At 45.3% G+C, this 56,629-nt stretch overlaps 1 protein-coding gene across 1 annotated transcript; it reads left to right on the top strand.

Moving 5' to 3' along the window:
• The first annotated feature begins 17,475 nt into the window (after positions 1-17,475).
• On the top strand, positions 17,476-37,284 carry LOC137361291 (probable G-protein coupled receptor 139). The gene is made up of 2 exons (XM_068026179.1): positions 17,476-17,614; positions 36,341-37,284. Exons 1-2 carry the CDS (start codon positions 17,476-17,478, stop codon positions 37,282-37,284), a joined length of 1,083 nt encoding a protein of 360 aa, XP_067882280.1.
• The last annotated feature ends 19,345 nt before the right edge of the window (positions 37,285-56,629 follow it).

Here is a 56,629-nt window from a genome sequence, read left to right as displayed (position 1 = left end):
CTGTCTCTTTGAAAGAACTACCTAATTAGTTCCTCTCCCCTCCTCTTTCTGCAGACTCCTATTTATTTATTTGTTTCCTTTACAAGTGTTTATTAAGTCCCCTTTTGAAAGATATTAGTGAATCTGCTTTCACCATGTTTTCTGACATTAAATTCCAGATCCCAACAGCTCGCTGTGTAGGAAAATTCTCCTCAATTGGTCTCTGCCTCTGTATCTTCTTAATACTAACCATTCTGACACTGGAATCAGTTTCACATCAATGACGCTTTCAAAACCCTTCATGATTTTGATTTCTATATTACATCCCTCATTACTGTTTACTGCTCTATAGAAAACAATCCTAGCTTTTCCAATCCTCCATGTAACTGAATTCCCAGATCACTGGTACGATATGATGAAAATTCTGCTGTTCCATGTGCCATGTACTGGGATGTGCTGTAGTGTTGTATGCACATTTAGCATAACTTCCTAGCTTTTGTTTTCTATGCCTCTATTTATAAAGCCCAGGATCTCATAAGCGTTGTTAACTGCTTTGTTAACCTGTCTTGTGACCTTCAACGATTTGCACCTGAACTCCCCAGGTCTCTCTGTGCTTGCACTCGCTTTACTGTTGCAACAGGTAGCTTGTGTTGTCGCTCCACATACATCCTTCTAAAATGTGTTATCTCACGCATCTGCTGTGACAATTGAAATTTCAGAAGATTAAAGGCATTGTATTCAGTTGCACTCCAAACTCCATTTCCTAGCTAACGACGTCATACTCTCCATGGCAACTGAGTGAGGCTAAACAAGACTGTTCACACCTTGGTGCCATATTTGACACCGAGACGAGCTTCTGACCACAGAGACGAACCTTCATTAAAACAGCCTATCTCCACCCAGAAAATCATAGAAAAATCATAGAAAATCATAGAACGATTACAATACAGAAAGAGGCCACTGTGTCTCTGCCAGCCAAAACAAACGAGACCCTCCCAGCTGAATCCAACCTTCCAGCATTTGGTCCGTAGCCTGCAGATTACAGAACCTGAGGTCCATCGTGACACCTTTAAAATGCGATGAGCGGTTCAGCCCAAACTATCCTTTCAGGCATTGAGTTCCAGACCCCTATCACACTCTAGGTGAAACTGTTTTCCTCATGTCACCTCTAATCTTTCTACTCATCACTTTAAATCCATGGCCCCTCATCACTGACCTCTCTCGTAAGGTGAATAGACCCTTCACCTCCAATCTATCCAGCCCCTCTATTTTTTTCTTTATATTTCAATCAGATCTCCCCTCAGCCATCCCTGTTCCAAGGAAAACAACACCAACCTGTCTAATCTTTCCTCGCAGCTGCATGTTTTCCAGTCCTGGTGACATCTGCATAAATCTCCTCTGTACCCACTCTTGTGCAATTACATCCTTTCTGTAATAATGTGACCAGAAATATGCACAATACTCAAGTTTTGGTCTAACTAATGGTTTATACCATTCCAGCTTAACCTCCCTGCTCTTATATTCTCCACCTCATGTAATGAAGGAAAGGGTTTCATGTGCCTTCTTAACCATCTTATCGACCTGTCATGCTAGCTTCAGGGACCTGTGGACATTCACTCCAATCTCCCTCATTTCCTCTACACTTCTCAGTATTTTCCCATTATTCGTGCATTCCTTTGCCTTGTTTGAACTCCCCAGCTGCATCACCTCACACTTCTCCAAGTTGAATTCCATTTGCCACTTTCCTGCCCATCTGAGCAGACCATCAATATCTTCCTGCAGCCTATCGCTGTCCTCCTCACTATCTATCACACGGTCAATCTGTGTGTTGTATGCAAACTTCTTGATCATGCCCTTTCATTTATGTCCAAATCGTTAATCTACACCACAAACAGCAGGGGACCCAGTACTGAGCCCTGAAGAAAGCCACTGGAAAGAACCCTCAAGTCGCAAAAACACGCATCAACAATTAAACTTTGTTTCCTGCCATTGAGCCAATTTTGTATCCACCTTGTTACTTTTCCCTGCATCCAATAGGATTTTATTTTTTTAACCAGTTTGCCATGTGGACCCTTGCCAACGGCCTTGCTAAAATCCATGTAGACCACATGAACTGCATGCCCCATTTATCTTCCGTGTTACCTCTTCAAAAAAACCCATGCAAATTACTCAGACAGGATCTTCCTTTAACAAATCCATGCTGACTATCCTTGATAATCTGTGCCTTTCTGAGTGGCAGTTTATCTTGTATCTCAGAATGGATTCCAATAATTTTTCCACTACTGAGGTTAGACTGACAAGCCTGTAATTATTCGGTCAATCCCTCGGTCCCTTTTTAAACATAGGTACAACCTAAGCAGTTCTCCAATCCTCTGGCACCACTCCTGCATCTAGTGTGGACTGGAAAATAGTGGTCGGGTTCTCTGCTATTTCCTCTGCTGCTTCTTTTAGCAACCTTGGGTACATTTCATCCGTCCCTGGTGATTTATCAACTTTCAAGGATGCTAATCCCATTAATACTTCCTCTCTCCCTATGTTTATGGCATCCAATACTTCACACTCTTTCACCTGAATTGTAATATCTGCATGGTCTCCCTCTTTTGTGAAGACAGTCGCAAAGGATTCATGAAGAACCATACCAATATCATCCTCCACTACACAAAGGTTACTTTTTGCACTATAATGGGTCCGATTCTCCCCTTAAATATGTTCTCACTCTTAACGTACTGAAAACAAAATTGCATTCACCTTGATTTTTCTTCCCAATATTCTTACATGATCTCTGTTTGCTTTCCTAACTTCCTTTTAAATTTCACCCCATCACTTCCTATACTCTTGGTTTTCTGTTGCATTGAGTTCTCAGTATCGGACATAAGCTTTCCTCTTCTGCCTTACCTTACCCTGCAGGCTCCTTGACATCCACGGGCTGCAGATTTGGCCGTTTCACCCTGTTTTCTTTGTGGAAACATGTTTAGTCAGAACCGCTTGAATCTCCCCTTTGAATGCCTCGCACTGCCCTGAGACTGATTTACCTTCAAGTAGCTGTTTCCAGTCCACTTTCGCCAAACTGCTCCTCAGTTTAGCAAAATTGGACTTGCCCCAATTGTAAAGTCTAATGCCTGTTCTATCACTGTCCTTTTGCATTATTGTGTTAAATCTGACTGAATTATGATCAGTCCCACCAAAATGCTCTCCCACTGCCACTCCTTGCACCGAGGCATCTTCATTGCCGAAAGCCAGGTCCAAAACTGCACCCTCTTGTTGAACTTTCTGCATTCTGGCCAAAACAGTTCTGAATAAAGGCCAAAGAAGTTCTCCATAACATCGCCTGACTTCACCCCTGTCTCTCGCTGCTCCTCTGCTCAAAACGCTCATTCATTGTTTCATTACTTCCAGACTTGACCATTACAATGCCCTCCTGTTGATCTCACACACTCTACTGTCTGTAAATTTCAGGTCATCCAAAATTCTGCTACTGATGTGTTAACTCATAGTAACCCCCGTTCACCTTCCACTCCTCTGTTCGCTGTACTACATTGCCTGTCGTTTAAGAAGTGTCTTGATTTTAAAATTCTCATACTTGTTTTCCAATTCCTCCATTTCAGCACACCCTGGGCAAGAAGGTTATGGGCCCTCGTTAGTTGAGGTCGGACGGGGAGCCTACAGAATCGCGATGGGTGCTGGGGGCAGAGGGACAAAGAACAAAGAACAAAGAAAATTACAGCACAGGAACAGGCCCTTCGGCCCTCCAAGCCTGCGCCGATCCAGTTCCTCGATCTAAACATGTCGCCTATTTTCGAAGTGTCTGTATCTCTTTGCTTCCTGCCCATTCATGTATCTGTCTAGATACATCTTAAAAGACGCTATCGTGCCCACGTCTACCACCTCCGCTGGCAACGCATTCCAGGCACCCACCACCCTCTGTGTAAAGAACTTTCCACGCATATCCCCCGAAAACTTTTCCCCTCTCACTTTGAACTCGTGACCCCTAGTAATTGAATCCCCCACTCTGGGAAAAAGCTTCTTGCTATCCACCCTGTCCATACCGCTCATGATTTTGTACACCTCAATCAGGTCCCCCCTCAACCTCCGTCTTTCTAATGAAAATAATCCGAATCGACTCAACCTCTCTTCATAGCTAGCGCCCTCCATACCAGGCAACATCCTGGTGAACCTCCTCTGCACCCTCTCCAAAGCATCCACATCCTTTTGGTAATGTGGCGACCAGAACTGCACGCAGTATTCCAAATGTGGCCGAACCAAAGTCTTATACAACTGTAACATGACCTGCCAACCCTTGTACTCAATACTAAAATAAAAGCAAAATACTGTGGATGCTGGAAATCTGAAACAAAAACATGATATGCTGGATTCATTCAGCAGGTCTGGCAGCATCTGTGGAAAGAGAAGCATAGTTAACGTTTCGGGTCAGTGACCCTTCTTCGGAACTCCCAAAGAAGGGTCACTGACCCGAAACGTTAACTCTGCTTCTCTTTCCACAGATGCTGCCAGATCTGCTGAGTGAATCCAGCATTTCTTGTTTTTGCTTGTACTCAATACCCCGTCCGATGAAGGAAAGCATGCCGGATGCCTTCTTGACCACTCTATTGACCTGCGTTGCCACCTTCAGGGAACAATGGACCTGAACACCCTAATCTCTCTGGACATCAATTTTCCCAGGACTTTTCCATTTACTGTATAGTTCACTCTTGAATTGGATCTTCCAAAATGCATCACCTCGCATTTGCCCTGATTGAACTCCATCTGCCATTTCTCTGCCCAACTCTCCAGTCTATCTATATTATGCTGTATTCTCTGACAGTCCCCTTCACTAGCTGCTACTCCACCAATCTTAGTGTCGTCTGCAAACTTGCTAATCAGACCACCTATACTTTCCTCAAATCATTTATGTACAGCACAAACAACAGAGGTCCCAGCACGGATCCCTGTGGAATACCACTGGTCACACGTCTCCATTTTGAGAAACTCCCTTACACTGCTACTCTCTGTCTCCTGTTGCCCAGCCAGTTCTTTATCCATCTAGCTAGGACACCTTGGACCCCATGCGCCATCACTTTCTCCATCAGCCTACCATGGGGAACCTTATCAAACGCCTGACTGAAGTCCATGCATATGACATCTACATCCCTTCCCTCATCAATCAACTTTCTCACTTCCTCAAAGAATTCTATTAAGTTGGTAAGACATGACCTTCCCTGCACAAAGCCATGTTGCCTATCACTGATAAGCCCATTTTCTTCCAAATGGGAATAGATCCTATCCCTCAGTAACTTCTCCAGCAGCTTCCCTACCAGTGGCGTCAGGCTCACCGGTCTATAAATACTTGGAATATCCCTGCTACCCTTCTCAACCAAGGGTTTAGCAACTATCCAGACCTCCGGGACCTCACCTGTGTTTAAAGATGCTGCAAAGATGTTCAGGCCCCAGCTATTTCCTCTCTCGATTCCCACAGTAACCTGGGATAGATCCCATCCGGACCTGGGGACTTGTCCGCCTTAATGCCTTTTAAAATACCCAACACTTCCACCCTCCTTATGCCGACTTGACCTAGAGTAATCAAACATCTGTTCCCAACCTCTACATCCTCATGTCCCTCTCCTCGGTGAATACCGATGCAAAGTACTCGTTTAGAAACTCACCCATTTTCTCTGACTCCACGCATAACTTTCCTCCTTTGTTCTTGAGTGGGCCAATCCTTTCTCTCGTTACCCTCTTGCTCCTTATATATGAATAAAAGGCTTTGGGATTTTCCTTAACCCTGTTTGCTAAAGATATTTTGACCCCCTTTAATTCCTTGTTTCAGATTGGTCCTACATTCCCGATATTCTTTCAAAACTTGATTTATTTATTTTTATTTAGTGATACAGCACTAAAACAGGCCCTTCGGCTCACCAAGTCTGTGCTGACCAACAACCACCCATTTATACTAACCCGACAGTAATCCCATATTCCCTATACTAGGGGCAATTTACAACAGCCAATTTACCTATCACTTACAAGTCTTTAGATGTGGTAAGGAAACCGGAGCACCCGGCGAAAACCCAAGCAGACACAGGGAGAACTTGCAAACTCCACACAGGCAGTACCCAGAGTCGACCCTGGGTTCCTGGAGCTGTGATGCTGCGGTGCTAACCACTGCACGACTGTGCCGCTTCGTCTTACTTCAGCTACCAAGACCTTATGTATGCTTCCTTTTTCCTCTTAGATAGTCTCTCAATTTCACCTGTCATCCATGGTTCCCTAATCTTGCCATTTCTATCCCTCATTTTCACAGGAACATGTCTCTCCTGCACGCTAATCAACCTCTCTTTAAAAGCCTCCCACATATCACATGTGGATTTACTTTCAAACAGCTGCTCCCAATCTAAATTCCCCAGCTCTTGCCGAATGTTGGTACTGTTGGCATTTCTCTAATTTAGCACTTTTCCTTTAGGACCACTCTTGTCAATGTCCATGAGTATTTTAAAGCTTACGGAATTGTGATCATTATTCCCAAAGTCGTCCCCTACTGAAACTTCAACCACCTGGCCGGGCTCATTCCCCAACACCAGGTCCAGTATGGCCCCTTCCCGAGTTGGACTATTTACATACCGCTCTAGAAAACCCTGCTGGATGCTCCTGACAAATTCTGCTCCATCTGGACCTCTAACACTAAGTGAATCCCTGTCAATGTTGGGAAAATTAAAATCTCCTATCACCACCACCCTGTTGCTCCTACATCTTTCCATAATCTGGTTACATATTTGTACCTCTATCTCATGCTCGCTGTTGGGAGGCCTGTAGTACAGCCCCAACATTGTTACCGCACGCATGCTATTTCTGAGTTCTGCCCATATTGCCTCACAGCTCGAGTCCTCCATCGTGCCCTCCTGCAGCACAGCTGTGATATCCTCTTTGACCAGTAATGCAACTACTCCACCCCTTTTACCTCCCTCTCTATCCCGCCTGAAGCATCGATATCCTGGGATATTGAGTTGCCAATCATGCCCTTCCCTCAACCAAGTCTCAGTAAAATCAATGACAGCGTACTCCGAGGTCCTAATCCATGCCCCAAGTTCATCTGCCTTACCTACTACACTTCTAGCATTAAAACAAATGCACCTCAGACCACCACTCCCTTTGCGTTCATCATCTGCTCCCTGCCTCCTCTTCCCCTTAGTCACGCTGACTTCATTTTCTAGTTCCTTACAGGCTTTCGTTACTACCTCCTTACTGTCCACTGACCTCCTCATTTGGTTCCCATCCCCCTGCCACATTAGTTTAAACCCTCCCCAACAGCGTTAGCAAAAGCGCTTCCAAGGACATTGGTTCCAGTCCGGCCCAGGTGCAGACCGTCCAATTTGTCATAGTCCCACTCCCCCAGAACCGGTCCCAATGTCCCAAAAATCTGAACCCCTCCTTCCTGCACCATCTCTCAAACCACGAATTCATCCTGACTATTCTTTCATTTCTACTCTGACTATCACGTGGCACTGGTAGCAATCCTGAGATTAATTAATCTCAGGAAGTACTTAAATAATGTCCAGTACAATATCTAATTTGTGTTCTGCAGAATAATCAGAGAAAATATTCATTTTCTTCATGCTGTCCGATTATTATAATATATTACAATTTAATTTTCATCTAACAATCACAGTAGGTTTCCAGTTATTATTCAGCCCTATAGTAGCAGGAAATCTAACTAGTGTCTTGTCCAAAAATCACAATAAAATTCCAATTATTGTCCACTCCAATAAAAACTAAATATGTAACTATTGAATACTCAGCAAAAGTAGCATAAATAGTAAATATGAAGGCATTGCTTTGTGTCAGAAATATATGTATCGATTAATTGTCCTTCCAAATTCCACAATAAAAGTGCTATTTTTTCTGTATAATGATCACCTTTGCAGTCTAAACGAAAATAGAAAATAATGAAAATACACAACAGATCTGGCAGCAACTGTGGAAAGAGAAATACGCTTAATGTTTCAGGGCAACGACCCATCATCAAACTAGGAAAAGTTACAAATGCAATAGTTTTTAAGGGTTAAAATGCAGGAGATTGGGAAAAAGAACTGAATTGATGGTCTGTGATGGAGTGAAAGGTGGCAGACATTAAATGACAAAAGAGTTGGCAGGGCAGAGTCAAAGAGACTAATAACGGGATAAGCAAAGGGATAAAAGATGTGTCCACAGACGGCATGAATGGCAGAATAACAGTCAGCTGCCACGCGAAGTAAATATGTGAAAACACAAGATTAAGATTGAAACATGCAAGGACAATTAAATAAAGTTGGGGTGGGGGGTGTTGCTCAGATGTTGGGGCCTGAAATTTCTGCTTTCAATGTTGAGTCCAGAAGGCTGTAAAATGCCTAATTAAAAGATGATGTGTTGTTCCTCGAGCCTGTGTTGAACTTCATTGGAATACTGCAGTCGGCCAAGGACAGACATAACTGAGTGAGACAAGGTGGAGTGTTAAAATGGAAGGCACTTTCAGATCGGGGACACACTTGCAGTCTGAATGACGTGGCAATATTAGCAGCAGCTGACGTGTGATACTGTGCTTAATGGTATCAGGTTAGTAATCTGCAGTTTTTGAAAGCCTCCATGGCCACACCCCTCCAATTACTGCCATTCCCCTGTCCTTCCCGTACTCCTGTAAATCCTCTCGCCTCAGTTCTTTTCCAAGTCCCTGGTTAAAATAGGTTTGTTTCCCTCTCTATCTTTAGATGGGTCTGTTTTTGTCGAGTACTTTAGATGGGTCTGTTTTTGTCCAGTGTGTGCAGGAGGGTTTTCTGACACAGTATGTGGACAGGCCAACCAGGGGCGATGCCACATTGGATTTGGTACTGGGTAATGAACCCGGCCAGGTGTTCGATTTAGATGTAGGTGAGCACTTTGGCGATAGTGATCACAATTCGGTTAGGTTTACCTTAGCGATGGGCAGGGACAGGTATATACCGCAGGGCAAGAATTATAGCTGGAGGAAAGGAAATTATGACGCGATTCGGCAAGATTTAGCAAGTGTAGGATGGGGAAGGAAACTGCAGGGGATGGGCACAAACGAAATGTGGAGCTTATTCAAGGAGCAGCTAATGCGTGTCCTTGATAAGTATGTACCTGTCAGGCAGGGAGGAAGTTGTCGAGCGAGGGAGCCGTGGTTTACTCAAGAAGTTGAAGCGCTTGTCAAGAGGAAGAGGGCGGCTTATGTTCGGATGAGACGTGAAGGCTCAGTTAGGGCGCTTGAGAGTTACAAGCTAGCCAGGAAGGATCTAAAGGGAGGGCTAAGAAGAGCAAGGAGAGGACACGAGAAGTCATTGGCGGATAGGATCAAAGAAAACCCGAAGGCTTTCTATAGGTATATCAGGAATAAAAGAATGATAAGAGTTAGAACAGGGCCAATCAAGGATAGTAGTGGGAAGTTGTGTGTGGAATCAGAGGAGATAGGGGAAGCGTTAAATGAATATTTTCCGTCAGTATTTACAGTAGAGAAAGAAAATGTTGCCAAGGAGATTACTGAGATACAGCCTACTAGGCTAGATGGGATTGAGATTCACAAGGAGGAGGTGTTAGCAATTTTGGAAAGAGTGAAAATAGATAAGACCCCTGGGCCAGATGGGATTTATCCTCGGATTCTCTGGGAAGCCAGGGAGGAGATTGCAGAGCCGTTGTTGTTGATCTTTATGTCGTCTTTGTCGACAGGAGTAGTGCCGGAGGACTGGAGGATAGCAAATGTTGTCCCCTTGTTCAAGAAGGGGAGTAGAGACAGTCCTGGTAATTATAGACCTGTGAGCCTTACCTCGGTTGTGGGTAAAATTTTGGAAAGGGTTATAAGAGATTTATAAGGATTTATAATCATCTTGAAAAGAATAAGTTCATTTGCGATAGTCAGCACGGTTTTGTGAAAGGTAGGTCGTGCCTCACAAACCTTATTGAGTTTTTCGAGAAGGTGACCAAACAGGTGGATGAGGGTAAAGCCGTGGATGTGGTGTATATGGATTTCAGTAAGGCGTTTGATAAGGTTCCCCACAGTAGGCTATTGCAGAAAATACGGAAGTGTGGGGTTGAAGGTGATTTAGAGCTTTGGATCAGAAATTGGCTAGCTGAAAGAAGACAGAGGGTGGTGGTTGATAGCAAATGTTCATCCTGGAGTTTAGTTACTAGTGGTGTCCCGCAAGGTTCTGTTTTGGGGCCACTGCTGTTTGTCATTTTTATAAATGACCTGGATGAAGGTGTAGAAGGGTGGGTTAGTAAATTTGCGGATGACACGAAGGTCTGTGGAGTTGTGGATAGTGTCGAAGGGTGTTGTAGGGTACAGAGGGACATAGATCGGCTGCAGAGCTGGGCTGAGAGATGGCAAATGGAGTTTAATGCGGAGAAGTGTGAGGTGATTCACTTTGGAAGGAGTAACAGCAATGCAGAGGACTGGGCTAATGGGAAGAATCTTGGTAGTGTAGATGAGCAGAGAGATCTTGGTGTCCAGGTACATAAATCCCTGAAAGTTGCTACCCAGGTTAATAGGGCTGTTAAGAAGGCATATGGTGTGTTAGCTTTTATTAGTAGGGGGATCGAGTTTCGGAGCCACGAGGTCATGATGCAGCTGTACAAAACTCTGGTGAGGCCGCACCTTGAGTATTGCGTGCAGTTCTGGTCACCGCATTATAGGAAGGATGTGGAAGCTTTGGAAAGGGTGCAGAGGAGATTTTCTAGGATGTTGCCTGGTGTGGAGGGAAGGTCTTACGAGGAAAGGCTGAGGGACTTGGGGTTGTTTTCGTTAGAGAGAAGGAGGAGGAGAGGTGACTTAATAGAGACATACAAGATAATCAGAGGGTTAGATAGGGTGGATAGTGAGATTCTTTTTCCTCGGATGATGATGGCAAACACGAGGGGACATAGCTTTAAGTTGAGGGGTGAAAGATATAGGACAGATGTCAGAGGTAGTTTCTTTATGCAGAGAGTAGTAGGGGCGTGGAACGCCCTGCCTGCAACAGTAGTAGACTCGCCAACTTAAAGGGCATTTAAGTGGTCATTGGATAGACATATGGATGAAAATGGAACAGTGTAGGTCAGATGATCGGCGCAACATCGAGGGCCGAAGGGCCTGTACTGCGCTGTAATGTTCTAATTCTAATTCTAATCTCACCCTGGCCCCAATTATCAGCTCGGCAGCGCCACTACTGCCGACACTGTGGAAGCGTGGAACCATAAATTTGGGGGAGGTGGGCTTCTTGCCATTACTGGCGTGGCCTGCAAAGTTCCCCATGCTGGGCACGGCTGTAGCCCAGGTGACATTGCGTGCCTCTGCAGTGTGAGGAGGGGTCATAATGTGACGTCAATCAGCTGTTCTGACAACCTTCACGCCCGTCTTTGAAACTTGGGTTGTGCACGTCCACTGACAGCCTGTGTTAGTCACCCTCAACTGAACAGACATTCAGCAGCACGAGGAACAGCCTCTTGCGTTATTTGAAAGGACGATGCATCCAACTTGCAGCTGGCGCTTCTTTGACTTACGTCTGCTATTGTAAGGTTAGTGGAGGGGCTGTGGATGGTTTTCTGGAGGTTGTGTTGTGCGCTGCTGCAGACATTCAGGGAGGACAGAGAATTTGGTGACCCAGCTCTGGACAGGGAATGGGGACTGTAAATATTGTGCCTCTTGGCCTGCCACATGACAAACAAATGGAACAGAGGCTGCAGAGAGGTGAAGCTCTGTAAAGAGCACCTTTTCTACTTACCCCTATCCCAGGAACAGTGTGTGAGGTGACTCTGATTCAATAAGGAGGTTTTCACAGAGCTGCGTCACCTCCTGCAACACGACCTGGAGCCTCACACCAGGGTGATGACAGAGCTGCCAGTGGCCATTAACGTCACAGTTGCATTGAACATTAGAGCATCCAGATCTTTCCAGGCATGAGTCAGCGACACATCCACGTAGGGTCAAAGATTGATCGGGACATAGAGTCAATGACGGCAAAGAAAGTGGCCCCTCGGACGAGCGCAACTCTGTGGGCTCTCTGCAGAACAATCCATTCAGTCCTACTGCCCCGCTCAATCCCCATAGCCCTATAAGTTCATTTCCGTCAAGTGCCCATCCAGTTCCCTTTTGAAATTATTGATTGTCTCGGCTATCACAACTCTCATGACTAGTGAGCTGCAGGTCATTACCATTCGCTGTGTTTAAAAAGTTCTTCCTCACATTCCTATGCATTTCCTGCCCTAAACCTTCAACCTGTGTCACCTAGTCCATGTACCATCAGTTACTAGGAAGACTGTTGATTTGTTTAACCTGTCAAGCCTGTCATAATCCTGTACACCACTATCAAAACACTCCTCAAACTTTTTTATTCCAGAGAGAACAATCCCAGTTTTTTCCAACCTAACCTTGTAAATAAAATCCTCCATCCCCAGAACCATTCTGGTAAATTCTCTCTGCATCCTCCCAAGGTCCTTCCCATCTTTCCTGAAGTTTGATAACCAGACTTGCACACAATACTGTAGCTGGTGCATAACCAGAGCTTCATATCGGTTCAGCATAACGTTCCTGATTTTGTCCTCGATACCTCTGTTTATGAAGCCCAACGTCCCATATGCTTTGCTAAGCTCTCTCTCAATATGTCCTGCCGCCTTGAAACATTGAGACACATGTACTCCCCCAGGACCCTCTGTTACTGCACACCCTTTAGAACTGCTCCATTAAATATATATTGCCTCACCCTATCCCTTCTGCCAAAACGCTCATCATCTCGCACTAGTCTAATTCCATTCTATCTGTCACTTGTCTGCTCATTATGCTCGCCTATCTAAGTCCTTTTGCAGCTCGTTCGCATTCTCCTCACAGTTTGTCACTCCTCCAAATTTGATATCGTCGTTTTTTTTGCAATTCTGCAATAACGCTATGAGTCGAAGCAGAAAGAGGGAGAAAAAAGTTAGAAGGAAAGACAGAGAGAGGAAGTATATAGCAGAGAGAGCGAGCGAAAGGGAGAAGGTGTGAGCATCGGAGAGAGAGAGACGAAGAAAGGCAAAGAGAAAAGGAAAGAAAAAGAGACAAAGATACGGAGTGAGACAGGGATGCAGAGAGATTGGAAGTTAGTGAAAGACAGATACGGGCAGATAGAGGCAGAGAGGGGGATACAGACGGAAAAATTAAGAGGAAAACCATAGAAGGGGAGAGGGATAGTGAGAATGTGCAGCAGGACAGAAACGTGTCAATAGAAGAAGGCACAGAGAATGGAAGGAGGGGTGTTAGATACAATGAGAGAGAGAAAGAGGCAGAGTGAGAGTGAGGGATAGGGATGCAGAGATAGAGAGACAGAGAGAGAATCAGAGAGTGAGAGAGCGACAACTCAGCTCATCTGCTGCTGAATCCCTCATCCATGTCTTTCTTACCTCGAGACTTGACTACTCTAACGCACTCTTGGCTGATGTCCCACATTCTACTCACTGTATCCTTGTGTTCAACCAGAAGTCTGCTGCCAAACTCCATGCTGCACCAAATTCTGTTTACCCAACACCCCTGTGCTCACTGACCTTCATTGCCTTTTGTTCCAGTTACACCTCAATTTCAATATTCTCACTCGTGTGATCAAATCTCTCTGTGGACTCGCTCCTCTGATTATCGCTATCCCCTATTGATTTCCAATGTTGCTGAAACTTGTTCACCTTTTAGTATTTTTCCAATTCCCTTTTAAAATGATTTTCTTTCCCTCTATCCTAGAGAGTTGTGGAGGCAAGATCACTGAATGTCTTTAAAGAGCAGGTGGATAGAATTGTGAAATATCGGGGCGGGGTGAGGAGATGACACGAAAGAGGGGTTGAGGCCTGGGGCAGATCAGCCATGAGCTTATTGAATGGCGGGGAAGGCTTGAAGTGCCGAATTGCCTACTCCTGCTCTTATTTCTTATATTCTTATATTCTCTGTGGTTCTCCCAGGCCACACATTTCATCTCTTCAGCTCCACTGGTGCTGTGGAAGTTTGACTCCGTAAAATGGTGTGAATTGCACTGCTGGCCACATCCAACGCATTGTGCAGGACATTCAGGCTGGCCGGGGCGCTAGCGTGGGTGTAACGTGTGCGTGCCTGTCTCGTGAGGAGGAGTCTAAATATGGTGTCAATCTGCCATTCTGGCAGCTTTGTTGCACGTATTTGAAATTTGGTCTTTACATGTCCACTGACCGGTTGTGATCGTCAATCGCAGCTGAACATACATTCAGCAGAACGAGGAACCCTCTAGTGTTATTTGAAAGGACCAGGCATCCAACTTGCAGGCGAGGGGCTTTTGTCTTACTTCTGAGATTGTAACGTGACTGGCGATGCTGTGGATGGCTTTCTGGAGGTTGTGTTTTGAGCTGCTGCAGACGTTCAGGGAGGACAAAGGATTTGGTGTCCCAACTCCAGACAAGATATGGGGACTGTAGTTACAATGGCTCTGGGTTTGTAACATGACCAACAAATGTAGCAGAGCCTGCAGAGACGGGATGTTCTGCAAAGAGGGAGGTGGAAGGGGCTCTGCTTTACCCATCCCTGTTTTGCAGGAGCAAAAATAGAATTGGTCCTAGTACTGAACCCTGTGGAATACCAATGCATACTCCCATCGAGTTTGAACAATACCATTTCACCACTTCTCTCTGTTTTCTGCTCCTTAGCTGGTGTTTTATCCACACTGTTATTGTCCCTTTATACCATAGTGGTCAGTTTTCGTAACTTGTCTATTGAATGACATTTGATCAAACGCCTTTTAGAAGTCCACATATATAACCTCAATCATACCACCCTCAAAAACACTCTCGCATGTTTAATCAAAGAATTCCATCACGTGTACCTCACCACCACGTCTCTCCATTCCTCAATTTGTTGTTAAATTATCAGATTGATTAGATTTGATTGGAAATACAGCACTGAAACAGGCCCTTCGGCCCACCGAGTCTGTGCCGACCATCAACCTCCCATTTATACTAATCCTACACTAATCCCATATTCCTACCAAACATCCCCACCTGTCCCTATATTTCCCTACCACCTACCTATACTAGTGACAATTTATAAGGGCCAATTTACCTATCAACCTGCAAGTCTTTTGGCTTGTGGGAGGAAACCGGAGCACCCGGAGAAAACCCATACAGACACAGGAAGAACTTGCAAACTTACTTATCCGATATCCAGTACTGGATGAGCAGAAATTTCCTCCAATTAAATATTGGGAAGACTGAAGCCATTGTTTTCACTCCCCACTCCAGCTCTGTTCCGTTGCTACTGATTCCATCCCTCTCCCTGGTAGCAGTCTGAGATTCAGACATTCTGTTTGCAACTTTGGTGTCATATTCTGGATAAAATTAATAGGCACATGGACAATGTGGGTCAATTAAGGAAAACGAGCATGGATTTGTTCAGGGAAAATGATGTTCAACTAACTTTCTCGAGTTTATTGAAGAGCTAAAAAGGAAGCTTGATGAAGACAAGGCTGTTGATGTGGTGTAAATGGAATTCCAAAAACCATTTGATGAAGTGCCACACAACTGCCTTGTGAGCAAAGTTTTGATCAAATAAAAAATCATCAAATTAAAAGGGACAGTAACAACATGAAACTAAATTGTTTCAGTGACAGGAAACAGAGAGTAGCGATTAATGGATGCGTTTTGGGCTGGAGAAAGGTTGGTAGTGGGATCAAATCAAAATACTGACGATTCTGGAAATCTGAAATCAAAACAGAAAGTGCTGGAAATACTCAGTTTTGGATGAGCAGAAATTTCCTCCAATTAAACATTTGGAAGATTGAAGTTATTGTTTTCACTCGCCACTCCAAACTCCATTCCCTTGCTCTCGATTCCATCCCTCTTCCTGAAAGTAAGCCCGTCTGTTTGCAAACTTGGTGTCTTCTTTGATCACGAAATGTTCTTCCAACCACATAGTCATGTCCTGACGACAACCACCTATTTCCACCTCAGTAGAAGAGCGCGACTTCACCTCGGTCTGAGATCATCTTCTGCTGGACATCAGTCTGCGATATCAGCATTCCTCTAATCTTGGCTTGTTTTGCATCATTAATTTTCGTCATTGCACCATTGGCAGCCAGGCCTTCAGCTGCCTCGGCTCAAAGCTCTGGAATACCCACCCTAATGCATTTTTTTCATTGTTTCATGGGATGTGGGCGTCGCTGGCAAGGCCAGAATTTGTTGCCTATCCATAATGGCCTTTGACAACTGAGTGGCTTGCTTGAGCATTTCAGAGGGCAGTTAAGAGTCAACCACATTACTGTGGGTCACATGTAGGCCAGACCAGGCAAGAACAGCATATTTCCTTGCCTGACGGACTTTAGTCAAAAATTGTTTACAAAAGTTTCATGGCACCATCACTGAGACTAGCTTTCAATTCCAAGTTGTATTCTTATTTGAATTGATTAATTATATTTAAATTCCTACCATCAGCTATGGTGAGACTTGAACACAAGGAATTAGCCTGGGCCTGTGGATTACTAGTTCAGTGACATTAATACTACGCCACTGGCACTGCCTCTCTGCCACTCTTTCCTCCAAAAAGACACTATTTCGAACCTTCCTCCTTGACTAAGCTATTGCTCATCTGACCGAATATCTCATGTTGGGTTCTTCTGCGACTTTCGGAACTCTTTGCCTCAGAAGGTGGTGGAGGCGGGGTCATTGAATATTTTTAAGGCCGATGCAGAAAGATTCTTGTTAGGCAAGTGAATCAAGGGTTATCGGGGTAGATGGGAGTCTGGAATTCTAAACACAAACAGATCAGCCAACATCTGTTTGAATGGCAGAGCAAGCTCGAGGGGCCAAAACGCCTACTTCACTTGTTAATTCGTATGTTCGGATAATGCTCCTGTGAAGCAACATGAAATGTCTTATTACATTAAAGGCAGTGTACAACTATAAGTTGTTGTTCTCGAAGTTTGCCAGGCATGAATTGTCATTAACATATCTTTGCTCCGTGCCCTTTATTTTTTCATGTTTTTCAAGCCACTAGTAGTTTCGTCCTGGGTTCTGAACTGTAGAAATTGCACCACCGGCAGCGTTTGACTGAGTGGCCAGTAATTACGGGGTTTACTCCAGCTCTCTATTTTTTAAAAAACTGTGTCGAACATTTAAACCCACCAGTCCCCTCTCTCCACTCCCATATCCGTGGATGATTGAATGATTCTGGACACTGCCTCCACTAAGTCCACCATTCCTTGCCTCAGCAACCCTCATATCATCCAGATCGGGTAAATGTTCTATTTTATTGTTGGACAAAAAGTTTTCGATTGAAAGGAGTTAACTGAATCTGTTTGTTCAGTGACTCTAATTAATGCCAGTCTGCATCAAGCCTAATTATTCACTGGAGGGTTTCCCTCTTCTATTAATAAGGGACTCAGTTCAGTGTTTCATTACGTCGTGCCAGTGGGAGCAGCACTCCTGGCACTAACAGGGATCATTGGCTCCAGAGAGAGGGAGACTAACGTTCAGAAACTGATAACAATAGATTGGAATGTTAGAACAATGGGCAGGAGTTTATTTTCCAATATTTACATTCTTTCGACATATTATGATTCGTTATCATTAGCTGCTTGGATCTATTACATACTTCTGTTTGTTCAATACATTTACTATCCCATGCTGGCTATTATTGGTGTCGCTGGCAAGTGTCTCTGTCTGTTTTTTAATTCTATAAACCATGTTTAACTGCATTACTGTTCTTATCATTTACTCTGCCTTCCTTGCTGCTGTTGTTATTCCTGGTGAATCTCTATCTCCAGCTATCAGCTCTCTAAACCATGCCTGACTGTCATACAGTTCTTGTGATTTACTCTCTCATTGTTGCTGCTCCTGGTAACTCTTTATTTCCAGCTACGGGATCTGTAAACCCTGTTTCACTGCAATAATGTTGCGGTAATTTACAACTGCGAAGACTGAAGCCAGTCGTATCAGTCTCTGTGAGAAACTCTGCCCCTATCATTGATCGACTTACCCCTCCCTGACCAATGTCCGAGGCTGAGCCAGTCTGTTTGCGTTCTATTTAACCCTGAGTTGAGTTCCAAATCCATATTTTCTCCATCGCCAATCCTGCGTATTTCCTTCCATGTAATATTGCCTATCTCCGGCTCTGCCTCAGCCCATCTGCTGCATCAACCCTTACATGTGCCTTTGTTAAATCCACACTTGACTATTTCCTTCTATCCTGGTCACTCTCGCAGTTTTAATCCTCAACATACCACAGACCATACAGACCTCTGCTGCCTGCATCCTAACTCACATCAATTCCTGATCACCCATTACCCCTGTGCTCAAATCGGCTCCCGCTCTGGAAGCACCTTAATTTTAAAATTGCCAATCTGGTGTTTGAAAGCCTTCCAATTAGTCCCATTTCCCGCTCCATTTTCCATATTCCTGCAAATCTTTTGCCTTCAAGTCTTTTTCCAGATCCTTTTGAATGTGAATTTATTTTCCTCTCTTTCCGACCCTGACTGTGATTTTCAGCTCGACAGCACTACTGGAAGCTTGGATCAATGATGAGCCTTCGGCCATTTCCACTGTGGCCCTTTTAAAAGCGTTTTTTTCCCCATTTCCCTCTTTCCTGGCTGTGATATTTGGCTCTACAGCGCCGCTGGTGTGGACACTACGGAAGCTGTGCATGTCCACTGACCGCCTGTGTTAGTCACTGTCAGCTGACCATACATTCAGCAGCACGCGGAACTCTCTCCAGTGATGCTTAAGAGGACCGGTCATTCAATGTACAGGTGATGGGCCTTTGACTTACGTCTGCTATTATAAAGTTAGTGGAAATGCTGTGGATGGTTTTCTGTAGGTTGTGCTGTGAGCTGCTGCAGACATTCAGGGAGGCCAGAGGATTTGTTGACCCAAATCTGGACGAGATATAGAGACTGTATTTGGACTGTCTCTGGGTCTGTAAACTCACCAACACAAGAAGCATAGGCTGAAGAGAGGAATGTCTGCAATTAGGAAGGGGGGGGGGGGGGATGCGGGCTCTGTCCTACCCACCCCGAGTTTTCCAAGAGAACTTTTTCTATCTACACCTAACCCAGGAGCAGTGCGTGACGTGACTCCAATTCAACAAGGAGGTGGTCACAGAGCTGAGGACGGAGGTGCCAGAGGCCGTAAAGGTCACAGTTACATTGATTTTCTATGCATCCGGATCTTTGCAGGCAAGATCAAGTGGCATATCCAGCATAGATTCTTAGACAGCGATATCATCATAGAGTCATTTACGACATAAATGGAGGCCACTCGGCCCATAGAGTATATGTTGGCTTTCTGTCGAGCCTCAGTCAGTACTACTCCCCCGCTAAATCTCCATAGCCTTGCAAGTTCACTTCCTTCAAGGCCCCGTCCAGATTCCTTTTAACATAATTGATTTGTCTCTGCTTCCACCAGCCTCATTGACACCAAGATCCAGGTCATTACTATCCGCTGTGTAAAACAGTTCTTCTTCATATTCCCCCCCCCCCCCCCATCACTTGCAAAAAACTTCAATCAGTTAATGCGAACAGCTCTTCCTTGTCGAACGTTGCTAATCCTATCAATCTCGTGAGGGGTCTGGACAGTGGAGATCGGAAGAAGCTGTTCCCACTCGTGAACGGATTAAGAACTAGTGAACACAGATTTAATGTATTTGATAAAAGCAGCAATGGTAACATGAGAAAAACGTTTTCACTCAGCGAGCGAATGAGATCTGGAATGCACTGCCAGAGAGCACGCTGGAGGTAGGTCCTCTTGAGGTTTCGAAAGGTAATTGCACAGTTACCTGGAAAGGAAAAATGTACAGTGTTATGGTGAAAAGACAGGGAAATGGTACTAAGTAAATTGCTCATTCAGAAAGCCAGTGAATATACAATGGGCTGCATGGCCTCCTTCTGTGCTGCATCAACTCGTGATTCTCTATGATTCTGCCATAATCTTGCACACTTCTAATAAATCTCCTCTCAATCTCCGTTGCTCCGGGAGAAGAACGCTGGTTTTTCCAACCTAGCCTTTTAACTAAGCTGTCCCAACCACCCCCACCCCCCCACCCCGCCCCCACCACCACACTCTGCATCCCTGGAACTATTCAGATAAATCTCCTCTGCACCCTCTCAAGGATTCTTACATCCTTCCGAAAGTGAGGTGACCATAAATGGATGCAATACTCCACTTGGGGTCTCGCCAGAGTTGCATAAAGATTCAGCATAACATCCCTGCTTCTGCACATTATGCCTGCATTTGAGAAGCCGAAGATCCCGGATGCTGAATAATAATTCTCTCACTGCGAAGGTGAGTTTCAGTTTAAAATAACTTACCTTTTGTCTCGGCGGACACGGGGACTGCTGGGTAAGTCAACTTATATATTCGGGCAGTGGCGAAACCCGAAACACTACATCTGCAGTGTCTCCTACCCATCCTCCTCCTAAAAAAAAAAGGACTGTTGCGTAGAGGGTTTGGTAAGGTAAGGTTTTCCTTTTTTTAAATCTCTGTTGTCAATTTAGTGCAGAGGGGATGGAAGCTAGGCAGCTGCATGCTCCTCTTGCAGGATGTGGGAGGTGAGGGTCACCACTGGTGTCCCTGCTGACGTCACCTGTGAGAAGTGCACCCAACTCCAGCTCCTCACAGACCGTGTTAGGGAACTGAAGCTGGAGTTGGATGAACTTAGGATCATTAAGGATGCTGAGCGGGTGATAGAGAGCAGTTATAGGGAAGTAGTGACACCTAAGTTACAGGATAAAGGTAGCTGGATGACCGTCAGGGGAGGGAAAGGGAAAAGGCGCACAGTGCAGTGATCCCCTGTGGCCGCCCCAATCAATAATAAGTATACAGTTTTGGATACGGTTGCGGGGGACGACCTACCAGGGGAAATCCACAGTGGCCAGGCCTCTGGCGCTGAGAATGGCCCAGTGGCTCAGAAGGGAATGGGGGAGAATAGGAGAGCGATAGTGATAGGAGATTCAGTGGTTAGCAGAACAGACAGGAGATTCTGTGTGAGCAAACGCGACTCCCTGATGGTATGTTGCCTCGCGGGTGCCAGGGTCAGGGATGTCTCGGATAGAGTCTACAGGATTCTTAAGGGGGAGGGGGAGCATCCAGAGGTCGTGGTACATATCGGTACCAATGACACAGCGAGGAAAAGGGATGAGGACCTGAAAAGCGAATATAGGGAGTTAGGTTGGAAGCTGAAAGGCAGGACGAGCAGAGTAGTATTCTCAGGATTGCTACCGGTGCCGCGTGCCAGTGAGGCGAGAAACAGGGAGCGAGTGCAGCTGAACACGTGGCGACAGAACAGGAACAGGAGGGAGGGATTCAGATACGTAGATCATTAGGATACCTTCTGGGTAAGGTGGGACCTGTACAAGAAGGACGGGTTGCATCTGAACTGGAGGGGCACCAATATCCTGGGCGGGAGGTTTGCAAGAGCTCTTTGGGAGGGTTGAAACTCGTTTGGCAGGGGGATGGGAACCGGAGCTGCAGATCAATGGATGGGCTAGCTGTTGAACAGGCGGATACCGAGTGCAGAGAGTCTGTGAGGAAGGTGAGACAGTTGACAGGGCAAAGTTGCAGCCAGTATGATGGGTTGAAGTGTGTCTATTTGAACGCAAGAAGTGCCAGGAATAAGGGTGATGAACTTGGAGCATGGATCAGTACTTGGAGCTATGATGTTGTGGCCATTACGGAGACGTGGATATCACAGGGTCAGGAATGGATGTTGGATGTTCCGGGGTTTAGATGTTTCAAAAGGAATAGGAAGTGAGGTAAAAAAGGTGGTGGAGTGGCATTGCTAATCAGGGATAGTATCACAGTTGCAGAAAGGGAGGTCGTCGAAGAGGGTTTGTCTACTGAGTCATTATGGGTGGAAGTCAGGAACAGGAAAGGAACAGTCACTTTGTTGGTAGTTTTTTATAGACCCCCCAATAGCAACAGAGACAGGGAGGAACAGATTGGGAGGCAGATTTTGGAAAGGTACAGAAGTAACAGGGTTGTTGTCATGGGTGACTTCAACTTCCCTAATATTGATTGGAACCTGCTTAGAGCAAATAGTTTGGATGGAGCAGTTTCTATCAGGTGTGTCCAAGAAGGTTTCCTGACTCAATATGTTGATCGGCCGACTAGAGGGGAGGCTATGTTGGACTTGGTGCTTGGCAACGAACCAGGCCAGGTGGCAGATCTCTCGGTGGGAGAGCATTTCGGTGATAGTGATCACAACTCCCTGACCTTTATTATAGTCATGGAGAGGGACAGGAGCAGACGGGATGGAAAAATATTTAATTGGGGGAGGGGGAAGTACAATGTTATTAGGCAGGAACTGGGGAGCATAAATTGGGAACAGATGTTCTCAGGGAAATGCACGACAGAAATGTTGCTGCGACTGCTGGATAGGTTTGTCCCGATGAGGCAGGGAAGATGGTAGGGTGAAGGAACCTTGGATGACAAGAGATGTGGAACAGCTTGTCAAGAGGAAGAAGGAAGCTTACTTAAGGTTGAGGAAGGAAGGATCAGACAGGGCTCTCGTGGGTTACCAGGTAGCCAGGACGGAACTGAAGAATGGACTTCGGAGAACTAGAAGGGGACATGAAAAAGTCTTGGCGGGTAGGATTGAGGAAAATCCCAAGGCGTTCTACACTTATGTGAGGAACAAGAGGATGGCCAGAGTGAGGGTAGGGCCGATCAGGGATAGTGGAGGGAAGTTGTGCCTGGAGTCGGAGGAGATAAGGGAGGTCCTAAATGAATACTTTGCTTCAGTATTCACTAGTGAGAGGGACCTTGTCGTTAGTGAGGACAGCGTGGAACAGGCTGATATGGTCGAACAGGTTGTGGTTAAGAGGGAGGATGTGCTGGAAACTATGAATGATATGAGGACAGATAAGTCCCCAGGGCCAGACGGGATATACACAAGGAAATTACGGGAAGCGAGGGAAGAGATTGCTGCGCCTTTGGCGATGTTCTTTGCATCTTCACTGTCCACTGGAGTAGTACCGGATAATTGGAGGGTGGCAAATGTTGCTCCCTGATTCAAGAAAGGGAATAGAGATAACCCTGGGAATTATAGACCAGTCAGTCTTACGTCGGTAGTGGTCAAATTATTGGAGAGGATTCTGAGAGACAGGATTTATGATTATTTGGAAAAGCATGGTTTGATTAGAGACAGTCAGCATGACTTTCTAAGGGGCAGGTCATGCCTCACAAGCCGTATCGAATTCTTTGAAGATGTGACAAAACACATTGATGAAGGAAGAGCAGTGGATGTGGTGCATATGGATTTTAGCAAGGCGTTTGATCAGGTTCCCCATGGTAGGTTCATTCAGAACGTAAGGAGGCATGGGATTCAGACAAAGCTAGCTGTCTGGATACAAAATTGGCTGGCCCATAGAAGTCAGAAAGTGGTCGTAGATGGAAATAATTCAGCATGGATCTCGGTGACCAGTGGTGTTCCACAAGGATCTGTTCTGGGACCTCTGCTCTTTGTGATTTTTATAAATGACTTTGATGAGGAAGGGGAAGGCTGGGTTAGCAACTTAGAAGATAACACGAAGGTTGCTGGAGTTGTGGATAGTGTGGAAGGCTATTGTAGGTTGCAACGTGACATTGACAGGATGCAGAGCTAGGCTGAGCGGTGGCAGATGGAGTTCAACCTGGAAAAGTGTGAACTGATTCATTTTGGAAGGTCAAATTTGAATGTGGAATACAGGCATAAAGACAGGATTCTTGGGAGTGTGGAGGAACAGAAGGAATCTTGGGGTCCATGCCCATACATGGCTCAAAGTTGCCACTCAAGTTGATAGGGTTGTTAAGAAGGCGTATGGTGTGTTGGATTTCATTAACAGGGAGATTGCGTTTAAGAGCTGCGAGGTTATGCTGCAGGTCAATAAGGCCGTGGTTCAACCACACTTTTAATATTGTGTTCAGTTCTGGTCGCCTCATTATAGGAAGGATGTGGAAGCTTTAGAGAGGGTGCAGAGGAGATTTTTCAGGATGCTGCCTGGACTGGAGGGCATGTCCTACGAAGAAAGATTGAAGAAGCTAGTGCTTTTCTCATTGGAGCGAAGAAGGATGAGAGGTGACTTGATAGGGGGGTACAAGATGATGAGAGGCATAGATAGAGTGGACAGCCAGAGACGTTTTCCCAGTGTGGAAAGTGCTATCACCAGGGGGCATAATTTTAAGGTGATTGGAGGAAGGTTTCGGGGAGATTTCAGAGGTAGGTTCTTTACACAGAGAGTGGTGGGAGCGTGGAATGCGCTGCCAGCGGTGGTCGTAGAAGCCGATACATTAGGGACATTTAAGTGACTCTTGGATAGGTACATGGATGATAGCAGAATGAAGGGTAGGTAGTTAGTTTGATCTTCGAGTAGGTTAAAGGTTCGGCACAACATTGTGGGCTGAAGGGTCTGTTCTGTACTGTTCTATGTTCCATGTTCTATGTTCAGTATGTCTTGCCACCTTCAAAGATGTATGTACATGTACCCACAGGCCTTTCTGTCCCTGCACACTCTTTAGAACAGTGCCATTAAGTCTCTATAGCCTCACCCTATCCTTTCTGCCAAAATGCATCACCTCACACTCCTCTGTTTTAAATTCCATGAACCATTTCTCTGCCAATTCTCCCAGCTTATCTATGTCCTTTTGCAGGCGGTTTGTATCATTCTCTCTGTTTGTCATTCCTTCAAGTATAGGAAAAAAGGCACATTTTGAGATTCTGCTCTGAATTCCACTATCCAAGATATTTATATATATCAACAAAGAAAAAGCAGTGGTCTCAGTACTGATCTTGGGGAACGCCATTGTCCACCATTCTCCAGTATTAAAAATAACCATTTAACACAATTCTCTTTTTCTGCCCTTAGTCCATTTTGATACACTAGGACATTGGCCTTCCCAATCTGAGGCTCACATTTGGTGCCATGTCAAACACTTTTGTTTCGAAATCAATATAAACAGCATCCAGCGCATTCCTTTCATAAAGCTTCTCTGTTACATCATCAGAAAATTCAATGACATTAGTAAAGCATGATTTGCCTTTTGAAAAATCCGTTTTGACAATTCTTAATTAACTCAAACCTCTCCAAGTGTATGTTGATCTTTTTCCCCGTAATGATTGTTCCTAAAAGCGTATTTACCACTGACGTTAAGCTCACCTGTGTGTCGCCCTGATAATTCCGAGAGGTGAAGGTGGCCATCTATGTCATAATCTTCTCCCTCAGCAGGGAGAAGCGGGATGAGAGGTTCCGTGGCTTTGTCAGGATAGCGGGATCCCAGATGGTGCAGGTGGCTCTGCGGGTTCCCCGTGTCAACGGGGAGAGTTGCAGGAGCTGAAAACAACTCTCACTCCATTAATGTGCAGTTGGTGTGTAACCATGCCTACTACATCATGTTGGTGAATGCCCACTACCCTTGGGGCAGCTACGATACCTTCATTCTGAAGCAGTTTGGAGAGTGCAGCGATAGTCATGACCAGAGCACAATGTGTGGCCTAGCTGTGTAGTGAGTAGGGAGAAAGGGCAAGAGATCAAGAGTGATTGGGAATTCTATAGTTAGGAGAACAGATAGGTGTTTATGTGGTCGCAGATGTAATTCCAGGATGGCATGCTGTGTCCCTGGTGCAAGGGTCATGGATATCACCGGGGGGCTCCAGGGAATTCTGGAGGGCGAGGATGCACAGCCAGTGGTCGTGCTCCACATTGGTACCAATGATAGAGGAAGAAAGAGGGATGAGACCCTGCAGGCTGAGTTCAGGGAGTTCAGAACGAGATTCGCAAGCAGGATTACAAAGGTAGTAATCGCTGGATTACTCCCAAGGTCATGTGATAGTGAGTGTCGAAAAGGGAAAATACAGCAGAAGAATGCGTGGTTGGATAGATGGTGCAGGAGGAATGGCTTCAGATTTCTGGGACAGCAGGACCGGTTCTGGGGAAGATGGGGCTTGTACAAGCCGGGCGTTCTGTACCTGAACAGGACTGGGACAAATATCCTTGCCAGAAGGTTTGCTTGTGCTGTTGGCGATGGTTTAAACTAGCTTGGCATGGGGCTGGGAAGCTGAGCACATTCGTAGACAGTACAATTTCAGGGCAGGGAACAGGAGACAGGATATTTGCAAGTGACTCTGAAAGACCGAAGAAGCAAAGGTTAAAAAGTGCGCAGCACAGGAATTTGGCAGTGTCAATGGCTATTTATTTAAATGCAAGGAATAAAGTAAATATAACCGGTGAGCTGAGGACACATATGGACAAGTGGCAAATTGATATCGTTGCTACAACGGAAACTTGGCTAAAGGAGAGCAGGAATGGGAGCTCAACATCCCCGGATATAGAGATTTCAGGCAGGATAGAGAGGGAGATTAGAAAGGAGGGGTGTAGCATTATTAGTTACGGAATCAATAACAGCTGTGAGGAGGTATGATATGCTAAATGAATCATCAAATGAGGCCATATGGGTGGAGCTCAAAAATAAAAAGGGGCAGCCACACTACTACAAGTGTCCAATGTAGACCCATAAACAGTGAGAAGGAGGTAGAAGAAGAAATATGTCGGCACATTACGAAGTGCAAAATCTATTTGGGAATTAATAGTTGTGGATTTTAACAACTCCAATATTAACTGGGATACAAACAGTACGAAGGGCACAGAGGAAACAAAATTCTTGAATTATGTTCAAAAGGACTTTTTTTAGCAAGCACGGAACTAACCCAACGAGAGGGAATGCAATTCTAGATTTAATATTCAGTAATGATGCTGGGCAAGGGGAGGAAGTAACAGTGGGTGGCCATTTAAGAGATATTGAGAACAATACAGTTAGTTTTAGCATCATCATGGGAAATGACAAAGATAAAACAGAAGTAAAAATTCTAAATTGGGGGAAGGCAAATTTTAAGAAACTGAAAGGTGACCTGGCGAAAGTAGACTGGATACAGTTATTTGAAGGAGCATTTAGTTGCAAACCAGTGGGAGGCATTTAAAAACGAAATTCAACAGGCACAGTGTAGGCACGTCCCTAAAGCGTGGCACTGCCAAATTTCGAACTCCCTGGTTATCTAGAAGCTTACAGGGTAAGTTAAAGTTGAAAAAGAAGGCATATGATGATCACAAACAACTTGATTCTTTTAAAATATTTGAGGAGTATGGAAAGTGCAGGGGTGAAGTCACAAAGGAAATTGGAAAAGCAAAGTGAGGGCATAAAAATTATTCGCAGGTAATATCAAGGAAATCCGAAAGATGTTTCATCAGTATATTACGAGCAAGAGGATAACTTAGGTAATGGTCGGGCCTATCAGAGATGGACAAGTGAGCTTATGTGCAGATGCAGAAGATGTGGGCAGGATCTTAATGAGTTTTTGTCTCTTTTTTGGCAAAGAAGAGGGATGATGCAGACGTTGTAGGGGTGGAGGGGTGTGAAATATTACAGAGGAAGTACAAACAGCAAAGAACAGTACCGCACAGGAACAGGCCATTCGCCCCTCCAAACCTGCGCCGATCTTGATGCCTGCCTAAACTAACACCTTCTACACTTCCGGGGCCCATATCCCTCTATTCCCTTCCTATTCATGTATTTAAAGTACTAGAGGCTCTGACATCCTTGAAAGTGGATAAAACGCCAGTACCGGATGGATTGCATCCACGATTGTTAAAGGGCACCAGGGAGGAAATGATGTGCACGCTGATGATCATCTTCAAATCCTCACTCGATATAGGAGAGGTACCTATTGATTGGAAGTCTGAGAAAATTGTACCATTATTTAAAAAGGGTGTGATGGATAGGCCAAATAATTATAATCCGTTCAGTCTGACCTTGGTGGTGGGTTAATTGTTAGAATGTATTCTGAGGGACAGGATAAACTGCCAGTTAGAAAGGCACGGATTAATCAGGGATAGTCGGCATGGATTTGTAAAGGGAAGGTCATGTCTTACGACCTTAATTGAGTTTTTTGAGGCAGTCACAAGAAGGCGTGAAGAGAGAAGTACAGTGGATGTAGTCTACATGGACGTTAGTAAGGCATTTGTGAAGTTCCCACATGGCAAACTGGTCAGTAAGACGAAGGCCCATGGGATACAGGGCAATGTGGCAGGTTGGATCCAGAATTAGCTCAGGGATAGGAAACAAAGGGTAGTGGTCGACGGATGGATTTGTGAATGGAAACCTGTTTCCACTGGCGTTCCACAGGGCTCAGTGTTGGGTCCCTTGCTGTTTGTGGTATATATTAGCGATTTGGAATTAAATGTGAGAGGCGTGATTGGGAAATTTGCTGATCACACACAAATTGGTCAGGTAGTTGAAAGTGAAGGTGACAGCTGTAGACTCCATACTGGTGTCAAAGGTTTGGTTGAGTGGGAAGAAGAGTGGTAAATGGAATTTAATTCAGATAAGTGTGAGGTAATGCATTTGGGGAAGGCAAATAAAGCACGGGAATGCACAATAAATGGGAGGATAGTGAGAGCGGTAGAAGAAGTGAGAGACCTTGGAATGTCTGACAACAGGTCCCTGAAGGTGACAGGACAGATAGTTAAAATAGTGAAGAAGGCAGACGTAATACTTTCCTTTATTGGCCGAGGTATAGAATTCAAAAGCTGGGATGTAATGTTGGAACTGTATAAAACGCTGGTTAGACCACAGATGGAGAATTGCGGACAGTTCTGGTCACCACATTATAGAAAGGATATAATTGCACTGGAGACAGAACAGAGGAGATTTAAAAATATGTTGCCAGGGCTCGAAAGTTGTAGCTATGAAGAACGATTGGACAGGTTAGGGTTATTTTCCTTAGGGCAGAGGAGGCTGAGAGGTGACGTAGTTGAGGTGCACAAAATTATGAGGAACCTAAATAGAGTAGACAGGAAGTACCTGTTTCCCCTAGCAGAGATATCAATTACCAGGGGGCAGATGAAAGGAGTTTTATAGAATGATTAGAAGGGACATGAGGAAAACCTTTTTCACACAGAGCGTGGTGGGTGTCTTGAATTTTCTGCGAGGAACTGTGCAGAAGGTAGAAAGCCTCAATTATTTTAAAATGTACCTGGTCATGTACCTGAAGTTCTGTAACCTGCACGGCTCTGGACCAAGTGCTGGAAGTTAGGATTAGATTGGGTGGCTAGTTTCTATTTTTTTTTCTTCCAGGCCAACATAGACACGAAGGTCTGACTGGCCACCTTCTGGGCCGTAATGCTTCTATGGTTCTATGGTTCCATGGTTCTTTCTATGGGAGCCGGAGGAACCAGTTGTCGCAGTCCAAGTAGGTACCAACGGCATAGGTAAAACTAGAAAAGAGGTTCTGCTTAGACTGCCTGAGGAGTTAGCGCCAAATTGAAGAGTAGAAACTGAAGGGTAATAACCTCTGGAGTATTAACTGAGCAAAGTCCATTTGGCAGAGGGCACATAAGATTCCTGAAATGAATACGTGGCTCAAAGACTGGTGCGGGTGAGGTGGGTTTTGGTTCCTGGGGCACTGGCACCAGTACTGGGGGAAGTGGGTCCTGTACTACTGCGACGGTCTGCACGGAAATCGTGCTGGAACCAGTCTTGTAGCAAACTGTATAACTGGCTAAATAGAGAGGGTTTTCAACTAAAAAAGGGGTTTGAGGGATCATGCCTTAGTAGATGTAGCAAATCAAGGGGTAGAGCCAAGACAAGAGAGCAGAACAGTAACATGGGAATTGAAGGTCGGAGAATGGTAAAAACGGACAGAACGAAAGAAACCTAAGAACATACCAACAGTCAAGACTAGATGCTACACAGATAACAAAAAAGACCAAAATAAAGGCTCTGTATCTGAATGCACACAGCAATCACAACATCGTAGACAAACTGATAGTGAGCAATGAAGTAAATACATATTATCTGATGGGTAATTCAGAGAAATGGCTGCAGGATGACGAGGAATGGGTCCTCGATATTGAGGGGCATATAGCATTCAAGGAGAATAGGAAGCTAGGTCAATGTGGAGGGGTAGCACTGATAACCTAAGATGGCATCGCTGCAATAGTTAGAGATGACATTGGTTGAGGATATAAGAATGCAGAATCGATTTGGGTAGAGATGAGGAATAGTAGGGGAAAGAACTCAATTGTGCGAGTGGTCTACAGCCCCCCTAACAGTAACTACAGTTTCGGACGAAGTATTGACGAAGAAATAGAGGGTGCTTGTGACAAAGGGACAAGAACAGTCCTGGGTGATTTTAATCTACACATAAACTGGAAAAAAATCAGATTGGCAATGGTAGCCTAGATGAAGAGTTCATAGAATGCTTTAGAGATAGTTCCTAAAGCAGCACGTTTTGGAACCAACCAAAGAGCAAGTTTATTCGACTTGGTATTGTGTAAAGCGACACAATTCATTAATGAGTTCAGAGTAAAGACACCTCTAGGTAACAGCCACCATGATATGATTGAATTTTACATCCAGTTTTAAAGAGATAGGAGTGAGTCGAATGCTGGTATTTTACAGTTAACTAAGAGAAATTATGTGATATGATAGTTGAGCTAGCTGATGTGAACTGGGTTACTAGACTAGGAGATAGATCAATAGAGAAGCAGTGGCAGACATTTAAGGGGATATTTCAGAAAATGCAGAATAAGTATATTCCTACTATAAAGGAAAAATGTAAGGCGAGGACCCACCTTCCATGTTTAACTAAAGAAGTTCAGGAAAGCATCAAACTTAAGGAAAGGTATACAATTGTGCAAAGATGTCTGTCAGGTCAGCTGATTGGTCAGAATAACGAGAACGGCAGAGAATGACTAAAAGGTTAATCAGGAGAAAGAAGGTACAGTTTGAGAGGGAACTAGCTAGAAATGTAAAAACGGATAGCAAGATTATCTGCAGGTATTTAAAAAGGAACAGAGTAAGTAAAGTGAGTGTTGGTTCTCCAGAGAGTGAGAATGTGGACTTAATATTAGATAATGCGGATGAAATGAACAAACATTTTGCTTCTGTCTTCACTATAGAGGGTACGAAAAACATTCCAGTAATCGCTGTAAGCCTGGAGACGGAAGGAAGTGAGGAACTTAGTGAAATTACAATCACCAGAGAAGCGGAACTGACCAAACTAACGGACCTGCTGGCTCACTAGTCCCCGGATCCTGATGGGCTTCATCCGAGGTCTTAAAAGAGGTAGCCAGTGGGGTCGTAGATACGTTGGAGTTATTTTGTTTTTCAAAATTCGTTGTTTCTGGAAAGGTTCCATCTGACTCAAAAGTAGCAAATATAACCTCTCTATTCAAGAAGTGGGGGAGAGAGAAAACAGATAGCTATGGACCAGTTGGCTCGACGTCTGTCTTGGGTATGTGTTAGAATCGATTATTAAGGAGGCTACATCTGTGCACTTAGAAATTACAAGGTAATTGGAAAAGTCAGCATGGATTTGTGAAAGGAAAATCATGTTTAACCAATTTATTGGATTTCCTTGAAGGAGTAACATGCGCTGTGGATAAAGGGCAACCCGTTGACGTATTGTACCAGAATTTCCAGAAGGCACTTGAAAAAGTGTCACATAAAGTGTTATTGCGCAAAGTAGGAGCTCATGGTGAAGGGGGTAACATGTTAACATTATAGAAGATTGGCTGGCTGGCAGAAAACAGAGAGTATGCATAAGTGAATCACAGCACTGAAACAGTCCCTTCGGCCCACCGAGTCTGTGCTGACCATCAACCACCCATTTCTACTAATCCTACATTCGCTGCCAGATCCCCACCTTTCCTCCGACCTACCTACCTACACTAGGTGCAATTAACAATGGACAATTCATCTATCAACCTACAAGTCTTTGGCTGTGGGAGAAAACCAGAGCACCTATCAGAAATCCACGCAGGAACAGGGAGAGCATGCAACTCCGCTCAGAAAGTACCCAGAACCGAACGCGGGTTGCTGGAGTTATGAGTCTGTAGTGCTAACCACTGTGCCACTGTCCCACCTTTCCTGATTGGCAGCATGCGATGGCTAGAGTCCGACAGGGGTCTGTGCTGGGGCCTCAATTTTTTACAATTTATATCAATGACATAGATGAGGGGAAAGAAAGCCTGTTAGCTAAATTTGAAGATGGCACAAAGATAGGTAGAAAAGTATGAGCTGAAGAGGACATAAGGAGGTCGCAGAACCATATAAATAGGGGGAGTGAGTGGGAAAAAATCTGGCAGATGGAGTGTAATGTGGGTAAATGTGAATTTGATCATTTTAACAGGAAGAATCAAAAAGCAGAGTATTTCTTAAACGGGGAACCACTGAATAGTAAAATAAAAGCAAAATACTGCGGATGCTGGAAATCTGAAAAAAAAACAAGAAATGCTGGATTCACTCAGCAGGTCTGGCAGCATCTGTGGAAAGAGAAGCAGAGTTAACGTTTCGGGTCAGTGACCCTTCTTCGGAACCACTGAATAGTGCTGAGGTGCAGAGGGATCTAGGCGTTGTACTGTAGGAGTCACAAAAGATTATTATGCAGATACAGCAAGTAATAAAGAAGGCTAATGGGATGGTATCATTTATTACGAGAGGAATTGAAAATAAAAGAAAGGATATTATGCTTCAGTTATACAGGGCATTGGCGAGACCACATCTCGAATACTGTGTGCGGCTTTGGTCCCCTTATTTAAGGAAGGATGTGCTGTATTGGAGGCGATTCAGAGGAGGATTACTAGATTGATACCTATAATAAGTGGTTTGTCTTCTGAGGAAAGGTTGGATAGATTGGGTTTGTTTTCACTGGGGTTAGAAAAGTGGGGGACATTTGATAAAAGTTTATAAGTTCCTGCAAGGTCATGACAAGGAGGATGTGGCGGCGTTGTTTCATCTTGTGGGTGAGTACAAAACTGGGGGGCACAGTTTGTCAATTCGGGGTCGCCCTTTCAGGACGGAGACGAGGATCTTTTATTTCTCTAAGAGGGCTGTGCGACTTTTGAATTCTCTGCCTCATAAATTGATGGATTCGGAGCCATTGAATATTTTTAAGGTAGGTGGAGATACATTCTTGTTAGGCAATGGAATCAAAGATTATAGGGGTAGATACGAGTGTGGAATTCGAGTCAGATGCAGATCAGCATGATCCTACTGAATGGAGGAGCAGCCTCGGTGGGTTCAATGGCCGACTTCGGCTCTTAATTTTTTATCTGTGTATGGTCATGTGGGATCTGCAGACATTCACTCCGAAGTCCATCACTTCTTCTACAGCTCTTAGTATTCTCCCATTAAATTTGTATTCCTTGGCCTTGCTTGACTTCCCCAAATGCATCACCTCACACTTCTCCGAGTTGAATTCCATTTGACACTTTTCCACCCACCTGACCAGTCCATTGATACATTCCTGCAGTCTTCACCTATGCTCTTCGCTATCAACCACATGACCATCTTTTGATGCATCTGCAAACTTCTTGATCATGCCCCCTACACTTATATCCAAATCGTTAATTTCTACCACAAAAAGCAGAGGATCCAATTCTGAGCATTGCGGACCGCTGCTGGAAACAGCCTGCCAGTCTCAAAAAAACTCCTGCCTAAACTTAAACGTTGTTCCCTGCCACTGAGCGAATCTTGTAACCACCTTTCTGCATTTCCCTGGACCGCATGGGGTTTTATTTTGTTATTTAGTCTGCCATTTGGGTGCTTGTCAAAACCCTTGCTAAAATCTTCGCAGACAACAACAACTACACTACCCTCATCTTTCTTCCTTTTTACTTCTTCAATAAATGTAATCAAGTTGCTCAGACAAAATATTCCCTTACTGAATCCATACTGGCTGTCCTTGATCAATTCGTGCTCTCTAAGTTACAGTTTATCCGGTCTCTCAGAATAGATTCCAATAATTTGCCCCCTACTGACGTTAGCCTGACTGGCCGATAATTATTTGGTCTATCTTTCGCTTCCTTTTTAAACAAACATGCAATGTTTGCTGTTCTCCAATCCTCTGGCACCACACCTGTATCCAGTGAGTACTGGAAAATGATGGACACACTCGCTGCTATTTCCGCCCTGGCTTTCTTTTACAACCTAGGGTACATTACATCCAGCCTTGGTGATTTATACATTTTCAAGAGTATCAATCCCATTAATACTTCCTTTCTTCCTATCTTTATCACAGTCATACTTCACACCCTTTTCCTTAACTACAATGTCTGAATCATCCCCCTCTTCTGTGAAGACAGATGTAACTGAAAAGTCACCTCCTTTTTGACGGAGAGGGAACCAACAGAAAGCAGGCTTCCCTGCTGTTTTTTTTCCTTCTTTTTTTGCAGCTTGGCTTCTTGTAGATTTTTTTTGCTGGATTTTTCGAAGAGTGGAGTCTTTTTTTTATTTTTTTGTTCTTTCTGAAATGGTCTCAGAGAGAGAGCTGTGAAGGGTCAGACAGGTTGTGGCATCTTCTAGGCAGGTGTGACTTCCGAAATGGATGTTCTCTGAATTGCTTCAGTTCCAAATTCTGCAGGCTCTTGGACAATCTGTACCACATGATCTCCCTGCCCCATTTTAGCAAGTGGAACATAAAAGTACAACGTAAAACATGCTAAAGAAAATGCTGGTTGACGTTAATGCTCAAGTTCATCAAAGAAAAGTTACAGACAGTTCGCATCTATTCACAACATTCAGCCCCGACAGATAGGCTCCCTTTTTGGACTTTAATGCGCCCTACTCCTGCCTTAGTTTTCCTCTTATTCTTAATGTTTAGAGGAAACATCTTTGTGTTCACCTTGATTTTTCTTGTCAATATTCTTTCATGTTATCACTTTGCTTTTCTAATTTCCTTTTTGATTTTCCCCCTCCACTCTATGTACTCCTCCCAGCTTTCTGAAGTATTGAGCTCTCGGTGAAGGACATAAGCTTTTCCTTTCTGTCTTATCTTACCCGGTAAGTTCCTTGACATCCATGGAGCTCCAGATATGGCCATCCACCGTTTTTTCTTTCTGGCAACATGTTTACTTGGAACCCCACGAATCTCCCCTTTGAATGTCCCCACTGCTCTGACACTGATTTACCTTCAACGACCTGTTTCCAGTCCACTTTCGCTACCGTCTGCTACCTGCAGGCCTTGGGAACCCTGCTCTAATTACCTGGGGTCAATGGCACCTGCAACAGGCCTTTCCCAAACCTGGTGTGGTGCTAGCATTATCCCACACTCCCTGATTGGCTGCACATACCCCACACTTATCTGGCATCCAAGACTCTAGCCATGACCCCAGTCCCAGCTCCGTGCCTTACTGGCAGCGCCCCCACACACTGACTGGCACCAGCATCCTCGCCACAATGACCTGAGGTTCAGGGATTCAGCGATGGTCTTGATCCCAGTTATCGTGTGTTCCAGCAATGACCCCACCCAGCCCCCCGCCCCCCCACCCCGCCATTCGCTGATTGGATGAAGCAACCCCGTCACACATACCTTGGGACCGGGGTCTAGCGATGCTCCTCGCCCCAGGCCTGGTGCATTACTGGCAGTGGCCCGACTCCTTGACTGGGCCCGGCGTCCTCGCCATAATTATCTGGGGTCTAAGGCTGCAGCCATGGTCCTGCACCCAGGCCTGGTGTAGTACTGGCAGTTTCACTGTTCCCGGTGGTATTGCCAATACTACTGTGCTGCTAGCCGTCTGATTGTTCAGCAGCTTCGCCAAGCGAGATCCCCATTCTTAAAGGGGTGCAGACAACGGCGCCAGGCAGTTAATCGCCCGAGCGCCATTGAATTACGCCTGCTATTGTCTCTAAATTGCCAAGATGTGATTTCACTCATCAGGAACCCCTCTGGCTCCACTAAATTCAGCTCCTTGACTCCAGATGAAATCCCTGTCATTGACACAATAATTAGTTACATACTGAATGTGGTAACAAATTATGGTTTTACTCCCAAACTTTGTATCGTTTCCTGATAATTTCCCCTGATTACTGTTAACTTAGTGACGATTGAGATTATTTGTTTCATTGACTTTTCAGTGTATTCATTTCCAACTATTGCTTTGAAATAATTGAATTCCGTGCTGCCTGTCACTGGTGAGGGAATCTCTCAGCCTCAGTGCTGCAGATGCTGCAAATCTGAAGTACAAACAAAATATTCTGGAAATATTCAGCTGGTCTGGTAGCATCTGTGGACAGAGCAACAGAGTTAGTGTTTCAGGTTGGTAATCCTTCATCAGAACTGGCAGAGATTAGAGATGGAACTGTTTGTAAACCAGAGAGGGAAAGGAGGAATGGAAAGGATTCTGAACAACATTGAGTTTCACAATTTCAGTATCATCCTTTTGTCAATGAATCTCTCATGCCTTCCACTGTGTTCCAGTCCATTCCATTTGTTGTTTCATGTGCGATCGTTTCAGTACATCAGTGGATACAGGAACACAATTGTAAATATCAATAAGTAATCAATCAAACTGGTAATGTTGCTCCCAGCCTGATATATAATTTCCCTCTTTATTTCCCTTCCTCACAGTTAACTTGCTGACGATTGGGATCCTGTCTCGGGGAAAGTGCGGTCTCTCCAAATGTGTCACTCGCTACCTGGTGGCCATGGCAGCGGCAGATCTACTGGTCATTATCCTCGACCTGATTTTGAGGCACATTCCCATTGTTTACAAGGAACAGTTTCAGTTTCTGTATGACATCCCCATGTGTAATGTCCACGTCGTCCTGCTTTATGCAGCCACAGACTGTTCTGTCTGGTTCACCGTCACTTTCACCTTTGATCGATTTGTGGCCATTTGTTGCCAGAAGCTGAAAAGTAAATATTGCAGAGAGAAAACAGCGGCAGTGGTCCTAGGAACAGTGACTGTGCTGAGCTGTCTAAAGAACATCTTCTGGTATTTTATGTTAACAGGTGGGTATTGGCTGCAGAACATCCCTTGGTTCTGTGCAGTTACACCGGATATTGCATTCTCTGTGGCCTGGGGAACAATCGAGTTCCTCCATTACATTTTGACCCCGGGGGTCCCATTTGTGGTGATTCTGCTTCTCAATGCTTTAACTGTCAGACACATTTTAGTGAGCAGCAGATCACGCAGGAGACTCCGGGTTCACAGAAGTGGGGACAGCCGCAGAGACCCAGAAATAGAGAGCCGCAGGAAATCCATCATTTTGCTGTTAGTTATCTCGGGAAATTTCATCCTGTTATGGACAGTGCTGCTGGTGTATTCGATATGGCAGCGGATGGATTGCTTGGGGTATTTGTCCGTAATTCTACATCTATTTCAGAGGGAATTGGCCTTCATGCTGCAGCTCCTGAGTTGCTGCACAAACACTGCGATCTATGCCGTGACCCAGACACAGTTCCGAGAGCAGTTGAAGAATGTGCTGTGCTACCCCTTTACTCGAATTTCCAGCAGCTGGAGGGCGCAGCCTGACGCTGAGATTACCGAGCGAGGGATGGCCTTTCGCTAAGGTGACTGAGTGGGGACAGGGCCAATCGTCATGGTGACAGACTCGGGGATGGTGCCTGTGGTTATGGTGAGAGAGGGGGATGGGCCTATCAATATGGTAGCGGAACAGGGCCAGGGTCTGTTGCTATGTTGACAAGGTGGCGACAGAGACTCTCGCCATTGTGACCGAGTGGGAGCGGCTGCAGTCACCATAGTGGCAAAGAGGCGAGCGCAGCCTGTCCCTCGGTTGATAGGGGAGTGAGGCGGGAGCCTGTTTCCGAGGTGATGAGAGTATTGGGCCATTTGTTATCAGGGCGACTGGGGAATGAATCGGGGCCTATTTCCAAGCTGACTCGAGTGGAGATGGCGCATACTACTGGGGGATTAGGCGGCGGAGCCAGTTTCCCAGGGTAACGGGGTGTTGGGGCGCAGCTTGTGCCACAGTTACGGGGAAGTGTAAAGGGCGCCTCTTCCCAATGGTAACGGGGGAGTGGGGGCACAGGCGCTTCTTCATGTTGATGTTGGGGGAGCGCAGGCGTGGCCTGCTCGCAGGATGATGGGAGGTTGGTGGCGGGGCATGTTCACCATGGTGACATGACATCGGCAGCCAGAATTCTTTGTAACCATTTATAATCTTTATAATCCCTTTATAATACTCAGACACATTTATAATCCTTGTTAACTGTTTATAATCCTTTATGAAAGACTCTAATACCTTACAAATCTTTATAATTCTTTATGATCGTGTATAACACTTTATCATTCTTTGTAACAAATTATAACCATTGATGACACTGATAAATCTTTATTATCCTTTTTGAGCTATACTTATTGAATACCCGTTACGTCTCATATATTCGCTGACATAGACATGTAACACTTAAAATGACAATAATTAATTGCTCTCATTGGAAAGTGGTAACACTGCATAACTTTTAAAATGGCCGCAGTACATATCACTTAAAAGAGCTGCAGTCCATGTCACTTCAAATGGCCATATTGCATTTTATTTAAAATGCAGCACTGCATATCACTTAAAATGGTCGCACTGCATACTTTAAATTGGCGGTATGGCATGTCAATTAAAATGATGGCAGTGTATATAATTTAAAATGGCCACTGTCCGTAATCACTTAAAATGGTGGAAGTGTCTGTCACTTAAAAGGGTTGCACTACATATCCCTTAAATGGTGGCACTGCATATCCCTTGCACTGGTCGCACTACATCGCACTTAAAATGGCCGCAAAACCTACAGCTTAAATGGCCGCAGTGCACATCACTTAAAATGGTCAGCCTGCATATCACTTAAAATGGTCAGAATGCCTGTCACGTATAACATCGATAGTGCATACCACTTAAAACTGTGGCAGAGCTACAACTCTGGCATCGACCCGGCAATATGGAAAATTACCCAGGTATTTCATGTACACAAAAAACCGAATAATTCAACCCTGACCAATTAGCGCCCCAGCAGTCTACTCCCAATCATCAAAGAACAAAGAACAAAGAGCAATGCAGCACGGGAACTGGCCATTCGGCCCTCCAAGCCAGCGCCGATCTTGATGCCTGTCTAAACTAAAACCTTCTGCACTCTGGGGACCGTATCCCTCTATTCCCATCATATTCATGTATTTGTCAAGATGCCACTTAAACGTCGCTATTATACCTGCTTCCACCACCTCCCCGGCAGCAAGTTCCACCCTCTGTGTTGCCTCTCACTTGCCTCTCACATCATCTCTAAACTTTGCCCATCGCACCTTAAACCTACGTTCCCTTGTAACTGACTCTTCCACCCTGGGAAAAAGCTTCTGTCTATCCACTCTGTCCATACCGCTCATAACTTTGTAAACCTCTATCATGTCGCCCCTCTACCTCCGTCGTTCCAGTGAAAACAATCCGAGTTTATCCAACCTCTCCTCATAGCTGATGCGCTCCAGACCAGGCAACATCCTGGAAAACCTCTTCTGGACTCTCTCAAAAGCTTCTACGTCCTTCGAGCAGTGTGGCGACCAGAATTGCACGCAATATTCCAAGTGTGGCCTAATTAAGGTTCCGTACATCGGCAGCATGACTTGTCAATTTTTATACTCTATGCCCCGACCGATGAAGGCAAGCATGCCGTATGCCTTCTTGACTACCTTATCCACATGTTTTGCCACATTACCTCACATTTGTCCGGATTAAACTCCATCTGCCATTAGATAATTGCAGCGCAGATTGAAGCAGGAATCTCAAGCCTTCAAAATGTCTTCAAATTTGTCTGATGTCTCTGTAATACTTGTCTTGCTTTAGTATCATCAGTTATAGCACCAATTAAATAAAATAGTGTATTCACTTCTCTGCTTCAGACCGGATACAATTCTATATCGAAGAAACATTTTTCTACATAATACTCAATTTCGAGTCTGATTGGGTCCCTCATGATTTTTTAAAGTCTCTGGTATTCCGAATGTCTTATCGATGTTATTTTACTTTATATAATTTTTCAAGTGCGTTCCACTTTAATATACTCAGCTTTGTTTTAGGCTAGCTTGCTTTAAATGAGTACAGCCCGTACCTTTGCGTGTCGCTTGCTGTTTTAATTGGCATAGAGTCATAGAGTTATGCAGCACATGGACAGGCGCTTCTGCCTCTCGTGTCTGTGCCGGCCATCAAGCACCTAACTATTCTAATCCCATTTTCCATCACTTGGTCCGCAGCCTTGCGTTTCAAGTGCTCATCTAAATACTTCTTAAATGTTGTGAGGGTTCCTGCCTCAACCACTTCTTCAGGCATTGCGTTCCAGATTCCAACCACCCTCTAAGTGAATTTATTTTTTTCCTCAAATCCCTTCTGAACCTCTTGCCCATTATGGTAAATCTATGCCCCCTTGTTATTGACCCCTCCACCAAAGAACAAATGTTTCTTCCTATCTAACCCATCAATGCCCATCATAATTTTATATACCTCAATCAGGTCCCCCCTCAGCCTTTGCTGCTCCATGGAAAACAACCCAAGCCTTTTCAGTCTCTCTTCATAGCTAAAATGCTCCAACCCAGGCAACATTCTGGTCAATCTCCTCTGCACCCTCTCGAGTGCAATTCCTATGTTGTGGTGCCCAGCACTGTACACAGTACTGCAGTTGTGGCCTAACTAGCGTTTCATACAGCTCCATCATAACCTCCCAGCTCTTATCTTCTATGCGCTGGCTAATAAAGGCAAGTATCCCATATGCCTTCCTAACCACCTTATCTACCTGTGCTGCTGCCTTCACTGATTTGTGGACAAGTACACGAAGGACCCTCTGACCCTGACAACTTCCTAGGGTCCTACCATCCATTGTATATTCCCTTGCCTTGTTAGTCCTCCCAAAATGCATCGGCTCACACTGCTCAGGATTAAATGCCATTTGCCACTGCTCCGCCCATCTTATCATCCCCATCTATACCGCCCTGCAATCTAAGGCTTTCCTCCTCACTATTTACGACAGCACCAATTTTCGTGTCATCTATGAACTTACTGATCATACCTCATATATTCACATCTAATGTCTCCGTTATAAAGACGTCTGCAAACGCGACATGAAATCGTGTGACATTGATCACAAGTCGTGGGAGTCAGTTGCCAGCATTCGCCAGAGCTGGCGGGCAGCCATAAAGACAGGGCTAAATTGTGGCGAGTCGAAGAGACTTAGTAGTTGGAAGGAAAAAAGACAGAGGCGCAAGGGGAGAGCCAACTGTGCAACAGCCCCAACAAACAAATTTCTCTGCAGCACCTGTGGAAGAGCCTGTCACTCCAGAATTGGCCTTTATAGCCACTCCAGGCGCTGCTTCACAAACCACTGACCACCTCCAGGCGCGTATCCATTGTCTCTCGAGATAAGGAGGCCCAAAAGAAAGAAAGAAAAAGAAAGAAATCATTGATGCACACTGAAAACAGCAAGGATCCCAGCACCGATCCCTGCGGTATATCACTGGTCACAGGCTTCCACTCACAAAAGCAACCCTCGACTATTACCCTCTGCTTCCTGCCACTAAGCCAATTTTGGATCCAAATTGCTAAATTGTCCTGGATCCCATGGGCTCTTAACATTTTAACCAATCTTCCATGCGGGACCCTTTCAAAAGCCTTACTGAAGTCCATATAGACTACGTCAACTGATTTATCCTCATCTACACATCTCGACACTGCCTCGAAAAAATCAATCAATTCATTTGGACAGTTCCGAAGAAGGGTCACTGACCCGAAACGTTAACTCTGCTTCTCTTTTCACAGATGGTGCCAGACCTGCTGAGTGGTTCCAGCATTTTTTGTTTTTATTTCAGATTTCCAGCATCTGCAGTATTTTGCTTTTAGTTAGACACGATCTGCCCCTGACAAAGCCATGCTGACTATCCCTGATTAACCCCTGCCTCTCCAAGTGGAGATTAATCTTGTCCCTCAGATTTATTTTTACAATAATTTTCCTGCCACTGATGTTAGACTCCCTGGCCTGTAATTGCATGGTTTATTCCTGCTACCCTTCTTGAATAAAGGTAACACATTCACTGTCCTCCAGTCGTCTGATATCTCTACTGTGGCCAGAGAGGATTCTTAAATTTGTGTCAGAGCCCCTGCTATCTCCTCCCTTGCCTGGGATACATGTCATCTGGGCATGGGGATTTATCCACTTTTAAGCCCGCTAAAACAACTAATGCCTCCTCCCTTTCAATGCTAATATGTTCATGTACTTCGCACTCTCCCTCCATGATCTCTACACCTACCTCGTCCTTCTCCAAAGTGAACACAGATGAAAAATAATGATTTAACACCTCACCTATGTCCTCCGGTTCCACACACAGATTGGCACTTTGGTCCCTAATGGGCCCTACTCTTTCCCTGGTTATCCTCTTGGCCCTAATATGCTTATGAAACACGTTATGATTTTCCTTTATCTTGTCCACCAATGTGTTTTCATGTTCCCTCTTCGCTCTCCTAATTACAGTTGATAAGTACCCCCTTCACTTTCTGTACCCCTCTCGTGACTCCGCTGTTTGCAGCGCTCTGAATCGGCCATATGCCTCCTTTTTATCCTCATCCAATCCTCTATTTCGGTGCCATCCAGGGTTCCCTGGACCAGTTGGTCCTGTCCTTCACCTTAATGGGTACAGGTTGGCTCTGAACTCTCGCTTATTCCTCTTTGAATGACTCCCACTGATCTGATATAGACTTTCCTACAAGTAGCTTCTGCCAGTCCACTTTGGCCAGATCCTGTTTTATCATCTTGAAATCGGCCTTCCCCCAATTCAGTACCTTTATTTTCTGTCCATCTTTGTCCGTTTATATAACTACCTTAAATCTTACAGACTTATGGTCACTATCCCCGAAATGCACCCCCACTGATGCTTCAACCACATGCCTGGCTTCATTCCCTAGGATTAGGTCCAGCACTGCCCCTGCTTTTGTAGGACTATCTACGTATGCCTCAAAAAGCTCTCCTGAAAACATTTTAAGAATTCCACCCTATTTACGCCTTTTGCAGGAAGACTATCCCAATTGATTTTGGGGAAGCTGAAATCCCTTACTTTTATTACCCTATTATTTTTACACCTGTCTGAGATATGCCGACATATCTGTTCCTCTATCTCTCCATGCCTGTTTGGCGGCCTGCAGTACACTCCTATCAAAGTGATTGCCCCCTTCTTGTTTTTAGGTTCTACCCATATGGCCTCATTTTAGGAACCTTCTAAGATGTCATCCCTCCTTTTTGCAGTAATTGACTCCTTGTAGATTCTATACCCTGGAATATTGAGCTGCCAGTCCAGCCCCTCCCTCAGCCATGTCTGTTTGATAGCAATAATATTATAATGCCATGAGCTAATCGATGCCTTCAATTCATCTGCCTTACTAGTCAGACTCCTTGCATTAAACTAGATGCAATCCAGCATTGCAATGTTTCACTTGTGCCTGACCAGGTCTATATTTGCTCTGCCTTCCAGACTGACTCACTTTCTCTTCTATATTTGACTGTGCATCACCCCCTACTGTAACTCCACTCTGTATCCCATCCCCCTGTCAAATTAGTTTCACTCCCCCCCCCCCCCCATCACCCACCCCCCAACAGCGCTGGCTAACCTCCCAGCACGGAGGTTGGCCACCTTCAATTTCAGGTGCAAACAGTCCAATTTGTATAGGTCCCACCTTTGCCAGAAACAGACCCAGTGATCCAGGAAACTAAAACCTTCCCTCCTGCACCACCTTCTCAGCCATGCATTCATCTGCTCTATCCTCCTATTCCTATACTCTCTAGCATGTGACACTGTGAGGAATCCAGAGATTGCAACCTTTGAGGTCATGCTTTTTAATCTGCCACCGAGCTCCCGAAATATTTTTCACAGGACCTCATCGCACTTTCTATCTATGCCGTTGGTACCAATGTGTACCAATACCTCTGAGTGTTCACCCTCTCCCTTTCGAGTGTCCTGCCACCGCTCCGAACATCTTTGACCCGAGCACCAGCGAGGCAACATGCAATCCTGGAGTCCCATTTGCGGCCACGAAAACGCCTGTCTGTTCGCCTTACGATTGAATCCCCTATCAGTATGGCTCTGCCATTTTTTTCATCCCCTCCTGCGCAGCATAGCCATCAGTGGTGCCACGAACTTGGCTGTTGCTGCTTTCACCTGGGAGGCCACCCCCCACCCACCTCCCTGCCCCCAACAGTATCCAAAGCGGTATATCTGTTTGAGTGAGGGATGGCCACATGGGACCCCTGCACTACCTGCCTGCGCATACTACTCCTTCTGGTGGTCACCCATCCCTTTTTTGCCACTGGAGCCATTACCTTCGGTGTGAACATGCTATCAACAACGTCTCAGCATAGCTGCTGCTCCACATTGAGTCCATCCGCAGCTCCAGCTGCGCAATGCGGTCAGCTTGTAGCTGCAGCTGCACACACTTCCTGCACACTTGGTCGCCAGGGACAGTGGAATGTCCCTGATCTCCTGCCTGGCACAGGAGGAGCATGCCACCGGGCTGAGCTCCCTGCCGTGACTTGGCCTTAGATTTAGTTCCTTGGTTGCTCCCTTTAATTTTGATTACTAATTTGGATAGAGACCTTATTCTACTCCGGACACTACCTACTACAACCTAAATTCCCTACCTTTACTTTTAATTCGTCTATTGAAAGTAGTAAAAAATGGTAGAAATAGTCACCTCTTCCTGCACACCAATAAGCGACCTCCCCTTGATATTCACTTTCTGAACAGTCTTGAAACCCTCTCCCTGGCCCTGTGAGAGTTTATGAGAGTATGCCTCTTTTAAGCTGCTGGAACTCCCGCTTGCCGATGCCTGGCTCCTCGTAGGCGCACTCAGTCTCGCTCTGTCCCTGGTCTCTCCCAGCCTCTTTTAAGCTTTAGGTGATATTCAGTGTGACAATTTTAAATGATATGCAGTGAGAGCATTTTAATTGACAGGCACGAGCGCCATTTGACGTGACATGCACCGTGGCCCTTTTAAGTGATATGCACTGTGATAATTTTACGTGAAATGCACGGAATAAATTTTAAGTGACATGCACTTTGTCCGTTTTATGTCATATGCTGTGTGACCATTGGAAGTGACATGCACTGCAAAAAATTTAGCTGACATGCACTGTGGCCATATTAAGTAAGATGAAGTGCGACCATTTTAAGTGACATGCAGTGCAAACATTTTAAGTGATATGCAATGCAGCCATTTCATGTGCTATGCTCTGCAGATATTTTGTTTGATATGCACTGCAGCCATTTAAAGTGACGTGCATTGCGACTATTTTAAGTGATATGCTCTGTGACGATTTTCAGTAAAATATGCAGTGCAACCACTTTAGGTGATATGCAGTGCGCTCTTTTTATCTGATATGAAATGTGACAATTTTAAGTGTCATGCATTTATCTGATAGTTTTCTGAAGCATTATAAAGGGTTATGAAGAAGAAAAGTGTGTTGTAAAGAGTTTTAAAGCATTATAATGTTTTAAAAAGCATGACCATGAAGGGAAAAAAGCGAAGTAAAGTATTATGTCTGGTGACAAAGGATTACTGAGGGTTAAAATGATTATAAGGCATGATAAAGGATTATAAATGTTATACAGTGTCATAATAGATGAGAAAGAATTGTGAAGCATTATAAATGATTATAAACGAATTTAAATGATTAGAAGGGTTGTAAAGAATTATAAAGAGATGATAAAGATTGTAAATATTTATGAAGAATTCTGTCTCAGCCTTACGCACCCATCGCTATGGAGAACAGGCCATACACACACTCCACGTCGGCAAAGGGAACAGTTCCCAATACAGTCAGAGTCAACACGGGAACAGGCTTCGTCCTCACACCCGTGTCACCCTGGGAGAAAGCTCCACCACTACTCCTCGCACCATGTAGATTAGGCCGAGCACCCACACTGCTGTCATCACGGGAAGCACCCTCCACCACTCCCCCCCCCCCCACGTACCCCCCCCTCCACCATTGGGAAACAATCCCGCCCCCAGCATTCCATCACCACGGGGAACAGGCCCCGCCCCATTCTACCACCATAAAGGCCCGGCCCCGCTCAGTCACCATAGCGACAAACCCGCCACCAAACTGCTGGAAATAATAAGTGATGCAGCGGGTCTCATCGTTAAGTGAATTTAACAATTGGAGTAAAGGGATATTTCATCACAGTTTTCAACTGCTCTCTAAACTGAGTCGGGTCACGGCATGAATCGCAGTGTCTGTGCAGCAACTCAGGAGCTGCAGCTTGAAGCGCACTTCCTTCAGATAGGCATCTAAATAAACGGACCGTTATCCGAAATCATGTATTCGGCCCCAAATCGAATATACCATTAACTCTGCCCATAACAGTATGAAATTTACCGAGATCACTAACAGTAAGATGATGGATTTCATTCGAATCTCCATTTCTGGGTCTTTGCGACTCTCCCCACTGCTGTGAGCCCGGAGTCTCCCATGTCCTCTGCTGCTCACTAAAATGTGTCTGACTGTGACAGCATTGAGCAGCAGAATTACCACAAATGGAACAATTGGGGCTAGAATGTGATGGAGAAACTGGACTGTTGCCCAAACAACAGAGTACTAAACGTTGCCTGTGACAGAACAAAACCAGGGCTCGTTCCACAGCCAATACTGGCCAGTTAACATCAAATACCAGGTGATGTTCTTTAAACAGCTCAGCACAGTGACTGTTCCCAGAACCACAGCAGCCGTTTTCTCGCTGCAATATTTACTTTTCAGTTTCTGAAATAAACAGGGAAATTATACATCAGGCTAGGAGCACAGTTGCCAGTTTGATTGAGGACTTACAGAGATTTACAAATCTGTTCCAGTGATGTGTGGAAATGATTGGATCTGAAAGCACAAACAGACACCTTTGTGAAGGCAGGAGAGAATAAACAACAAAAAGGATGATATTGAAATGGTTGAACTCGATGGTGATCATAATCCTCCACTTTCTGCCTCTCCCTGCCTGGTTTAAAAAGCGTTAAATTTCGAAGCAGCCCCATTTCTGAAGAGGGGTCACCGAATTGAAACAACAACTCTCTGTCTCTCTCCACCGATGCTGCCAGACCTGTTTTCTGTTTTGTTTTCTGTTTGTTTTGTTCAGATTTGCAGCATCTGCAACACTTTTCTCTTGTATAGAAAGTTAAATGTTGGACTGACTGAGAGATGACCTCACCTGTGACAGGAAGTACGGAATTCAATTACTTCAAAGCAAAATTTGGAAAAGCATCCACTGAAAAATTAATAGAAAAAGTAATCTCAATCAGTCGCAAAGTTAGCTGTCAGCACGGGGAACTATCAGGAAATGATGAATCAGGTTGGGAGTAAAAATTACAGTTTAAAGCAGTTTGGGCTGACATTTGTACATTTGTTAACACATTCAGTACGTAACTAATAATGGTACTAATGACAGGGATTTCTGCTGGAGCCAGGGAGTTGAATTGAGTAGACACAGCAGGGAGCTGGATGGCGGGCCGTAAATATTAAGGGAACACTGTCTTAGCAATTTGAAGCACACACCTGGCACAACTCAGTGACGCTCGAGAAATTCACTGCCTCGTATCGGGGTCCACGTCCCTTAAAAGATAAGGATCCGGCCTCCGAAAACTGCTGAACAATCAGGCAGGGCAGCAGTTCAGTATCGGCAACACCACCGGGAGCAGTGGAACTACAAGTACTAGACCAGGTCTGGTTGCGGGACCATCGCTTGAGCCAGCAAAACCAGGTAAGTGTGGCAAGGACACAAGGGCCAGGAAGCTAGTGAGGGCCATTGACGGTCATACACCGGACCTGTGACCTGGAACGTCGCTGCAGTCCTGATCCCAGGTAAGTATGGCAAGGACAGGAGGACCAGTCAGCTAGTGGGTGTCAAGTGGGGCGGCACAGTGGCGCAGTGGTTAGCATCGCAGCCTCACAGCTCCAACGACCCGGGTTCAATTCTGGGTACTGCCTGTGTGGAGTTTGCAAGTTCTCCCTGTGTCTTCGTGGGTTTCCTCTGGGTGCTCCGGTTTCCTCACACATGCCAAAGACTTGCTGGTTGATTGGTTAATTGGCCATTATTAATTGCCCCTAGTATAGGTAGGTGGTAGGGAAATATAGGGACAGATGGGGATGTGGTTGGAATATAGAATTAGTGTCGGAATAGTATAAATGGGTGGTTGATGATCAGCACATACTCGGTGGGCCGAAGGGCCTGTTTCAGTGCTGTATCTCTAAACTGAAACTAAATTAAGACCAGTAATAAATCAGGCCTGGGACCAGGACCATTACTGGGGACCGTGGAGCCCTGCTAAGAGTTTTGATGTCAGCGTGGCCTGTCAAGGAGCTGGGCCCGTGAAGGAACTGTTCCCAATCTGGGATTTGGGCTATCGCTGCAATTCATGCTGGATGCTTGGCTGGACACCCACACCCGAGGTGATTGTGGTGAGGTATTTGCAGGCAGTGAATGACCGGTTCCAAATGCGTTTGAGGCACCAGGCTTGGAAGAAGGCCCATTGCAGGAGCCCCGGATCTCCGGTAAGTGTGTCGAGGACACTGGTGATGTCACGGAGTATGGGGCGTTGTTGGAGCAACGTATGTCCTTGGTCAAGGATCATCATTGGAGACCCAGATCTCAGATCAGTGTGGTGGGGTCGCCAGTGTCTGTCAATCAATTGGGCAACTGCATATACCACACCAGGCCTGGCACCAGGACCATCACTGGAGATTGGATGAGAGTTAAGTGTAGCGGGTTGTGGCTGGGCTCAGTCAGAGACTGGATGCTACTGCTGGAATTATACCAGGCCTGAGAGCAGTACCTTAACTGGAGGTCGGACTCCAGATAAGCTTGCCAGCATAGCTGGGATCATTCATGGACCGTGGCCACTGCCGGTATTCCAGCTGACCAGGACCATTGCTAGAGACCCATAAGCAATGTAAGTGTGGCAGAGTCGCCTGGGCCAGTAAGGAATTGGGGCCACGGTCAGAACTACAGCAGGCCTGGGAACAGACCCATCATTAGAGAATTGTACCCCTTGGTTGTTTTCCGATTCGGCTGCGCCAGTCAGTGAGTAGGGGCCATTGCCAGGCTTGCACCAGGCCTGGCAGCAGGAGGATCGCTAGTGCCCCGTACCCCAGGTAAAGGTGCCTTCATATACCTCCAACAATGCAGCTAGGTCAGGCACATCACCCAAACACAGTGCAACACAATCACGGGCAGATTCCACGTTCTCTGTTGCAGGACAAGGAGGCTCTTACTCACTGGGCACTGCAGTGAACTGGCGAGAGCCAGATCTAACTTCATCCCCTGAGCCTGAGGGAGGAGATTATTCTCAAAATCATGGAAGCGGCTGTGACAGAGCCCGTAGCATCCAGCATCACCGAGAGCATACTGGATGACGCTATGTTCCTGCCTTATGTCCCTTCTTAACTCTCACCTTCACATCATACTGCTGTCTGGGATGATGTACAATCTGTAAATGGTGGCCCCTGCTTTCCATCCCACCCACAATCCCTCAGCCTAACCCTCCCCTTCTGATTTTGAAACTTCCCAGTTGTAACCCAAAATTGCCAGCTTCCCAGTCCCAGTCGCTCCAGTTGACAGAGGGAAAACAGCAGCACAGCATTGATGGTGAAGCCCCAACACTTGGTCTGATACTCACAGTCACCAGATAAAATACTTACACTGCGTATAGCTTACAGGATGGTATTGATTCAGAATCTGCACGTGGTGAGTCACCGGGCAGATGTGACCTGCAGCTAGGCACGGGGAAAGGATAGCTCATGTTACAGCTCACCGGAGGACGAGTTCACGAACGAGCTATATTACACAGGAGTCAGATGTGAGCATTGCTGGAGCAGCATGCAGGAGAATGCTGTTGGGCATGTACACTGAGATACGTTGTCCATTGACAGGTCTGTCAGACAATCTGTTGTCTTTGTCAAGGAACATAGAGGAGCACGATTCCAAAATGGTAGAGGATATTGCACAGAGCTTGAAACCCCTTCTTTCCCTGAGGAAGCGGTCACTAACTCCATGACAGCACGAGTGGACCCAGCCATGATACAGTGCCTGGTGGCCATTGTCTCAGCTTCCACTGCAGCACAGACAGCGGACAAGCAACGCCTCACTGCTGCAGGGGAAGCTCCAACGGAGGCCACTTGATTCATACTTTCTGCCATGCAGGATCAGCCTGCTGTCATCATGGCTGTGGATCGCGAAGGGTTTTGCAGGCTCTCATCGCAGTCCAGCAATCTGTGATCCAGTCGAATACTACGATTGCTGAGGGGTCATCCCATAGGAGTGACAGTGCCTCAGTGGAGCAGGAACCTGTTGTCCTCCCTCAGGATGGCAGTATTTGTTACCCCTAAACTGCCACTCCACCCATGTCCTTGCTGTTAGACATCAGCCAGTCCAAGCTGCTGCTGCCTATGTCGAGTTGGTGCTGTCCGAATCCGAGCCCTCAAGACCCAGAGCTGCTCGAGGACATCCTGCAAAGCCATCTGCAGTCTGCCGCAGTGAAAGTCAGCAGCCTTCCACCAGTCATGCTGCAGCCACTGAGGAAACACTGTGTTGGAGCAATGGGCAAGTCGAGGGAATCCACAATACAGGCACGAAGGGAATACACAAGGGTGAATAGTTCAAATTTGTTTGAATAATTGGATGTATTGTCAGATGTAATAATAATGAAAAGCTTTTTGTAGATGTCTTTTGTATTGCAGGATGGTAACTAAGGGGACGCTGTGATGGGCCATCTCAGATGGGTGTAATGGTGGAGAATGGGGGATCCATGCTGGTAAAGGGAAGCTGTCCTGTATCGGCATAAATTTTAGCAAACACTCTCCAACAGCCTGTCCATCGAAGACATCTAGGAAATATCCTCCCTGCCTCCTCCTCCTCCCCTTGAGGTGGCCTCTGGATACCTCGTGGCAATGTCTGTGTCCTCAGGATGTTGACGATATAGCGGGTACAGCAGAACACCATAGACTTGGACACCTGCATCAGTGTGTAATGGAGGGCTGTCGCTGAGCAGTTCATAGATCGGAAACATTACTTCATCACGTTGATTGTCTGTTCCACGATATTCCTTGCGACTCCATTGCTCACTTTGGTTGGCGGTGGCGGTCGCTTCTTGGGGGAGAATCATCAGCCATGTAAAGAGGGAGTAGCCATTGTCTCTGAGGAGTCACATTTCGGTTCTCCATAGACTCCTGAAGACGTTGGACAGTGACTGCTTCAGAATGAAGGTATTGTGGCTGCTGCCAGGATAGTGTACATTCACCAAGATGATGTACTGAGCATGCCCGCACACGCACTGCACAATAATGGAGTGGGAGTCCTTTCAGTTCCGGCACCTCTCCCCGTTAACATGAGGGCCCCGCAGAACCACTTTACACCATCAGGAATCGGGCTATATGACAAAGCCACAGGGACTCTCATCCTGCTTCTCCCCACTGAGGGAGAAAATAATGACATAGATGGCCACACTCACCTCCTGGAATTATCAATGGACAATACACAGGCCTCGCAACTACTGGCCAGTTAGTTTAACAGCAGTGGTAAGTAACGTTTTAGAAACAATAATCAGTGGAAAAATCAACACACACTTGGAGAGGTTTGAGTCAATTAAGGATTGTCAGCATGGATTTAAAAATGAAGGCCATGCTTCACAAATCTAACTGAAATTTTTGATGATGTAACAAAGAAGGTTGATGAAGGGAATGTGATGGATCTTGTCGATATTGGTGTGAAGAATGTGTTTAATAAAGTACCACATAAATGGTCAATTACCAAAATTGAGTCTCGTGGAATGGGAGGTTCAGTGTCCAATAGGATTTTTAAAAAATGAATTATGTACAGAAAACAGTGTGTCATAGTAAATGGCTATTTTTTCAGACAGGACGATGTTAGGCAGTATGTGTTCCCCAAGGATCAGTGCGACAGCCACTGTTTTATTTTGTTGTGTATAAATGACTTGGATTTTGGAATACAGAGTAGAATTTCAAAACCTGTTTCTGATACCAAACTTCGAGCTGTGGCAAAAGTGAGGATGTTATAGCCCACCTGCAACAGGACACAGATCGGTGAGCAGAATGGGGAGACATCTGTCAGATGGAAGTGTGAGACAAGTGTGAGGTGATGCATTTTGACAGAAAGGATAGCAAAGCAATATAATCTTAATAGTACAATTGCAAACAGTTTGCAGGAATAGAGAGACATTTTTTCATCCAGTGGGTGTTCCTGATCTGGAATTCACTGCCCACAAGTGTGCCGGAAGCAGAGACACCCAATGATTTCAAAAGAAAGATGATGGGCACTTGAAGGAAATGAATTTGCTACGGGCTGTGAGCGGGGGAGTGGGACTGACTACACTGCTCCATGGAAAGCCAGCATGCAATTGATGGGATGAATAGCCTTCTTCCGTGCCATAAATAACTCTATTAATCTCTCACTCTCTGCGACTCTGTGTTGGATATGTCTTCTGCTCCTGCCTGGGAAGATCCAGATCCTTAGAAGTTCAATGAAACTGTGACCTTAAAACCCATTGACAGCTCCGTGCTTACAATGGTGTGAGGTTCCAGGTCGTGTTGCAGTCGGTGACACAGATCTGTGACCACCTCTGTATTGAAACAGAGTCGCCTCATACACTGCTCCTGGGTTAGATGTAGATAGGAAATGTGCTATTGTAAAACCCGGGGTGCGTAGGGCAGAGCCAGCTCCTCCTCCCTTTTTTACAGAACTTCACCTCCCTGCAGTCTCTGCTCCATTTGTTGGTTATGTTACAGACTCAGAGACACTGAACTACAGCCTGCAGTCCTCGTCCAGAGTTGGGTCGTCAAATCCTCTGTCCACCCTGAATGTCTGAAGCAGCTCAGATCACAACCTCCAGAAAATCATCCACAGCACCTCCACTAACTTTACAATAGCAAAAGGCCACTCACCTGTCAATTGGATGCCTGGCCCTTCGAAATAACACTAGATGGGGATCCTCATGCTGCTGAATGCATGTTCAGCCGAGAGTAACTAACACAGCCGGTCAGTGGACATGCACAAGTCAAGTTTCAAAGACGCACATCAAAGCTACTAGAAACAGTTTGACGTGATATTGCACAACTCCGCATGCTACCAGTGCACACAATGTTCAGACGCGCTGGAGGTGGGTGGTAGCTCAGCTCGCACCCTTTTACGGATCCAGGCTTCCATAGTGTCAGCAACAGTGGTGCTGTGGAACGGTTAAGAACGGCCAGGGAGAGATACAGAGGGAAGAAAATTCACTTTAAATGGGAAAATGCAAATAAACTTTTGGCAAAATATTTGCTGGAATATGGGAAATGGACAAATGCACTGGGGGGGGGGGGGTGAGGCCATTGAGAAATTCAAACACAAGAATGAGAATATTAAAATTAAAATACTGCCAAACAGAGAGTGAATGTCGATCAGTTAGCACAGGGGTGATGGGATTTAGTCTGAATGAGGATACAGACAGCAGAGCTCTGGACGTGCTGTGATTTATAGAGGTTTGTAACTGGAAGGGATCGCAGGATAGAATTGGAATAGACAAGTGTGGATTTACAAAGGCACGAATGAGGGTTCATGCAGCAGATGGGCTGAGGTAGAGGTGGAGACGGATGATATTACCGAGGTGGTAGTAGGCAGGGTTGGTGATGGAGAGAATATGGAGTTGAACTCAGCTCAGGGTTAAATAGATCACTGAGGGTGTAAACAATCTGGTTCAGCCGCAGACATTGGTCAGAGTGGGGGATGTATTTCACAGCTAAGCGATGGACTTTGTGATGGAGACCAATGACACTGGCTTCAGTCTTCCTAAAATTTACACTACAGAACAGTATTTCAGTGAAACAGTATTTACAGATCTCCTAGCTCTAAAGAAAGACTTACCATGGACGCCAACAACAAAAAACACGAGAAAATAAATTACAAGAACAATAATACAATTGGCACTAGTTTAGAGAGACAGCATTGCCCGTCGAAGAGCGAAGACCATAGTACGGAAAGTCCTCATCAGGGAACCCCTATTTGCTGACAATGCTGCATTAACATCTCACACTGAAGAGTGTCTGCAGAGTCTCCTCGACAGGTTTGCGGCTGCCTGCGACGAATTTGGCCGAAGCATCAGCCTCAAGGAAACGAACATCATGGGACAGGCCGACAGACATGCTCCATCTATCAATATAGGCGACCACGCTCTGGAAGTGGTTCAAGAGTTCACCTACATAGGCTCAACTATCACCAGCAACCTGTCTCTCGATGCAGAAATCAACAAGCGCATGGGAAAGGCTTCCACTGCTATGTCCAGACTGGCCAAGAGAGTTTCGGAAAATGGCGCACTGACACAGAACACAAAAGGTCAAGTGTATCAAGCCTCTGTCCTCAGTACTTTGCTCGACGGCAGCGAGGCCTGGACAACGTATGTCAGCCAAGAGCGACGTCTCAATTCATTCCATCTTCGTTGCCTCCGGAGAATCCTTGGCATCAGGTGGAAGGATGGTATCACCAACACAGAAGTCCTCGAGGCGGCCAACATCCCCAGCCTATACACCAGACTGAGCCAGCGCCGCTTGAGATGGCTTGGCCATGTGAGCTGCATGGAAGATGGCAGGATCCCCAAGGATACATTGTACAGCGAGCTCGCCACTGGTATCAGGCCCACCTGCCGTCCATGTCTCCACTTTAAAGACGTCTGCAAACGCGACATGAAGTCTTGTGACATTGATCACAAGTCGTGGGAGTCAGTTGCCAGTGATCGCTTGAGCTGGAAGGCAGCCATAAAGGCGGAGCTAAAGTGTGGCGAGTCGAAGAGACTTAGCTGTTGGCAGGAAAAAAGACAGAAGCGCAAGGGGAGAGCCAACTGTTTAACAGCCGCGACAACTAATTTTATCTGCAGCACCTTTTGGAGAGTCTGTCACTCTAGAATTGGCCTTTATAGCCACTCCAGGCGCTGCTGCACAAACCACTGACCACCTCCAGGCGCTCACCCATTGTCTCCCGAGACAAGCAGGAAAAAGAAGAAGAAGAAGAAGAAGAAGATGAAGACGCTAATAGCTGGATATTAGCTGCACAGCTAATAGATATTCACCTGGAATAAGACAGAAAAAAGGAGGGCAGAGTAAATTGCAGGAGCAGTAATGTAGTTAATTATGGATTATAGAATTAATAGCGTTTCGAGAGACTTACCAGGGGCAACAATGGCAAGGATGGGCTAGTAAGTGTATTGAATAAGCTCAAGTACTTATAGGACACTCAATTCTAATGGTATCCAATCATAATACGTATAAATATGATGAAGGTCCGAGGAGAAGATGCTGATCCATTTTGGCAACATTCCACTCTATCTTTCTCATTTTCTGATCTATCCTCTCTCTCTCTCTCTGGAGCTGCAGATCTCTGTTAGTGCTGGGCATGATGCTCCCGCTGACACTATGGGTAACACATTTAAAGGAGTCCTGTATTAATGGAAGAGGGGACGCTCCAGTAATGCAGGTAGGGTCCATGGAGACTGACATTAATTACTAAGTCACGAAACAAACAAGTTCATTTAACCCCTTTCAATCCAGCCATTTTTGTGCCACAATGAGCAGACTGGATGGGATGTATGAGGGATGCTGAGGGAGGGAAAGGTGGAAAGAGCAGATGCAGTAGCCAGATTCTTCCAATCCTCCTTGGATATGGGAATCGTGGTAGAGGACTGGAGGGTTGCAAATGTTACACCCTGTTTAAAAAAGGAGAGATGGGGTAAACCCTGTGTATACTGATCAGCCAATTTCTGATCGGGTAATTGCTGGAGTTCGCATCCCTGGACAAAATTATTCGTTACTTACAAAACAAAGATAGACAATAAATGGCAAGCAGTAAGGATATGGTAAGACAAGCCATGTCTGGCAAATGTCAACAACAACAACTTATATTTATATTGTACCTTTAATGTAATAAAACATCGCAAGATGTTTCACAGGATCATTATTAAACAAAGTCTGACACGAGACAGAACAGGAGATATAAGGTCAGATGACCAACAGCTCGGTCAAAAAGGAAGTTGTTCAGTATGTCTTAAGGAAGGACCGTGAGGCGGAGAGGCAGAGACAGTGGTCACGTCACTGAACTAGTAATCCAGAGGCTCAGGGTAATGCCCTGGGGACATGGGTTCAAATTGCACTATAGCTGCTGATGGAATTTAAAACTCAATTAATTAACAAATTCAATCGTTAATGTAAAAATCTGGAATTGAAAGCTGGACTTAGTAATGTTGCCATAAAACTTTCATCGATTTGTGTAACAATCTCACTGGTTCACTATTGTCCTTTCGGGAAAGAGAGCTGCCATCCTTACCTGATCTGGTCTATATGTAACCCAATGTGGTTCACTATTAACTGCCCTCTGAAATAGGCTAGCAAGCTACTCAGTTGTCAAAGAGAATTATGGATGGACAACAAATGCTGGGTTTGCCAACGACGCCCACATCCCACAAATATAAAAGAAAATGAACTTTAGAAATGGTATTCCAGAGTTTTTCATAAGGGTCGTTATCCAGTCAAGGATATAACACTGGACACAGGTGTTTGTGTCAACATTCCTGGGAATGAGAATGTGAAGCCTCATGTCCACATTCTTAAACAACAGTTGTTTATAAATTGTCATCTTTTTTGATGGGTTACTCTATGGTTCGACCATGTGAATTACAATAAATAATGAGACAGCACTCAAAGTTGAAATCAAACACCAATGACGCTACTTGATTCAGTAGGAATACGACCAGCTAACAATTAGACAAAATACCCCTTCGCAATGCACCTATTAGCAATACACCCATTAGTCACAAACATGTTACAAAGAGTCATGCATACATGATCATGTAGTGAGCATTTACC

This window comes from Heterodontus francisci, unplaced genomic scaffold (genome assembly GCF_036365525.1).
Source record: "Heterodontus francisci isolate sHetFra1 unplaced genomic scaffold, sHetFra1.hap1 HAP1_SCAFFOLD_50, whole genome shotgun sequence".
Classification (NCBI taxonomy): domain Eukaryota; kingdom Metazoa; phylum Chordata; class Chondrichthyes; order Heterodontiformes; family Heterodontidae; genus Heterodontus; species Heterodontus francisci.
The sequence above is the reverse complement of the archived record's forward strand: the minus strand, read 5'-3'. Positions and strand labels throughout refer to the sequence as shown.

Excerpts from the sequence above, each read along its gene's own strand:
- LOC137361291 (XM_068026179.1), top strand. The coding sequence starts at position 17,476 with ATGGGCAGGAGTTTATTTTCCAATATTTACATTCTTTCGACATATTAT. Across the intron at positions 17,615-36,340 it reads GGCTATTATTGGTGTCGCTG|TTAACTTGCTGACGATTGGG; the intron begins GCAAGTGTCTCT and ends CCTTCCTCACAG.